This window comes from Oncorhynchus kisutch, linkage group LG3 (genome assembly GCF_002021735.2).
Source record: "Oncorhynchus kisutch isolate 150728-3 linkage group LG3, Okis_V2, whole genome shotgun sequence".
Taxonomy (NCBI): domain Eukaryota; kingdom Metazoa; phylum Chordata; class Actinopteri; order Salmoniformes; family Salmonidae; genus Oncorhynchus; species Oncorhynchus kisutch.
In genome coordinates, this window is record NC_034176.2 from 26,499,203 (window position 1) to 26,563,868 (window position 64,666).

The window sequence follows — 64,666 nt, forward strand, 5'->3', positions numbered from 1 at the left end:
CCCAGGTTAAACACACTGAATTTTAGACATTTATTTCTCAATTGAAATGGACCATTATTTATTAACTGTCTGTCCCTGGTGTGGTAACTTTTTTTTATGTGAATGCAAGGCACTGTTTTGCATTTTATTTAGTCTTAACAGTTGTGCAGTTCTGAACTTGGAAGTCAATAGGTTTTCCATATTAAGATTGGTTAATCACAGTAGTAGTAAAAATAGGTATTTTACATAAACATGGCCAGTGATTGATGCCCAAATTGTTATGAAAGTAATTAATTGAAAGCCATGAGAAATGTAAAGTTTCTCATGGTTTTGCAATGTACGTTATTCACATTTTTCGGATGTTTGACAAATAGAGGAACATTATTTTCTCTTTTTAACAACTGGCAAAAACGGTAGTATGCCATTGTAGATGTAGACTCATCCTTTGTCCACAATGCATTGGTCATTTCATAAATTCAATCATTTCACTCAAATGTATCCAACTGAATGACAACTTTTATTTGTACTTTGTGATTACTTAACTTGAGTTATGTGTGTTGTCTGTGCATGAGTTCTTCCCCCTGATCCTCAGGATTGTGAGAATCTTATTGAAATCTTTTGGGATGGAATACTTCACACAAGTAATCTAAACTTGTGTTAGGATTCAGCCTTTTTTTTCATGTGAATAATAATCTAGTTGTACAAGTGATTTGTTGCTCTATTGTTTATTTTGATATTGTTTCTTTTATTTTAGCCTTTCTGCTTTACTTTCATAAGTGTGTAGAAATGTTAAGTAAAATATTGTGGACAATTTATATATAAAGCTGGTCGTATTCAAAATAAAAAAATAAATGTCCAATTTTGTTTTAACTAATTGCATTCAATCTTAGAACAAAAAATGAAGAGATTCATTCCAAAATGCTATATATGCAGTTTCAGAAATGTTGGCCAATTAGCATTTTTTTGGTTTAAAGAGCTTATGAAAGAGATTGGTGTATATTTTTTCCCATATAATCATGGCATGGAATTGTTAAACAAATACATTTCACTAAATGGTTTCATTTCAGAGGGACAATCATATTTTTTTGCAAATGTATATATGTCCACCTCCCTCTCAGAGAAAAAAGTGCTGCAAGATTTTACACAGTCAAATGTTTTAATAAAGAACTATGCAATTGAATAATACAATATGATACAGTAATATGAGATCTGTATGTAAAATATACAAGATATGAACATTCCATTCCAGCTAAACAATAGATCTAAGCTATAGTGTTTTGCGACAAAAACAATTTTTAATACACACTTCTGGAATCAGTGTTGTGGAAACTACTCTGAAGAAGTAGTTTACCAAGCTACCAATTACTTAATACAGGAAGAAGTTAAGCTACACTAAAGCTACTCTTAAGAAAAATCGTTTACTTAACTAAAGTTACTTAGAAAAAAATCTAATAAAATGTATTTATATAGCCCTTCGTACATCAGCTGATATCTCAAAGTGCTGTACAGAAACCCAGCCTAAAACCCCAAACAGCAAGCAATGCAGGTGTAGAAGCACAGTGGCTAGGAAAAACTCCCTAAAAAGGCCAAAACTTAGAGAGGAACCAGGCTATGATGGGTGGCCAGTCCTCTTCTGGCTGTGCCGGGTGGAGATTATAACAGAACATGGCCAAGATGTTCAAATGTTCATAAATGACCAGCATGGTCAAATAATAATAATCACAGTAGTTGTCGAGGGTGCAGCAAGTCAGCACCTCAGGAGTAAATGTCAGTTGGCTTTTCATAGCCGATCATGAAGAGTATCTCTGCCACTCCTGCTGTCTCTAGAGAGTTGAAAACAGCATGTCTGGGACAGGAAGCACGTCCGTTGAACAGGTCAGGATTCCATAGCCGCAGGCAGAACAGTTGAAACTGGAGCAGCAGCACGGCCAGGTGGACTGGGGACAGCAAGGAGTCCTCATGCCAGGTAGTCCTGAGGCATGGTCCTAGGGCTCAGGTCCTCCGAGAGAGAGAAAGAAGGAGAGAATTAGAGAGAGCATACTTAAATTCACACAGGACACTGGATAAGACAGGAGAAGTAGTCCAGATATAACAAACTGACCCTAGCCCCCCGACACATAAACTACTGCAGCATAAATACTAGAGGCTGAGACAGGAGGGGTCAGGAGACACTGGCCCCATCCGATGATAGCCCCGGACAGGGCCAAACAGGAAGGATATAACCCCACCCACTTTGCCAAAGCACAGCCCCCACACCACGAGAGGGATATCTTCAACCACACACTCCTGGGCCAGACTACACTCAATCATATGACCCACTGAAGAGATGAGTCTTCAGTAAAGACTTAAAGGTTGCGACCGAGTCTGTGTCTCTCACATGGGTAGGCAGACCATTCCATAAAAATGGAGCTCTATAGGAGAAAGCCCTGTCTCCAGCTGTTTGCTTAGATATTCTAGGGACAATTAGGAGGCCTGCGTCTTGTGACCGTAGCGTACGTGTAGGTATGTACGGCAGGACCAAATCAGAGAGATAGGTAGGAGCAAGCTCATGTAATGCTTTGTAGGTTAGCGGTAAAACCTTGAAATCAGCCCTTGCCTTAACAAGAAGCCAGTGTAGGGAGGCTAGCACTGGAGTAATATAATCACATTTTTGGGTTCTAGTCAAGATTCAAGCAGCCGTATTTAGCACTAACTGAAGTTTATTTAGTGCTTTATCCGGGTAGCCTGAAAGTAGAGCATTGCAGTAGTCTAACCTAGAAGTAACAAAAGCATGGACTAATTTTTCTGCATCATTTTTGGACAGAAAGTTTTGGATTTTTGCAATGTTACGTAGATGGAAAGAAAACTGTCCTTGAAACAGTCTTGATATGTTCGTCAAAAGAGAGATCAGGGTCCAGAGTAACGGCGAGGTCCTTCACAGTTTTATTTGAGATGACTGTACAACCATTAAGATTAATTGTCAGATTCAACAGAAGATCTCTTTGTTTCTTGGGACCTAGAACAAGCATCTCTGTTTTGTCCGAGTTTAAAAGTAGAACGTTTGCAGCCATCCACTTCCTTATGTCTGAAACACAGACTTCTAGCGAGGGCAATTTTCTAGCCAGGGCAATTCTAGCGAGGACAGATGCAGAGCCTCGGTCTGATGCCATTAAAAGGTCATTTACCACCTTCACAAGTGCAGTCTCAGTGCTATGATGGGGTCTAAAACCAGACTGAAGCATTTCGTATACATTGTTTGTCTTGAGCGCAACCTGGAAGCTCCTGCAGAGGAGTAGGGTTGATCCGAGCGTTCTGACCTCACAACTGCAGTCAAGCACCCAAGCTAACTAGCTTGTAAGCTACTTCTAGGCATAAATGAAAGAACACCTCACTCTAACCATTTTACTTGCCATAGCAGAGCTGGTTAGGCTGTTTTCATGGTATCTAGAGCGTTGGTGACTGTAACTGTGCTGCTGGCAACAATTTAATAAAGTTTTTTTTTTGCCGATGTTTACTGACACCGGTGAAATTCAACGGGTGTTGAGCTTTCGTAAATTAATCAGTTATTCTGCGCTCTGGAACACTCAGAAGAGAGTCAGAACGAATTTACGAACGCACCCATTGTATCATATAATAGCACACACAGTTTTCCAAGAAAACAAAAATGCAGACATTTAGGGTATGTTTACATATATTTTATAGGAGATTTATACAGAAAATGTGTATAAAACCCATTTCAACTGTATTTATAATTAGATGACCATTTTTTAGGTTGACAATAATTATATTACACAATTTCTAATATCCTGCCTTACTTTTATGTTCCTGCATAAATAAAATCAAGGTTATGCCTCTACTGCCATTTATTCCAATTTGACTGGTTTGGAGGTCTCATTGACCAATATGGCTGTCATTTTAACTCCATTCTGGAATTTTGAGGGATTATGACATTACCCCTCTAGTAATTTAACAGGACCTATGCTGACTGTCGGTCGCTATGGTAACGACTGTTTTGTTGAAGGGAGGCAAAATTGAGACATCAGCAAGTAAGTCGAGCATTGCGGAGTCCAGTCTTTTGAAGCAGAAATGTTTAAGATAAGAGAAATGTCAGCATGAACAGCCTAATCAGGACCTATTGGCCTATCTGAAAAGTTACGTATTTTTTCATGATCGTGGTCCTCTGCCATGTGTGGCTCTTGGTGCTATTAATTTAGGCTACCATGCTGCTAAGAGATATGTAGCCTAATTTTACCCAGTGGTGGGCTTGGACTGAAATATGTGCTGGTACTTGTTTAATTTGGGCCGGTACTTTTTATATTTAGGTGAACGAACTCTGCAATACTTTTAAGCTAATATTCTATAAGAAGTGCACTAACTCATGCAGTAGACAATTTTAGGTACCGGTAGTTCAATACATTCTGGTGAGCTCCTGCCCAAGTCAAGCACTGATTTTACCATTTTAAAATGGCAAACATTGTTAGTCAGATTCATATATAGTGTCAAGTGGTACGTTAGCTAATAGTCAGGCGTGTTGTATTTTCTACTATCATGTCAAAAAATAGCAGTCCGGAACCTGCCCCACTGGTCCCATGTCGGATGTCACCGAAAATTACCCCGTGACTGCCCACCCAATCCTCCACAAATGATGGACTCAGAAAGTTTAACTTTTCAATGCACCATGGATTCTGACATTAGACGAGTGGCATCATTGAAGAAGGACGTTTTATTCCTACAAAAACAGCACAGAGAAACACTGAGGAAACTGCATGAGGAAATCGAAGAATTAAAACGTGAAAATAAAGGTATACAGTTAAATGCATCATGAGTATCCTAGTAGGCTACTGTATTATTAAATAGTGTTGTAACAGCCCTAATAATTGATTTATTCAATTTGCAGAACTGCACTATCAATCGATAATGGAGCCACAACAATCTGAAGGTATGAGTAGGCCTATGCCTGATATTTTCTTCTGTAGTTTTTTTCCTCCCACACCATCATGCTATTGGGGAACAAATTGTAAGTGTCCCTCCCTATTGAAATGTATTCTTATACCCCCCCACCCTTTTCCCCTTATGGTTTAGTATCTCCAAGATGCAGATCTCAAACACAACAGCCCAGCTACACAGAGCAGACGAGCCATCCTCTGCATGGTCTGCCATCTCCATCAGCAAATCTAAGGTAATCATCACACTTAACACCCATATAATATCTTTCTTACATATCATTAATAATAAAATACTTTGGTGGCAGTGTTGATTGAACATTCTCTTTATTTTCACTCACATGCAGAGTGGATACAGCAAGCACATCTCATCTTTTAAGATCAGATTTAAATGCAAAATCAAAAAGGGGGTTGATCACATCCTTGCTTCCCCTGCGGATTGATGGTGGTCCATTTCACTCCCCCTATGCCCCCACCCTGCAGGAGTGTGAGGTCATCATCAGACAGCTCTGTAAAAACAACAACTTGCAGTCCCAGGAGGTAGGCTACAGAGAGGACCCTACTGTATCATGTTCTGCTCTCATTCCATGTCAGCATGTAAGAACACCATGTCACATTTAATCTTAGAATGTTAAAACTCTCTTCTCTCAACTTGTTTTTCAGCTGCTACGTGTGAAGGCCATCCTCAAAGACATAATAGTCAACAACAAGAAAATGTCCCAAGAGGCTTACACACTGACCAAGGCCTACCCCTCTGATGCAGACAGGTGAAATAGCCTACACAATTTATCAAAATGTTTGGAAAAACTCATCCCTAAAATAGTCTTCATATTTAATTATTTATTTCAGAGACAAAGACATTGGAATGTTTCCAAAACTACCTCTCAAGTCGCTGCCAAAAAAACTGTAAGTCAGTCATGCTATTTATAGTGTTATTAATGTGCTCCATGATATTACTTAAAATAAGCATATTATTTTTGCCTTTTGAAGGCCCCCAGCCTCGATTGGCATGAGAGAAAGAGTAATCTTGCCAGCCATCAAACAGAGCCTAAACTCCAGAATAGCAGAGAGGCAGAAGAAGGCACAAGCTGGGCTGAGATCCCGTCTGAGAAGAGTGGTGCAGTAGGACACAGCATTATCATCACAAAATATGCATCCCTCAGTTTTGAACTGAGTGTGTTGTCTGTGAATAAAGTAAAGGTGTAAAGTCTGTGAATGATACACTCTTGAGTTCTATCTCACAAACTGTAAAAAAAAAAAACATTATTTCACCTTTATTTAACCAGGTAGGCTAGTTGAGAACAAGTTCTCATTTGCAACTGCGCCCTGGCCAAGATAAAGCATAGCAGTGTGAACAAACAACAACACAGAGTTACACATGGAGTAAACAATTAACAAGTCAATAACACAGTAGAAAAAAAATAGTCTATATACATTGTGTGCAAAAGGCATGAGGAGGTAGGTGAATAATTACAATTTTGCAGATTAACACTGGAGTGATAAATGATCAGATGGTCATGTACAGGTAGAGATACTGGTGTGCAAAAGAGCAGAAAAGTAAATAAATATAAACAGTATGGGGATGAGGTAGGTAAATTGGGTGGGCTATTTACCGATAGACTATGTACTGCTGCAGCGATCGGTTAGCTGCTCAGATAGCAGATGTTTGAAGTTGGTGAGGGAGATAAAAGTCTCCAACTTCAGCGATTTTTGCAATTCGTTCCAGTCACAGGCAGCAGAAAACTGAAATGAAAGGTGGCCAAATGAGGTGTTGGCTTTAGGGATGATCAGTGAGATACACCTGCTGGAGCGCGTGCTACGGGTGGGTGTTGCCATCGTGACCAGTGAACTGAGATAAGGCGGAGCTTTACCTAGCATGGACTTGTAGATGACCTGGAGCCAGTGGGTCTGGCGACGAATATGCAGCAAGGGCCAGCCGACTAGAGCATACAGGTTGCAGTGGTGGGTGGTATAAGGTGCTTTAGTAACAAAACGGATGGCATTGTGATAAACTGCATCCAGTTTGCTGAGTAGAGTATTGGAGGCTATTTTGTAGTCGAGGATCGGTAGGATAGTCAGTTTTACTAGGGTAAGTTTGGCGGCGTGAGTGAAGGAGGCTTTGTCGCGGAATAGAAAGCCGACTCTAGATTTGATTTTAGATTGGAGATGTTTGATATGAGTCTGGAAGGAGAGTTTACAGTCTAGCCAGACACCTATGTACTTATAGATGTCCACATATTCTCGGTCGGAACCATCCAAGGAGGTGATGCTAGTCAGGCGTGTGGCAGTGACCAATAAAATGAACATGAGTGTTAACTGGATAGTTCAGGACCCTGTTCAATACTTCGATGTCAAATAATGTCACATTCTGGTGCATTCAGAATAAAACCATTTATTCAATACAAACATAAAAAATGACATTAAGAACAACCAAATGTGCAGATATATTTTTTTAAACCCAGTTGGAACAAAACATTAAAAAATTTATTTTAAAAAATGCAGATGTGCTCCAAATGTACAGATTTACAGCCGCTCCTTATGTATAGTACAGGCCTCAATTCTTTTTTTATTTTCCTTTTTTGGTTACTGTAAAACAGTTCCAGTATAAAGTACAGTTTTGTCATTACATAACAAAAGTCAGGACACATTCTTATGCATAAAATATACAACAATAAATGGAGACTTCTTATTCCAACATATAATTAATCTTAACTGAGTATATTCACAGTGTGGTTTTCACATCAATGATGTGAATTTGCATGTAAACATTGTTGCATATCAAAACCCATGTTAATAAATATACAATAATGCTAATTATGCTTGTAGTACAAAAGATAAAAACAATGATTAAAATATATATAGTCCTTAATCTCAAACCATATTGTTATTCTTGATCTCTAATAATTTAATATATGCTTAATTTGGGAATATGTTTAACCATATTTGTGAACAGTGAACTACCTTATTTTTGACAAAGGTAAAGCAAAGATGATACACAACCTTTCCCTTTGATGAACAACATAAGATATTTTTAAATTCAAGTCAAGAAATGTCAGCATGAATTCTTTTTCATATGATCGAGTATTAGGATGTTGAGTTTTTGAATGGTACCAAAAATATAAGGTTTAATTGTCTAGGGCTACAGTACACATTTACACTGTTAACTCTTACATGCAATCACTCAACACTTTCCTGTTAGTCTGAAATACTCTGCAGAGAAAACTGAGGATGATTACAAACACATAAATGAGGGAGATTCACCTGTGACAAGATTGTAATTGGGAAAGTAATAAAAAAAAAGTTTTTCTACCTACTGTAACAATGCAATACAAAGATGAAGCCTCGCTCACTCAAAGCACAATTCATTTCCCTTGGGGATTGGTGACTCTAAATGCAAAATAGTGTTTGTGTTGATTACACAAAACACAAGAAATATAAATATCCAGCATCTCATAATAGGCTTCAAACAGATCAAAGTATTATTCTGTGTCAATAATGATGGCACACAACACAAGTATCAATATCTGTGGCAATTGGTGTGTACAATGTGCGCCATATGATCAAGCAGCATATCCGGTCTGTCAGTTGGCATTGTTCTGTCCACAGAAGATCCAGTTGAACTGTTGAGGATATGGATTTTGTACATATAAAAAATGAGGTATCATGAAGCTTCAATAAAGATATCCAGCATTTATCGAGGACCACAGTGCTGTAGTATGTGCATCTGAGAAACTATTTGCTTCCTTTCTTTGAAATATCTGAAACACAAAATGATAGAATACAGCACACTGTTAAATACATTCCCAGGACAAACAATACATCAAAATACTACAAGATAGTCATTCCATTAGCTAGTACTGCCTGCTGTTGTCCCTGACAATTTTCATCCATCTGTTGTGAAATTGTGCATTGCTTAGAAAGACAGCGTTGTAAAATTAAAGGAAAAAGTGAATGTACAATTTCACAACAGAGAGGGATGAAAACTGTTAGGGACAAAGGCATGCAGTGAGAGGTCAAAGAGAAGGTGAGAGGGTAGCAGTAGCAGGCAGAGAGGAACGGACCAAGGTGGGCAGGCAGTTAGAGGAGCGCTGAGTTGGAGTCTGTGTCGGGGGGGAGGCAGGGATCACTGGTGCAGGAGGATCCCTGAGCGCGCCTGTACTCCTGGTACTCCAGGCGGAGTGCGTTGAAGCGCGCCTCACTTAGGGAGCGACTGTATTGGCAGCGAGGTGGGTTGGAAACTGGTGAACTGACTGAGGGGCGGGAGGGAGAGGAACAGCATGGAATGGGAGAGTCATGGGTACAACTCACATCACCACAACCACAACAAAAGGCACAAATGAATTCACACATGATATGATACATTCAGTGTGGTGAATAATAACATACTATTCTCTTACCATTCCTGTGGCGGTCCTGGAGGCCAGCCGCAGAACGGGGGCGATCATGCTTGCCCTCCCCCCTGCCCCGTCTTACCACTGCCTGTGGCTTCATGGCCTCCAGGACTTCCGAGTCCACACAGACATCAGTAGAATCCCACTCATAACTCTCATCAACTGATGTGTTCCTTCTATTGACAGACACACAAAACAAGTGGTCAGTCAGACATACACAGGACAATAGCAATAGTTTAACAGTATATCAATAACATATTTGCAATATCCTACATTCTTTGGGCTGTGAAGAAATCTGTGTGATGTTGGACTGGTGCGGTAGTTTCACCTTTTCTTTCTCCGCTCAAGTAGATCCATCTCGGCTCTGTGTCTCTGTGTTTCACTTTCCTCGGTTGTCTCTGGGGAGCTGAGAAGCGTGGGAGTGATAGAGAGGGACTGGCGAAGGAGGCCAACGCTACCTCTCCCACTGCTCTGACTGGCATAACTGGCCCTCCCTCCTTCCCTGTTATCTCTCATCTCCACCTCTGCCCCCGCCCCCTTACCCATCCCTCTCTCTGCTTGTCTATGACTATATACATCTCTGGGTGGGAAAGGGCCACCATGGTAGGGTGAGGGCCAGCTATACATCCGGGGCAGGTTGGGCCTCGGTGGGCCCCTCTTGGACTCTATCGGTCTGGGGTAGTCCCCCCTCATGCCTGGTCTGGGTGGGTACTGGGGTATTGAGAAATCCATAGGGACGTATATGTGCTGTACAGACCTCAGGGCATCCTGATATGTGGTAGGTGACCTGGATGCATCAGGATAAGCACTGGCCTGTCTACGCAGATCAGATAGGTCTCGTCTAGCAGAGCCAGGGGGTTGACTTGGTGGGTACATGGAGGAGCTTAGGTAGGTATAGGAAGAACTGGATAGGGATATGTCATACCGAGGCCTCTCCAGGGATATTTCAGCATTCCTAGCCCTTTCCAAGCTGCTTACACTCGGCCGTCTAAAAGGGACACCTTCTTGCCACAAGGGGCCTGGCCTGGAGAAGGAGGATGCAGGGGTGCGTCCTAAACTATAGGACTTGACCTGGACGTCTGAGTTTGGGAACTTATCCCAGTAACATTTCTCTGAGACATAAGTCCTTGGGCTTTCAAAATGCTCCCATTTCTGTGACCCTAAGCTGATGGACTTCTTCAGAAATGGACGAGGCTGTCCCATGCCTGAGAGTGTTCTGCAGGGGCCGATGCTCAGAGATTTCTTCATGAATGGTGCACGGGGTTGATGGATCTTAGAGGCTATTTTATTAGTCCTGTTGCCCTGAGAATGAAGTCTATGGGCTTGTTCTGAATATGACTCTGGTTTAGTGTCAGGGTGTTTTGACACAACGTCTGCCATGCTTTTATCTGCACTAACCAACGTCTTGACTGGACTTAAACCCCTTCTCGATAGTTGTCTCTCTGAGGCTGTGGTCTTTTGACTAATCAGTGGTTGCGACTGCTCATGGTTGTGATGATAACTCCCTGTGAGTTCTGAACCAGGTGATTGTTTTTTTGACCAGTCTGGAATCCCAGCTTTGTGGCTTGAATCTCTTGCTTCCACTTGCAGAGAGTATCTGTAGGCTGGCTTCTCAACTGCTTCTGAAGTTCCTGCTTGACCAACAGAGTGTCTGTTTTCTAAAAAAGAAACTTTTTTTTGGCATGAACTTGTCTCAAGGTTCTCCTGCACATGAACTGCCCAGTCTTTTGGAACCACGTCTGGCTTACCTTCCAGAGAAGTCTCTGTCTGTGGCTCTACACTTTGGCAAGTAGTGACTGTGAGTTCAGATTCATCCCCAGAGTCATCCACACTCATCTCAATGAAACCCGGGAGGCTCAAATACTCCAGAATTGCACTTGTCTGCAGTGGCGACATTTTGGGAGCCTGGTTTGTCTGCTTGTTCTTGAAAGACTCTGAGACTCTGGCAACAGAGAACTGGGACTGGTCACTATCACACTCTTCCAGAAGAGTTAAGTGGGAAATGTGACTGGGGCTGTCACTAAAAAGCGCCCTATCACTCCTTCTGGAGTGTGTCCTGACACACTCTCTCTCCTGCTCAGGGTATAACAGTGAACTCCGAGGGTCATTCCCAATCTTATCATCTATCACTTTCCCTTTGCCCCCTGCTTTGTGGAGCTCATAGGGCAAAGTAGAATAACTAGAAGGACTCTGATTTACTCTCTCCCTAAGGCCATCTATTGTCTCTGTTTTCTCAGACAGACTATATGATACAGTGCCTGGGTAAGGCTGAACAGGACTTGTGGCCCTTACTCGATCTGCTGAAACAGATCTAACACTTTCAGCTGCTGGCTCCAGATGCTGTGTACCATAAGCAAAGGACGATCTTAGTTTTAAGGCACCTCCCCCTGGTTGCTTCTTTTCCCTCCAGCCTTCCTCAACCATAGAGCTTCTATGGTACGTGTCCTGCTCTCTTTCTACAGTTCTGTCAGGATTCCTCGACCTGGCTCTGCTTCTGGCTGTTCCTTGACCAATAGGTGGGCTTTCTGATGTAGGGGAGAGCAGAGATAGAGTGGTGCATTGAGTGGCTGGGGAGCATGAGCAGTCTTCAGGTAGCAAGTCCTTCATGGCCGACCCAATGTGACTTTGGTGAGGATGTTGGACCCTTGGTGTCGTGCTTTCTAAGGGGCTCTGCACTGGGATAAGGCTGTTGATAGAGGTGACTGGGCTGATGTCCCATTGGATGTAGGAGGAAGGGAGCCGGTCCATTGGGCTGCTCGTGTTCCCAAAGTAGCAGGCCCTCCTATTGTCCAACAGCTGATGGGTCTGCCCGGAAGCTCGGTGGGCTTTGGGACGTAAGGTAATGTCTTGTGGCTTCCATATAGGATCCTCAGCCCCTGAACTATCCAGTTCCCTGTTAGGGCTTTCTGCCTTTTCAGGCTGCCTTTCCTCTTTCTCCCGCTCCCTTGCCCTCTGGCTGGCAGTATAGTTCTCCAGCTCCCTCTCCATCTTCTCCCTCTCTTTGGCCAACTGCAGACACTTGCTGAGGTTATCCCGCTCTTGTTCACTTGTATCAATCTGTGAGACCAGTGTGCTGGCGTTGGTCAGCTGGCTCTCTCTCCCCATGGTATGGTAGCCTGCTTGGTGATGCCTGTCCCTCTCCAGCTGTCTGGCTCTCCTGCCCAGGCTGGGGAAGATGTCCTCTGGGTGCCCAGCATGGTATCTTTTCAGGGAGTCACAGGCTCTCTTCTCACTGCTGTCGGAGTAGAAGCTGTCTCTCTCCAGCAGAGCCTCTGAGATGCCCTGCTCGTCATCAGAGTAGAAGCAGCCATGACGGGAGAAGTTCCTGGCCATGGCCCTCACTCTACCCGGGGAAGCAGGGGGCTTGCTAAGGTCTGTAACTTCCACTGTAAGGTAGGAGTCCTTTCTCTCTCCCCTCTCAGAGCTCAGACTGCTGGACTTTGGAGAGTCTTTGAAAGATGTCTGATTGCTCCCTGTGCCGCTATCTCCCCCATTGGTTTTGGTTTGTAGGAAGACTGTTTTCACGTTTTTCTTCATGTTGGAAAGAGTAGACCCCTCTAGCAGGGGCTGGACAATGAAACGTCCATCTGGGCCTCTTGAGATGGACTCCAGCGCAGAGGGTGAGGGGGCATTACCCCCCAGGTGGCTCTCAAAGATGGTGTAGTGGGGTGGGGGAGAGGAGCTGGACAGGAGCTGACTACGCTGGTCCTGGTACTCTCCACGGCTGCCTTTATCAAAGGAGGAACGGTCAGACTGGGAAGATGAGGAGTTGGGGAAGAAAGACAGGGGAGGACACAGCTTTATCTTCAGAACGCTGTCAGGGCTGTCAGAAGGCGAGCGAGCTCTGAGGAAGAGAGAAGAGTCATAGGATAAGTTATGAGTTCAGTTGAACAGAATAAGACAGGATATTGCAATATTACATTATTGTCTCAAGCTTAAAAGAACAATATGTAAGGATGCATTCAGTGGCTACAAATTGCTATGCTTATTGTTATGAGGAGCAGATAAACACACATTAATATGCAATGATTCTTAAAAAAGGGCACATAAGAATGGAAAATGGGTTGGTTAGAATACTGCCAATGCAATGAGGGAAATATGCTGTTATGGATGGGCACTTACTCTGGAGAAGGACTCTTCTGGAAAGCAGAGGGGAGATCTGGAGGAGGGAGAAAAGGTCAAACAATGGCACATATAAAATAAACAAAAATGCTGTCAACTGAAATAGATTAACATGCAATTACATGAAAAGGAACCAGGCTTTGGACCAGCTCTCAAGGCTTTGGAAATCCAGCTGAATAGGCTTTGAAAATACTTTAGTTGCTAGATCTGTTTTTAGACATAAATTAATGATATATACACATTGATTCTTGAAGAATATAACTTATACACAGTACCAGTCAAAGGTTTGGACACACCTACTCATAAAAGGGTTATTAAAAAAAAAAAACGATTTTCCACATTGAAGAATAATAGTGAAGACATCAAAAACTATGAAATAACACATATCATGTAGTAATCAAAAAAGTATTACAAAAATCAAAATATATGTTATATTTTAGATTCTTCAAAGTAGCCACCCTTTGCCTTGATGACAGCTTTGCACACTCTTGGCATTATTTCAACCAGCTTCATGAGGTAGTCAACTGGAATACAATTCAATTAACAGGTGTGCCTTATTTAAAGTTAATTTGTGGAATTTCTTTCCTTAGTGTGTTTGAGCCAATTAGTTGTATTGTGACAAGGTAGGGATGGTATACAGAATATAGCCCTATTTGGTAAAAGGCCAAGTCCATATTATGGCAAGAACAGCTCAAATAAGAAAATAGAAACATGAAGGTCAGCCAATACGTAAAACTTCAAAAACTTTGAAAGGTTCTTCAAGTGCAGTCGCAAAAAACCATCAAGCGCGAAGATGGAACTGGCACTCATGAGGACCGCCACAGGAAAGGAAGACCCAGAGTTCCCTGTGCTGCAGAGGATAAGTTCATTAGAGTTAGCAGCCTCAGAAATTGAAGCTCAAATAAATGCTTCACAGAGTTGAAGTAACAGACACATCTCAACATCAACTGTTCAGCGGAGAGTGGGTGAATCAGGCCTTCATGGTTGAATTGCTGAAAAGAAACCACTACTAAAGGACACCAATAAGAAGAAATTACTTGTTTGGTCCAAGAAACACCAGCAATGGACATTAGACCAGTGGAAATCTGTCCTTTGGTCTGATGAGTCGAAATTTGATATTTTTGGTTCCAATCGCCGTGTCTTTGTGAGACGCAGAGTAGGTGAACGGATGATCTCTGAATGTGTGGTTCCCACCATGAAGCATGGAGGAGGTGTGATGGTGTGGTGGTGCTTTGCTGGTGACACTGTCTGTGATTTATTTAGAATTCAAGGCACACTTAACCAGCATGGCAACCACAGCATTCTGCAGCGATACACCATCCCTTCTGGTTTGCGCTTAGTGGGACTATCATTTGTTTTTCAACAGGACAATGACCCAACAAACCTCCAGGCTGTATAAGGGCTATTTGACCAAGAAGGAGAGTGATGAAATGCCTCATCAGATCACCTGGCCTCCACAATCACCTGACCTCAACCCAATTGAGATGGTTTTGGATGAGTTGAACTGCAGAGTGAAGGAAAAGCAGGCAACAAGTGCTCAGCATATGTGGGAACTCCTTCAAGACTGTTGGGAAAGCATTCCAGGTGAAGCTGGTTGAGAGAATGCCAAGCGTGTGTAAAGTTATCATCAAGACATGTACTTTGAAGAATCTAAATCTACACTTTTTTTGGTTTCTACATGATTCCATATGTGTTATTTCATAGGTTTGATGTCTTCACTATTATTTTATAATGTAGAAACAAGTAAATAAAATATAGAAAAACCCTTGAATGAGTCGGTATGTCCAAACTTTTGACTGGTACTGTACATGTATGCCTCATGAGCTCAGCTCAACTCAATCAGAATTCAAAATAAAAGCTTGTTTTACTCCAATGTTTGTTAACATGGGAAACCCTGACAATATGCTTAAAACTATCATTTTGATATCTTGGATGGTCAGTACATTGCATCAATAGCTATTTCTATGAGTGGTAACATTTCTCCAGGCCCATCTTTCAGCTTTCCATTCCTTTGTTATTGTTTCAACTGCAGATTGCCCATTTAAAGATAACCTCTCATAAAACACTTCAATGGATAGAACGCTTGAAATTCTTTCTCTTTTAGTATCAGGGAAATGTTAGGATAAAGCACTCTTTACCATCTCTCCTCTTCCTGCGCTGATGGGCTCTTCTGTGACTCATAACACAGACTGTCACCAAGGAGAGGATGATTGCCAGGAACAGGAAGCACACTCCACCCAACACACCAGCCAATAAAGGCTCAGGGACAAACTCCAGGAAGCCTGGCCAGACAGGGTACATCTCCATGCCTGCAACCACACCAGGCACAGTGTGTTAGTAATGCACTAACAACACCGTAGAGACAGCCATGCTTTTGGCTAACAATCAGCGTAATACATGTATCAACATAATGACAACTGTCAAGAGTCATGACTATCACCAAGCACAATTGATATAACTGTTACATAATGTTTAGGGCTGTTTAGTCTTTGTCACGCCCTGATCTGTTTCACCTGTTTCTGTGATTGTCTCCACCCCCTCCAGGTGTCGCTTATTTTCCCCAGTGTATTTATCCCTGTGTTTCCTGTCTCTCTGTGCCAGTTTGTCTTGTATGTTAGTCAAGTCAACCAGCATGTTTTTCCCCGTTCTCCTTGTGCGATTCTCTTTTTGATAGTCTTCCCGGTTTTGACCCCTGCCTGATCATCTTGCCTGATCATCTTGCCTGCCCTGACCTTGATTCTGCCTGCCCTTTGGTACCTTTTGGACTCTGAACTGGTTTTGACCCTTTTGCCTATCCATGACCATTCTCTTGCCTTAGCCTATTGGATTACTAAATATTGTAAGACTCCAACCATCTGCTTCCTGTGTCTGCATCTAGGTCTTGCCTTGTGTCATGATAGTCTTAGCTTTATAACATAACCAGTGTTTCTATAATACAGTTCATCAGAGCTGGCTGTACAGTAATGATACTAACCTGTGGTGTTCACATTGACAGACTCACTGGGCTCACTCAGTAGCTTGTTACTCCGAGACACCAATCTCAGATCATAAATGCAGTCCTGAGAGGGGAGAAGGACACGTGTTCAATAAACACAATTCTGGGCAACATACAGTGGCTTGCGAAAGTATTCACCCCCTTTGGTATTTTTCCTATTTTGTTGCCTTACAACCTGGAATTAAAAGTTGGATGGGTTCCGCTGGTGTACAGCAATCTTTAAGTCATACCACAGATTGGATTGAGATCTGGGCTTCCCAGTATTCCTTTAATTCTGACCCGTTTCCCAGTCCCTGACGATTAAAAACATCCCCACAGATGCTGCCACCACCATGCTTCACTGTGGGGATGGTGTTCTCAGGGTGATGAGAGGTGTTGGGTTTGCGCCCGACATAGTATTTTCCTTGATGGCCAAAGAGCTCAATTTTGGTCTCATCTGACCAGAGTACCTTCTTCCATATGTTTGGGGAGTCTCCCACACCAAATGTGTTTGCTTATTTTTTTCTTTAAGCAATCACTTTTTTCTGGCCCCTCTTCCATAAAGCCCAGCTCTGTGGAGTGTACAGCTTAAATTGGTTCTACGGACAGATGCTTAAAGTGGTTCTACGGACAGATACTCCAATCTCAGCTGTGGAGCTTTGCAGCTCCTTCAGGGTTATCTTTGATCTCTTTGTTGCCTCTCTGATTAATGCCCTCCTTGCCTGGTCTGTGAGTTTTGGTGCGTGGCCCTCTCTTGGCAGGTTTATTGTGGTGCCATATTCTTTCCATTTTTTAATAATGGATTTAATGGTGCTCTGTGGGATGTTCAAAGTTATGTTCAAAGGATATTTTTTATAACCTAACCCTGATCTGTACTGTGTATGTCCATTACATGAAATCCAAATAAAATCAATTTACATTACAGGTTGTAATGAAACAAAATAGGAAAAACGCCACGGGGGGTGAATACTTTTGCAAGGCACTGTATCTGAAAAAACATTAAAGCTTGCAAGTCATCGTCTTCAGATTACAGTTAATGTACTTTAAAGTACTTTTCATTGCACCTAATTTATCTAATAGTTATAATTGCCTCTCACCCTCAGTAATCCTTGTACGAGTAGTTCACTCTGGTTGGCCTTCACAGCGCTGTTGAGAATGACCCATTGGCCTCTGTTCCTCCGAGCCTGGAGGACATACCCAGTGAGGGATGTGGCCTGAGACTCAGGAGCATACCACTGTAGAACAATCCCAAGCACCGTCTGATTGGCTGACAGGAACGAGGGAGGGTCGATAGTTGGTAGAGTGGTGACCACTGTCGGTGGATCTGTTGGTAGGGCTGTGGAGGAGAGACAGGATAAGATCAGACTTGTACATACAAACAAATGTAGATCAGTGTCCAATACAGATAAATGAAAGAGTGCTTTGTCAGTTAAAACTTGTACTGACCCTGCGTCCTGACAGAGGTGATTTCACTGAAGGGCCCAGAGCCCAGTTTGTTCTGAGACAGGACACTGAACTGGTAGCTGGTGCCAGCCAGCAGCCCTGTCACCAAAAGGTGGGACTTGGATGTGGGCACTGGGAGAGATGCCCACTCATGTTTCCCTCTGGAAGCCTGCTTAACCCTGGGGCCAAGAGGGAGGGACTCAGAGATTTAAGAACCATAACAAAGAAGAGAATGGCCAGTGTCATTCGAATAAACATTGAGATTAGTTACTAACCAGATAGTAAACTTCTGGGTGTATCCTCCATCAAATCCAGGTTCCCAGGACACATTGGCTTGGTTCATCCCGGTGCTTACTGACACGAATGAGGCAGCATGAGGGCTGGTGCCTGGGGGGGAAGATGAGGAGGGCAATTTGGCATACACCAGTGGAACGGTATACCCTGTTTACCAATGTACTACAGAATGGCATGTCTAGCCATGTTACTCCATGCAGAGGTCAACTCACCCAGAACCAAGACCACAGTGCCAGTGTTGACAGTGGCCACGCGGTTGGTGGCAAGGCAATCCCAGCCCCCCTGGTGGTCTTTCCTGAGAGGCTTCAGGAGGAGGGAGCCATTGGACAGCACAGTGTATGTGGAGCGAAGAGTGGGACCAACCTATGAGTTGAGAGAGCAACAACAGAGATGAGCGTAAACAGACAGAGAGAGAGGGCTATGCTCTCTGGGATTCCATCAGCTGTGTCTATTAGGGACACCTCACCTTGCTCCAGGTGATATTGGGAGAGGGGTCTCCATCTGCCTCACATGGGATGACTAGCTCCCGGCCCACCTCCTGCAGGTACTCAGCACGAGGGGACACAGAGAATGAGGGCGGATCCTGCGGAGGGAAAGACAGTTTTAAGTCCATCCCAGACCCACAGGCAGCAGGGTTTTCTATGACCAGAGAACAGAGGCCTGGAGACCAGCCTTACCTGCAGGATAACCTTAGTGGGTTCAGACTGGCCCATGGTTCCATAGCTGTTATAGGCAGTACAGGTGTACATTCCCACTGCATCGTCATTGGCTGTGGTTATAAACACTGAGCCCTCAGAGTTCACCTTCCAGCCAGGGACCTGAGCAGACATAGACAGAAGGAGAAAACAAACATGAAATACAACATAGATCAATGACATATATTCTATGTATTAGGATTCATGTTTCCCAGTGTGAATACCTACATTGTCAAGGTTTAAATTGTTCCCATCTTTGGTCCAGTTGACAAAGAGCATGGGGGGCTCAGCCTGGACTGGGCAGAAGATGACTCCCCTCATGCCCGTAGGTAGATACGTTTCCCTGGGCATCCGGCCCACCCGAGCAGGGTCTAAGAGAGACAAAGGAAATATATATACAGTAAGTCACTCTCCCAGAGATGGAATATAACACACAGGCCAGGAAATCAAGATATGCATATAGTAGCCATAGTCAACCACAATTCTTACGTTTGACTTTGAGGTGTGCTGAGGCAGAGGGTGGGGTCATCAGCCCATTGGTTGGTGTACAGGTGTAAATCCCAGTGTCCTCTGGGACAAGACTAGGGATGAGGAGTGTGCCATCCACTAAGATCTTCACACGGGTCTTGAGATAGCTGAGAACAAAACACACACACATCACAACCTGGCCTTGAGTGTCTTCTTAGTTGCAATATGCTCCATTGTCTAAGAATTACCCGTGGTCACAATGCTACTACTGGTATATAATTGACTCACTAACAATCTAATTAACTTGTATTGTAGAGGCAAACGCTTTGTGAGATTACATAGAATCAATGCAATGGGCTTGGAAACATAGATACACATCATAAGACAGTATGCTTCTCACATATCCCAGTCAGTGGAGGCTCCTCAGAGAAGGAAGAGGAGGACCATCCGTTTTAGATAAAGCTATACTAAATATATTCAAATGTCATTAAATACTTTATTAAAATACACTGTTTTGCAATGAAGGTTTACAGCAGCCTCTACAGCACTCTGTAGGGTAGCTGTAATAATGAGACGGTGAGTCGGAAGCAAGTGCAGGTGAAACGTTTTAATAAAACAACAAAACCAAGAACACGACACGAACATCATACAGAATGACACCTCACCAAAGAGAAGCATCAGGGAGTTTTTTTGTTTTTGTGTTGGAGGTGATGTCGGGTCCGGGTGTCAGGACCGAGGCAACCGGGGAGGTCTCAGCTGGCTCATCAGGATCACACTCCTCAGCTGGTTCGTCAGATTTCTGCGCCTCAGCGGAGGCGACTGGTTCACTCCTGATCCCTGGGATCGTCGCGGTGGTTGCGGCTGGAGCCGAACACGCCGGGGAGGGGGCTACTGTCACGTATGCTCTCTCTCCGACGCTCTAGGTGGCCATGCTCCTGCACCTCAGCTGGATCAACAGGTTCCCGCGCCTTAGCAGAGGTGACCAGTCCGCTCCTGATCCCGGGATCGTCATCTTGGTCAGCGTCCTGCGGCCTCTAGGTCACCAGGCTGCTTGTTGAGGCGCACACCTGTCCCCATCGCCAAGCGCATTAGCGCAATATGACACTCACCTGGACTCCATCATCTCCTTGATTACCTGCCATATATATATCACTCCCCTTCGTTCCTTCCCCAGGCATAATTGTTTCTGTTTCAGTTTTATGGCTGTGCATTGTTCATGTTTTGTAATATGTTGTGTTTATTTATTTATTATTATAACACTCACTCCCTGAACTTGCTTCCCGACTCTCAGCGCACATCGTTACAGTAGCAACCACCATGGTGTAGTCGGAGGACAGCTAGCTTCTGTCCTCCTCTGGGTACATTGACTTCAATACAAAACCTAGGAGGCTCATGGTTCTCACCCCATTCCATAGACATACACAGTAATTATATCTTACGGAGGACATCCTCCATCCTATCAGAGCTCTTTCAGCATGAACTGGCATATTGTCCACCCAATCAAAGGATCAGAAAATGCATCTAGTACAAAAAGCATTAGCCGCAGCTAGCTAGCACTGCAGTGCATAAAATGTGGTGATTAGTTGAATCAAAGAGAGAGAAAGACAATAGTTGAACAGTTTTGAACAAATTAATAAAATAAAATAAAAAAATAAAGAAGCAAGAAAGAGATAGAGAGACAGATTTCATATTTTTTTTAACTTTCAGTTTCACTTACTTAGCTAGCAAATGCAGCTACAGTTGAAGTCGGAAGTGTACATACACTTAGGTCATTAAAACTTGTCTTTCAACCACTCCACAAATTTCTTGATAACAAACTATAGTTTTGGCAAGTCGGTTACGACATCTACTTTGTGCATGACACAAGTCATTTTTCCAACAATTATTTACAGACAGATTATTTCACTTAGAATTCACTGTATCACAATTCCAGTGGGTCAGAAGTTTAATCAAAAGAAATCAGCCAGGACCTCAGAAAGAAAAATTGTATACCTCAATAAGTCTAGTTCAGTCTTGGGAGCAATTTCCAAAAGGTACCATGTTCATCTGTACAAACAATAGTATGCAAGTACAGTATAAACACCATGGGACCACACAGCCGTCATACCGCTCAGGAAGGAGACATGTTCTGTCTCCTAGAGATGAACAAACTTTGGTGCGAAAAGTGCAAATCAATCCCAGAACAACAGCAAAGGACCTTGTGAAGATGCTGGAGGAACCAGTCCTATATCGACATAACCTGAAATGCCGCTCAGCAAGAAAGAAGCCACTGCTCCAAAACCGCCATAAAAAAGCCAGACTACGGTTTGCAACTGCACATGGGGACAAAGATGTCTTTTTTCAAGAAATGTCCTCTGGTCTGATGAAACTAAAATAGAACTGTTTGGCCATAATGACCATCGTTATGTTTGGAGGAAAAAGGGGGATGCTTGCAAGCCGAAGAACACCATCCCAACTGTGAAGCATGGGGGTGGCAGCATCATGTTGTGGGGGTGCTTTGCTGCAGGAGGGACTGGTGCACTTCAGAAAATAGATGGCGCAGGAAAATTATGTGGATATATTGAAGCAACATCTCAAGATCAGTCAGGAAGTTAAAGCTTGGTCGCAAATGGGTCTTCCAAATGGACAATGACCCCAAGCATACTTCCAAAGTTGTGGCAAAATGGCTTAAGAACAACAACGTCAATGTATTGGAGTGGCCATCACAAAGCCCTGACCTCAATCCTAGTTAACATTTGTGGGCAGAACTGAAAAAGGAGGCCTACAAACCTGACTCAGTTACACCAGCTCTGTCAGGAGGAATGGGCCAAAATTCACCCAACTTATTGTGGGAAGCTTGTGGAAGGCTACCAGAAACATTTGACCCAAGTTAGACAATTTAAAGGGCAATGCTACCAAATACTAATTGAGTGTATGTAAACTTCTGACCCACTGGGAATGTGATGAAAGAAATAAAATCTGAAATAAATAATTCTCTCTACTTTTATTCTGACATTTCACATTCTTAAAATAAAGTGGTGATCCTAACTGACCTAAGACAGGGAATTTTTACTAGGATCAAATGTCAGGAATTGTGAAAAACTGAGTTTAAATGTTTCTGGCTAAGGTCTATGTAAACTTCCGACTACAACTGTAGCTAGTTTAGCCTACTCAAACACACTGCTCAAACAGAAGGATGCTATTTTAGCTAGCTGGCTATAACTATCCAACACAACACTGGAACTCTTCCAAGTCAAGGTAAGCTTTTGGTTTTACTAATTTATTGCCATCGGGGCCTGCCGGTGTAAGTGCTAAATTGCTTACTGACTATACACTGTAACGTTACTGCATGATTGTAGAGGGTTTACTAACACATTAGTTCTATTAGCTATGTTGATGATGATGTTGCTTTAGCTTATATGGTGACAACAATGTAGGCTGTGCGTAGCGGTTATGATATGGTTAGGCTTGGATTATTATTTTTTGCCTGGTCACATACAGCTGATGTGTTGTGCATTGAAGTCCACAAGGGAATGGAAAAGGTGAGATGAGGAGAAAGCATAGATGTGAGAAGGAATTCAAAATGAACTGTGTTTACACGTATCAGGTGTGTATTCATTCCGCCGATTCTCTTGAATAACGTTTCTTAGATGGAAGCAAACGGAATGAAACGGGGATAAACATACCAGAATTTGTCCAATAGAAACTCTTGTTTGCAACTGTTGGACTAATGATTCCACCCTAGATCAGCTAGATGCAGGCAAGAGTGTGCAATGCAGTATTGAATGTGTCGCTGTCTCTCCATGTGTCTGTCACCTAAAAGAAAATGTCTCGACCTGTGTGCACCTACATTGTAAACTTTCATTCATAGGCTAGGTTAAAGCAACCTCATGATGGATATAGGGAAATTTGAGTATAATGTACTGTAGTAGCCTAAACCTATCGCTGTCACATTAAAGTGGGTGAATGGAATATGAATGTTATCCAATATGCTGTAATAAAATAAGGCCATGCTTATGAAAATAAAAAAGCTTGTCCTCCGTCATCTTAAACGGCACTGACCGCCACTGATTCCAGTAGCTTCTGTAGTTTGTGTTTCTACTGTAGTTTGTGTTTCTGTGCGTTTGTGTTGTAGTTTGTGTTTCTACTGTAGTTTGTGTTTCTGTGTGTGTTTGTGTTGTAGTTTGTGTTTCTACTGTAGTTTGTGTTCCTGTGTGTGTTTGTGTTGAAGTTTGTGTTTCTACTGTAGTTTGTGTGTCTAATGTAGTTTGTGTGTTTACAATGTGTCAAAGTCAACTCACTCGATATGGTAGACATTCTGTCCCTGTTTCCACCACTCATAGGTGAGGTTGGAGGGATAGGCCTCAGCTTGGCACTGCAGAACTGCATCCTGGGATATGTTGAGGGTGGTGTCCTCTGGGGCGATGATGATGAGTGGAGGACCTATTTTGAAGTTGGGAGAATTTAAGTTACTGCATACATGTATTTTTCTCTGGTTGTAAAACAAGTGAGTCATACTGATAAACCTTAATGATACAGGTATGCAGACACAAATAACAGCTGAGGATTTGATGTGACAAGAACAGTGCATTTATAGACCATACACCACTAGATGGAAGTGTCACAGTAGCTCTGGGCCTGTATCCACAAAGCATCTCAGAGTAAAAGTGCTGATCTAGGATCGGTTTAGCCTTTTAGATTATAATGAATAAGATTATATTGACAGATCCTAGATCATCACTCCTACTCTGAGATGCTTTGGGGATACGGGCCCTGATAGTAAAATGGCACCGGAGGGGCCTACTCTGAGATGCTTTGGGGATACGGGCCCTGATAGTAAAATGGCACCGGAGGGGAAGGCTTATCGGCTCTTAACTAACCATGCTATTTTGTTTGTTTATTCGCGTTGTTCGTAACTTGTTTTGTACATAATGTTGCTGCTACCATCTCTTATGACCGAAAAGAGCTTCTGGACATCAGAACAGCGATTCAAACTGGACGAAGAGTTGTTCTTCAATGAGTCGAACGGGAGGGATTTAATACAGACACCTTGACCAGGCCCAGATCCCCGTTATTTGCTGGAGAAGAAAACGCAGATTTCGCGGAAAGAGATCAGGGTGCTTGTGAGGATCAGGCGACGAGTGGCTAATCTTCCCATGCCTTCTGTCCTGCTAGCTAACGTTCAATCGCTGGAAAATAAATGCGACGAACTGAAAGCACGTTTATTCTACCAACGGGACATTAAAAACTATAATATCTTATGTTTCACCGAGTCGTGACTGAACGATGACATTAAGAACATACAGCTGGCGGGTTATACACTCTATCGGCAGGACAGAAACGCAGCCTCTGGTAAGACATGGGATGGGAGCCTATGCATTTATGTAAACAACAGCTGGTGTACGATATCTAAGAAAGTCTTGAGGTTTTGCTCGCCTGAGGTAGAGTATCTCATGATAAGCTTTAGACCACACTATCTACCAAGAGAGCTTTCATCTGTATTTTTCATAGCTGTCTACATACCACCTCAATGAGCTGTATACTGCCATAAGCAAACAGGAAATCAGGTATCGAAGCACCAAGTCTAGGTCCAAGAGGCTCATAAATAGCTTCTACGCTCAAGCCATAAGTTTCCTGAACAGCTAATCAAATGGCTACCCAGACTATTTTCACAGAAAACATTTGTGCTTTAAGTTGGCTTTCTGTTAAACTAAAGGCAGAGGCTGCGGATCCGTAGGTAACCACCCTATCCCAGCCCCCAAGAACCCTTTTCCCCAGGGACGCATTCAGCAGGACGCAATGTTTTGGAACATTCAGAGAGAAATATGTGTTGTAGAGCAAACATGCCTCTCTGACATGTTGAACAAGGAATCACGTAGGCCCTATTCATGGCATTCCTATCTGCAATGTTCAACAACATTTGGCCACTGAACGTGGCCCAGTGCTGAAGATTGGAATCACGTTCTGTGCACGTGTTTCTTTACCTCTAATTTACGCACATATTTTTGCGGTCAACTTTTAGAGGTGAAATATTGTAAGTTGACATATGGAATTGTTTTAAGAAGGTCCTACCATGGATAATTTAGCTATTTGATTTTGAATTTTAGGACAACTTTAGGTATCAAACTAAATATGTATAAATGATTTGATCAAATATTGAATTTGGCCTTTACCACTATAGCCCATAGAAACACATTGAACAAGACATTCCTAAATGGCAATATATATATATATATATATAATAATTATACGAATTGAGGCTGAAGCAGAAGCTTTAGGACCTTTAGCTGACGGGAAGAGGGGTCCAGAAAAGACCTGTCCGCAGCCACTCCGTAAACTAAATGGTTAGTAAACAAAATAGTTTGTCTTCTAGACCAGACCTAAGGTTTTAAGGACTAATGTAGGAACCTTTAGGGGTTAATACATCGGAGACCCTTAAGGTGAGCGAACTGAGCTGATTGGGCTTATGAGAAGCCTGCCTCTCCCAGATGGTTAGAAGATAGTCAGACTGACCTTTGACCTGCAGCTGGGTAGTATGGGTCAGATTCCCCTCCGAGTTGGACACATGGCATTTATACATTCCTGATGTCTCTCTGGTGACGGGGGCCAAAGATAAGGTGCCATTGAGCACCTGTGAGAGAGGGAGGGAGAGAGAAAGAGATTGCAGATGCTTTGAATCATGACCAACAACTTCATCCAACAACAGCAAACAGAAGCTTTTCTACATACCACCATGTTTTCACCATTCTCAATTGGGGCCTCATCTTTATGCCAGATAACAGTTGGTCGAGGGTTACCATGGGCACCACAGCTGAGGGTCAGGGAGTCCCCTAGCAGGACTTCCACAAAGGTAGGCGGAGTCTTGATAAATACAGGTGGGGCTGTAGGGGGAAAGTTAGATGATCTTTAAACAAATGTAACACAATTATCTAGCTAGTTAATTAACTATTGTGTAACAATTAGTTAACTAATGGGAAACTATGAATTATGTTACTGCTATATCTGTAAGCTAGTAGTGGCCTCTGATCACCCAAACATGTTGAGTAGCCAGGTACGTTACATGCATGTAACACAATACTTGCCCTGATGATATCCTATTTGATGCATAAGGGAGGAAGAAAATAAGACAAGATGGACAAATGGAAAGAAAGAGAGGATGAGAGGTAGATAGTAAATTGGAGTGGCATGTGTTTTGAGTGGCATGTATTCTGGGAAAACAGAATAGGAAAAGGAGAGAAGGAGATAGTGACAGTAGAAGGAGAGAAGGTTGCAGGACAAGAGAAATACTTGAACACAAAACATTGTTTTCCCTTTAGCCTCCACTATCCTGGTGAGGTCATGTGCACTGTGTCTACGTCCCCTGTGGCGATGAGACGAGACGTGTCGTGAGCACTGTGTAAAACACTGAGCATTTTGCAACCACAACTTATACACTGAAAAAAAACTCCATATGAAGATAAACAGGAGAGGGACATGCTGAAGATGTTGAGAATATTCTAAAGGGAAAACACTGATGGTTGTGAACAGTTAGAGGATGACTTGTCCTGTAGTTCCAGTTCCTCTGACTGCCACAGAGACCCACTGAGCTGCACCTGTGATGGAGAGGAAGGTCCAGGTGCCGTTGTGGAACTCGTCTGTGGTGCAGTCCAGGAGCAGGATGCGACACTCAAACCAGCCCTCGTCCTCCAGGCTCAGCCCCTCCACCAGCAGCGAGGCCCCCCGGGTCAGAGACACACGGCCTGGGCACAGAGAGAGACAGAGAGCCCCCAGGCTCAGAACATACAACCAGACTAGCAGAGTCAGCACACGCAGGCAGTGGGCTTACCAAGCAGAGGACACAGGCTTCCAGTGTCACAAAAGGCCACAGGCAAAGTCAAACCTCATGGGTTTTCAGGACATCAACTATACTGTCCCATAAAGCTTTTGGTGAGTAAGTATTAAATAATCAATTATACATTACTTAAATTCCCCAAAGGGTTTAGGACTTTTCGGTCTGCTTAATGGAATATATGGAATGACATAACTGGCAAACAGAGAACGTAATTTAAAGAGAAAATAGAGACCTTGGGATAGGGAAGTACAAACACATGATTCAATTTTGACAAGCAGAGCAAGATTCTAGTTGAGAAAGATTTACCATATTTAGATTTCCTGTTGTTTACAATACGGAGAGTGATGAAGAGAATAGATAAAAAAGGGTAAAGGCAGTTTGGTACCAATACCAACACAAGAGAGAAGCTCTTATCAATGTCAAAATGTCACCAGATTCCACCGGAATCTGAAGATTTGGTTTGAAATGTATCACCTGTTTTTGTTTATCATGGAGGAGCATATGGCAGAGAGGGAAACTGTGGAAAGTGGAAGACACTTCATGAAGTGCCCCCCCCCCACCTCCTTCCAAACACACGTCTCTCTATCTCACACTCCGCCCCTCTCTTTTTCTTTCTACTTCTTACAACTCCTTGTCGGGCTTTGAAATGTGAGCTTTTGGTTGCCTGGTGACTGAAGCCTGGTTTCAGGGTACTAAGTTACCCGTCTTTCCCCACCCCCTCCTTTTATTCAGTCTCTCAATGAACTCTTTTTTTCCCCAAATGCAGGGTTTTAAATGATAGGAGGATGTGTATTGTAAAGCAGTGGAAAACTCATGCAGTTTTAAAATAAACAGAGCAGTCACAGAGAAACCTCATGCATCCCCTCAGAACAAAACAAACGTACCCAATGAGTTACTCAGAAATGTAAGTTAATAATGTTTGGAGCTATAAATGAGCAGAGGAGGAAGCCCTTCTCTTTTAAACACAGGAAACATACATATTTTTCAAGGTGGAAAAAGTTAAACCAATGAACGCTCTGACAAGGAATAGGGAAAGGGGGATACCTAGTCAGTTGTACAACTGAATGCCTTCATATGATGAGGTCTGATAAATGCTTAGGTTTTATAAGCCTCTGTAGTAAGCAATTGTAGTAGATAACCAATGCAATTCTACAGCCTGCAGAATCTAGAATGAAGACTGTAGGCACCTTGTACACTAAATCCTATGATTGACAACACAATGTGTAAAAAGCCCCTATTCCATTTAAAAAAAGCCCCTAGTCTGTTCATTGAATAAGCATGAGAATAGAGATGGAGTTGCACCCTCATCATTGAATCTTTTCACGACACAATCTTGTACTTCAGCTCCTGAGGTCATTTCACCAGGGTGTTGAATGACAGAAAAGATTTATTGAATTTACTTCAACTTTGAAATGTTGACAAAAAACATCAGAGGAAAACAGCGACTATTCAGCTGTCCAGGATGTTTTCCCTTCAGACAGCAGTGGCCGGAGGTAGTCTTGTGATTAATTAAGCAAAATGCACCCACAGCCTTGAGGCTTCAGGGTGAAACACCACACTGTGTTTAACAAGGGATTAGACTGAGTCACAATTAACCCCACATTCCAGAGAGGGGCTGTTGTTTTGGTTAATGGTAAGGTATGCCTGCAGAGATAATGATTGTCTGACCTGCTTCAACACAGACCCAATCATTACTGGGCGGCTCTCAGTTTGTGCTTACATAAAAAGGTACCTCTGATCCCAGGTCAGTGTTATTAGGAGAGCTGATAGGACACTCAAAGAAAGGAAATGTGTGCTGAAATGATTACCGGTATATCAAAGACTTCAGGCATGGGCTGTTATCTCAAAGTGAGGGATCCTCCCTGAGCTGTCTATTTCCTATACAGACTTTTTCCCAAACAGCAATGGAATTAACTCCACACCCAGTGCACTGGAGAAAAACTCTTTCATGTGTATCACTTCATACACAATCTCACACCTAATCCCTTTGTGGCTAGAAATTCATTAAGATTTACCAGCACCTTTAAGAACGATTAAGAATCAAACACAAACCAAGGAATTCCCAATGGCCAAATAAATCTAAATACTGACATGCAAGCATGAGGGTGCACAGCATATGAGTTGATTTTCAAAACCTTGAGTGTGCAGTTCCAACTGGCTCACCACTGGGGAATTTTTTGTTTGACTATGAAACACTTAACTTTCTTGCTCCCCTCCTCCCTGTCCATCACTACAAAGGGAAGGCAACTCCCCCACACCACCCCTCGTAATTCTCTCAGATTACCATAGTGATGAAACCAAGAATACCCAGGGCTGTGAGTTTGGATTTGAATTCAGTTGCTGTGGAAACGGGGAGCGAAGGGGGTAAAACACTGGGAAGGGAGGGCCAATCACAGGGGGTGGGTTTGTGCCTGTGATTCAAAAAATTACACATAGAAGAAAACATGTTTGGATTTAAATAATGGGTAAATGGCTTGTGACCAATCCAGCAGTAGGAAATGGAGACAGTGGGTGCATTCGTAAATTCACTCTGGCTACCTACTCACTCTCGTCTGAGTGTGCCAGAGAATAACTGACAAATTCACGAACGCTCAACACCCATTGAATATGGCTGGTGTCAGTAAACATCGGCAAAAAAAACGTAATTCAATTGTTGTCAGCAGCAGTTCTTGATAATGCTCTGGATAACATACAAACAGCCTAACCAGCTCTGCAAGGGCAAGTAAAATGGTCAGAGTGAGGTGTTCTCTCATTTGTGTCTGGAAGTAGCTAGCAAGCTAGCCAACATTAGCCAGTTAGCTTGGGTACTTGACTGCAGTTGTGAGGCCAGAACGCTCGGATCAACCCTGCTCCTCGGCCAGAGCGTCCAGTGTGCGCTCCAGTGTGAATTTACGGTTAGCGGGCACTCTGAGTGCATTCTGGCACTCCAGATTGAAATTATGAACGCACCCAGTGTGAGAGACAGAGAGAGAAAAGCATGTTTTAATTCGAATCTGAGGTCAGACAATAGTGACAAATGCAGTTTTATTTTAATTATTTGTCTAGCCATGGATGGTCACAAATGGCAAAATTGCTTCCATTCATTAAAAAAACTAATTAGAATAAGATAAAAACTAAATATGTGCCCTGTAAATGATTGCTTTTGTTAAGATGGACAGATGAGTCACTACCACATGATTTAAAATAATGTTCCAAATTAAAGGTGTGGACAATTTCCAATCCATCCCAACTCAAAAGAAAAATATGGGGATCTGAATACTCATCAAAGATGACCAAGTATTGATGAAAATTGTTAAACGGCTCATTGCTGCATTCTACAAGGAATACAATGACAGATTATGGCGAGGTTATAGAAGGTATTTGGATCAATAATCCACTGACTACTACCAATGAGTGAGACCTCACTGACCTCAGTGAGCCTGCAACACTCCAGCAGACACATTCATTACTCCCACTTGGCCTGCATTAGCACAATATCCTGAGGCCCTCCGATACACTAGTCTCTATGGAGCACAGAGACAGAGAAACACTAGCTACTCCTTTTTCCTGTCTATTCTCCTCACTGTTTTTCCACCCCCAGATATCACATGACGACTTCAGTCTACCTTACAACGAGCTGCTATTCTGACAGGTCTGGCTGGGGTGCAGTGAAGGGTGCATAATGGAAACTCTAATGCACCCGTTCAGTTCAGCGTTCCCCTCTAAGACGCACCACCCTCTTCACATTAGCCAGAGTCAAGTTCTCCCCCAGTGGGTGGCAGGTTAAAAATCACTCAGCTCTTTCTGAGCTGCATCGCTCACTGCACTGCCAGAGAACTGGCTTGCCTGTACTCGTGACAACAGTTTTTATGTAACCATGGCCTGGGGTTTTAATATACAATATACTGTAATGTACTACATGGTGTTTAAAATCACTCTGTGCTCCCATACTTACTTTAGTCAAACTGGTGTTCAAATTGTATTAATTTTACCCACATAATTCCATTCAAGCTGGTTGTCACACATATGGAAGTCAACACTTCCGATGCAGTGATTGTGTGGCAAATGCTGTTCATTGTGGTCCATGCAGCCTCTCAGCGTTAAATCTCTGGGATAATGTTCCATTGTTCGGAGGAAATGGAATGGACATGTGATTGTTGCAGTGGTGGTTCCCACTGCTGCGTAATTACATGTTGTAATGCATAGGGATATACAGAATTTCATATGCTACAATTAATAGCGGCACCTATGGAGGAAGACAGATCATTCTGTTTACAGAGGCCTCAGTTTTGTTTTTCTTTGTCCGTTCCGTATGTGTTTAAGGGAGACAGGCAGAGGTGCATTGTGGGATGTGTTTTGATTTGAATACAATCATAAGTCTGGGGCCAGCCCCTGACAGCCCACCCCTCCCTTACCCCCAAATTTCCCTCTTCAACCCTCCTCTCCCCTAATCAGTTTAACCCTCTTATGAATAGCTCTTTGTCAAGCAATAGATTACAGTTAACTCAGTCCCTCTCTCTCTGTCCGGCTGTTTTAACCCTTGCACCAGCAAGCACGTTCTGCTCACATGGTCAAGCCACTGCAGCAGTGAGTGACACATCCGAACCTCAGCCCCAGCCAACTTGGCCAACTACAGAATGGCCCTCCATGCCTGAATCAGAAAACAAACAATTTAGAAGCAACAAGTCAACCATGGTCTACTGCATTCAAATCTGTGACAAAGCATGGAAGTGTCAATGTACCAATACCTGTTTTTAATGACACTGTATTTGAAACATACTAACATACTGTATGACTTAGAAATTATCATGTGCAGGTGTTCATGCATGTGTGAGTTTTTTTATGAGCCTTTTTTTATTTCCGTACATGATGTACAGTACTGGTAAATAATTGACAGATGCTGCATTTGTTCTGCTCATTCGTTTTAAATGAAATCAAGCTTTATTTATACAGCACATTTCAGACATGTAATTTGTATAAAGGCAATTCTAACATTTTAAATACATCACAATACATTCATTACAGAATTCACAAGATACTAAGTGTGTGCTCTCAGGCCCATACTCCACTACCACATATCTACACACAAAATCAAGGTGTATGTGTGTGTATTGTGCGTATGTTATCATGTGTGTGTATGCATGCCTCTGTGCCTATGTTTGTGTTGCTTCACAGTCCATAAGGTGTATTTTTATCTGATTCTACTGCTTGCATCAGTTACCTGATGTGGAATAGAGTTCCATGTAGTCATGGCTCTATGTAGTACTGTGCGCCTCCCATAGTCTGTTCTGGACTTGGGGACTGTGAACAGACTTCTGGTGGTATATCTTGTGGGGTATGCATGGGTGTCTGAGCTGTATGCTAGTCATTCAAACAGACAACTTGGTGCTTTCAACATGTCAATACCTCTCACAAATACAAGTAGTGATGAAGTCAATCTCACCTCTAGAGATTGACATGCATATTATTAATGTTTGCTCTCTGTGCACATCCAAGGGCCAGCTGTGCTTCCCTGTTCTGAGCCAATTGCAATTTTCATAAGTCCCTCTTTGTGGCACCTGACCACAAGTCTCAACAGTAGTCCAGGTGCGACAAAACTAGAGCCTGTAAGACTTGCCTTGTTGATAGTGCTGTTAAGAAGGTAGAGTAGTGCTTTAATATGGACAGATTTCTCCCTATCTTAGCTACTGTTGTATCAATATGTTTTGACCATGGCAGTTTACAATCCAGGGTTACTCCAAGCAGTTTAGTCACCTCAACTTGCTCAATTTCCACATTATTTATTACAATATTTAGTTGAGTGAATGATCTGTCCCAAATACAATGCTTTTAGTTTTTGAAATATTTAGGACTAACTTATTGAAACCAACTGCAGCTCTTTGTTAAGAGTTTCAGTCATTTCAGTTGCTGTAGTGGCTTAAGTGTATGGTCTTGAGTCATCCGCATACAAAGACACACTGGCTTTACTCAAAGTCAGTGCTCAGTCCAATGCTCTAACCACTAGGCTACCCTGCCGCCCCTATATTGTGATCACTACATCCAATGGATCTGGATAATGCTTTCAAGCACATTTCTGCAGCATTAGTAAAGATGTGATCAATTCATGTTGATTATTTAATTCCTGTGCTGTTTGTAACTTCCCTGGTAGTGTCACGCCCTGGTCTAAGTATTTTGTGTTTTTTCTTCATGTATTGGGTCAGGCCAGGGTGTGGCATGGAGTTTTTGTATTGTGGTGTGTTTTGTCTTGGGGTTTTGGTGTGTATATATTTGGGATTGTAGCTAGTGGGGTTTTCTAGCAAAGTCTATGGCTGTCTGGAGTGATTCTCAATCAGAGGCAGGTGCTTATCGTTGTCTCTGATTGGGAACCATATTTAGGCAGCCATATTCTTTGTGTTTGTCGTGGGTGATTGTCCTATCTGTTCTATGTGTACTCTATATTAGTTTTACACAAGTATAGGCTGTTTCGGTTTTCGTTTCGTTCTTTGTTTTGTAGTGTTTGTTTATTTAGTGTTACGTTTTGTTCATTAAATATGGATCGCAATCGACACGCTGCAGTTTGGTCCGACTCTCATTCATCACCACTAGAAAGCCGTAACGGGTAGGTTGGCTGATAACCTGAGTGGGCAGCTTGATGAAAGCCAGTCAATATTTAAATCACCCAGAAAATATACCTTTCTGTCAATATCACATACATTATCAAGCATTTGACACATGTTATGCAGATACTGACTGTTAGCACTTGGTGGTCTATAGCAGCTTCCCACAAGAATGGGCTTTTAGGTGAGGCAGGTAAACCTGTAGCCATATTACTTCAACAGTATTTAACATGAGATCTTCTCTAATCTTTACAGGAATGTGGCTCTGAATATAAACAGCAACACCTCCACCACTGGCATTTCTGTATTTTCTGCAAATGTTCTAAACTTGTATTACTACCACTGTATCATCAAAGGTATTGTCTAAGTTAGAGGTCGACCGATTATGATTTTTCAACGCCTACACCGATATCGATTATTGGAGGACCAAAAAAAGCAGATACCGATTAATCGGTAATAATGACAATTACAACAATACTGAATGAACACTTATTTTAACTTAATATAATGCATCAATAAAATCTATTTAGCCTTAAATAAATAATGAAACTTGTTCAATTTGGTTTAAATAATGCAAAAACAAAGTGTTGGAGAAGAAAGTAAAAGTGCCATGTAAAAAAGCTAACATTTAAGTTCCTTGCTCAGAACATGAGAACATACAGTATGAAAGCTGGTGGCTCCATTAAACATGAGTCTTCAATATTCCCAGGTAAGAAGTTTTAGGTTGTAGTTATTATAGGAATTATAGGACTATTTCTCTCTATACCATTTGTATTTCATATACATTTGACTATTGAATGTTCTTATAGGCACTTTAGTATTGCCAGTGTAACAGTATAGCTTCCGTCCCTCTCCTCGCCCCCTACCTGGGCTCGAACCAGGAACACATTGACACAAGCCACCCTCGAAGCATCGTTACCCATCACTCCACAAAAGCCGCGGCCCTTGCAGAGCAAGGGGAACAACTACTTCAAGGTCTCAGAGCGAGTGAAGTCACCGATTAAAATGCTATTAGCGCATGCTAACTAGCTAGCCATTTCACATCGGTTACACCAGCCTAATATTGGGAGTTGATAGGCTTGAAGTCATAAACAGCTCAATGCTTGAAGCACAGCGAAGAGCTGCTGGCAAACGCATGAAAATTTTGTTTGAATGAATGCTTACGAGCCTGCTGCTGCCTACCATCACTCAGTCAGACTCCTCTATCAAATATCAAATCATAGACTTAGTTATAACATAACACACGGAAATACGAGCCTATCGTCATTAATATGGTCGAATCCGGAAACTATCATTTTCGACAAAACGTTTGTTTCAGTGAAATACAGAACCGTTTCGTATTTTATCTAACAGATTGCATCCCTAAGTCTAAATATTGCTGTTACATTGTACAACCTTCAATGATATGTCATAATTATGTACAATTCTGGCTAATTAATTATGGTCTTTGTTAGGAATGAATTTCCTGCCGTACAAACCTACACATACGCCGCTATGGTCACAAGACGCAGGCCTCCTAATTGTCCCTAGAAATTCTAAGCAAACAGCTGGAGACAGGGCTTTCTCCTATAGAGCTCCATTTTTATGGAATGGTCTGCCTACCCATGTGAGAGACGCAGACTCGGTCTCAACTTTGAAGTCTTTACTGAAGACTCATCTCTTCAGTGGGTAATATGATTGATTGTAGTCTGGCCCAGGAGTGTGAAGGTGAACGGAAAGGCTCTGGAGCAATGAACCGCCCTTGCTGTCTCTGCCTGGCCGGTTCCCCTCTCTCCACTGGGATTGTCTGCCTCTAACCCTATTACAGGGGCTGAGTCACTGGCTTACTGATGCTCTTTCATGCCATCCCTAGGAGGGGTGCGTCACTTGAGTGGGTTGAGTCACTGATGTGATCTTCCTGTCTGGGTAGGCGCCCCCCCTTGGGTTGTGCCGTCGCGGAGATCTTTGTGGGGTATACTCGGCCTTGTCTCAGGATGGTAAGTTGGTGGTTGAAGATATCGCTCTAGTGGTGTGGGGGCTGTGCTTTGGCAAAGTGGGTGGGGTTATATCCTTCCTGTTTGGCCCTGTCCGGGTGTATCATCGGACGAGGCCACAGTGTCTCCTGACCCCTCCTGTCTCAGCCTCCAGTATTTATGCTGCAGTAGTTTATGTGTCGGGGGGCTAGGGTCAGTTTGTTATATCTGGAGTACTTCTCCTGTCTTATCCGGTGTCCTGTGTGAATTTATTTATGCTCTCTCTAACCCACTCTTTCTCTATTTTTCTCTCTCGGAGGAGGACCTGAGCCCTAGGACCATGCCTCAGGGCTACCTGGCATGAGGACTCCTTGTTGTCCCCAGTCCACCTGGCCGTGCTGCTGCTCCAGTTTCAACTGTTCTGCCTGCAGCTATGGAATCCTGACCTGTTCACCGGCTGGGCTACCTGTCCCAGACCTGCTGTTTTCAGCTCTCTTGAGACAGCAGGAGCGGTAGAATACTCTTAATGTTCGGCTATGAAAAGCCAACTGACATTTACTCCTGAGGTGCTGACTTGCTGCACCCTCGACAACTACTAGCCTGGTTCCTCTCTAGTTTTCTTCCTAGGTTTTGGCCTTTCTAGGGAGTTTTTCCTAGCCACCCTGCTTCTACACCTGCATTGCTTGCTGTTTGGGGTTTTAGGCTGGGTTTCTGTACAGCACTTTGAGATATGAGCTGATGTAAGAAGGGCTATATAAATATATTTGATTTGACTTCACACAGTTCACAATGAGCCAGGCGGCCCAAACTGCTGCATATACCCTGACTGCTTGCACGGAACACAAGAGAAGTGACACAATTTCCCTAGTTATAGGAAAATCATGTTAGCAGGCAATATTAACTAAATATGCAGGTTTAAAAATATATACCCGTGTATTGATTTTAAAGAAAGGCATTGATGTTTATGGTTAGGTACACACTCATCTGCAAAATCTTTAAAAAGGGGTAAGCCACGCTTCAGGGACAAGAGGTAAATACCTTCACCCAAACCTTCAGGAACTCCGCTGCGGGGGAGAAAAACACCATCAAAAGCGCATCACCACCAATGGTTCACTCTCTCCCTCCGAAACCAAAGCCGGGGCTTCAGGCTGCCCCGGAATGATGTAATCCGATTCACACTCTGAAAACCCGCCAATCAGGGATAGTATATCGTCCTTGGGAATCCAAACTCTGAACACAGGTAAAGAAACCGGAATGAGCCAAACTCAGCTGAGATGACACCCCTATCAACTCCAGCCATCAATCTTCCTCACAAAGTCAGCCCGGCCGGAGACAATGGTCACACAAAATATTCCAAACCAATGCCTCCTGAGTTTGTTTCCACCTCTGGCAAACAGGACAGCACTCATGAGTATCATTCATTTTCATTGTGAAACCACATGCCATAAGCCACGGTCAGTGGTTCAAACTCAGCTGGTTAGCCTTTTTGAACTTACTCTTGCCACTGACCATCTTACTCAAGCATGGAAGCATTAGCTACACAAGCAGAGCAAAGTAGTTTGCTTTTAGCAAATCCAAAAAATCAATGCCAAGACCCAAAACTCACAACATCTACAGTGATGAGTACTCTCTCTCCACTAACAGACACGTATTGTAACTCGGAGCCAAATCTCGTAGACTTCGTGTGCTTAAAACATTTGTAAATTACGTGACATGTTCTTCCTTCGGGAGAGCTGAAGTGCGAAGAATTAAGGAAATGGATGCGAGCCCAGTTATTATAGCCAGGAAGGTGGGGCTTCTGAGGGAGGGCTCGGCATCCATTGGCCGATGGGGCTTGATTTCAGTCTCTCCCACTGCTCCCTCATCTTTGAGCTCCAGCCGTCTTCATTCCCCTTGTACCGCTCGAGGATAGCGTAGATCATAACACTGATGTCCGGGAGGGCACTCGCCTGGGCTACGGCGGTGTGGGTATGAGTACTCTGTTGAGCCAGACGAGGAACCCATTACTCGGGTGCGAGTAATGGGTTCCTCGTCTGGCTCAACAGAGTACTCATACCTACTGATGAGCCTGGACTTTTTAATGGACAGATGGAAATATAATGTCCTGTTGTCCCGCAATACAGATAGCTCCTGGTGTTCAGTCTGCGTTTACGTTCATCTGGAGATAATCGAAGCCCTTCCCAGTAGCTTGGGCTCTGGAGGAGGCGTCCGCCCTCTGCAATTCCCGTGAGCACTCTTGTGACATCTGATTCTCTCGGAAATGCCACCCTTTTATGGGGTGACCAGGCCAAATTACTCTGGGTGCTCATTGACTCTGGAGCAAATGAGAGCTTTATCAATACTCCCTTGGTGTCGGAGCTTGGTATCTCCACTCAGCCCATCTCCATTCCCATGGACGTCAGAGTGCTGGATGGGCAAACTATTGGCAGAGTCACCCGCAATACCTGCCATTGACCTTCTCCCAGACACTACACCCCCTCGGGGGTTGGCTTTACACCCTGTCGGGTCTGGAGACCAAGGCTATAGAGGAGTACAATGAGAACTCACTCATTGCAGGGAGTATTTGCCCATCGGCCTCCCCCGCTGGCGTAGGGTTCTTCTTTGTGGAGAAGGACAAAACCCTGCACCCATGTATCAACTACAGGGGTTAATGGGTAAAGAATACCCTCTACCACTCACCTCCTTGGCTTTCGAACCTCTTAAGGTAGCGACCATCTTCTCTAAGTTGGACCTTCAGAACGCCTACCATATGGTTCGGATACGGGAAGGAGATAAGTGGAAAACAGCCTTTAACACAGCTAGCGGGCACTATGAGTACTTAGTTATGCCATTCGGGCTGACCAACGCTCCCGCTGTGTTCCAGGCCCTGGTCAACAATGTGCTCCGGGACATGCTGAACCGGTTCGTGTTTGTCTACCACGACGATATCATGGTCTTTTCCCGGTCAGCTCAAGAACACGTCCTCCACGACAGACAAGTCCTTCCGTGTCTCCTGGAGAACCAGCTTTTAGTTAAAACAGAGAAGTGTGAGTTCCATCGCTCCACCATCTCCTTCATTGGATACGTCATCGCTGCAGGACATATACAGATGGATCCAGACAAGGTGAGAGTGGTGGTGGATTGGCCTCAACCCACATCCAGAGTGCAGCTGCAACGTTTCCTGGGCTTTGCTAACTTCTACCGCCGCTTCATCCAGGATTACAGCAGCATCGTGGCTTCCCATCTCTCAGCAGTCACAACCCCCAAGGTTCCCTTCACGTAGTCTCCAACAGCTGACCAGGCGTTCTTCACTACAGCCCCCATCTTAGTCCATCCGGACCCATCCCGTCAGTTTGTGGTGGAGGTCGACACCTCGGATGTCAGAGTTGGGGCCGTCCAGTCCCAGCGTTCTGCCCAGGATTAAAAGCTGCACACCTGCGCTTTCCTCTCCCATCGTCTTACCCCTGCTGAGAGAATCTATGATGTCGGAAATCGAAAACTCCTTGCTGTCAAGATGGCGTTGGAGGAGTGGAGGCAGTGGTTGGAAGGGGCAGAACACCCATTCTTAGTGTGGGTGGACCATAAGAACCTGGAATATCTCCGCACCACCAAGCACCTCAACTCTAGGCAGGCTCGTTGGGCCCTGTTATTCACCCGGAGGGGTTCCGGCTAACCAGATGTTTGTCCCGGATGTTTGTCCCCGATCCTGGAATGGGCGCATTCCTCTCGACTGACCTGCCATCCAGGCTCCAGTCAGACCCTGGCTTTTGTTCGACGACGCTTTTGGTGGCCTTCCATGGTGCCGCATCCGCATTCGCCACCGCCCGCACGGTGTGTGCACAAAATAACCCTGCAGCAAGATATGGCTGGCCTATTTCAACCACTCCCTGTTCCTCACCGCCCCTGATCCCATATATTGGGCTCCCCCCATCAGACGGCAACACTACTATCATGACGGTGGTGGATAGGTTTTCTAAAGCCGTCTATATTATTCCCCTTCCCAAGTTACCCTCAGCCAAGGACACTGCTCAGCTCATGGTGCAGCACATCTTCTGGATCCATGGACTTCCGGGCGACATGGTCTCCGATCAGGGTCCCCAATTCTCGTCCTGGTTCTGGAAGGCGTTTGCACCCTCATTGGGTCGTCGGCCAGCCTGTCCTCTGGTTTCAACCCCCAATCTAACAAGCCAATTAGGACCTGGAGACGGCCCTTCGTTGCCTCGTCTCCACCAACCCAACCACCTGGAGCCAGCAACTCGTGTGGGTTGAATACGCCCGCAACACCCTTCCCTGCTTGGCCACTGGTCTCTCGCCCTTTGAGTGTTCCTTGGGATATCAGCCCCCGCTCTTCCCCGAGCAAGAGGAATTCAGCATACCCTCTGCCCAGATGTTCATCCGCCGCTGTCGCCGTACCGGGCTGCTCTTTTGAAGACTACATCCAGGTATCGCAACAAGCGGATCGCCACCGGACCCCTGCTCCCCGCTAGTGGCTTGGGCAGAGAGTATGGCTCTCCACTCGGGACCTGCCCCTCCGAGTGGAGTCCCGTAAACTTTCCCCCCGTTTTATCAGCCCATTCCTCAACTCTAAAATCCTTAGCCCCTCTGCTGTTCGCCTTCTGTTGCCCCACACCCTCCGTATCCATCCTACGTTTCCTGTGTCCAAGAAAAAACCTGTGTCTCACTGTCCTTTATCTTGTGTTTCCAGGTCCACTCCTCTCCCCCATCTCATCGATGACCATCCGGCTTACACGGTGAGGCGCCTACTGAGTGTTCGACCTCGAGGCAGGGGATACCAGTACCTGGTCGACTGGGAGGGTTATGGCCCAGAGGAGAGGTGCTAAGTCCCTGCTAAGAACATCCTGGACTCAGCCCTCATTGCTGAATTCCACCGTCGGCACCCTGGTCAACCAGATATGTGCCCAGGCAGGGCGCCAGGTGGCGCTCCTAGAGGAGGAGGGGTCCTGTCACACACTGATGGGTTTCACCTGTCTTTGTGCTTGTCTCCACCCCATTCCAGGTGTGGCCCATCTACCCGATTATCCCATGTGCATTTATACCTGTGTTCTCTGTTTGTCTGTTGACAGCTTGTCTTGTCAGGTTTTACCAGCGTGCTTTCCCGTCTTCCTGTTTTCTCAAGTTTCTGTTTCCTAATATTCCCAGTTCTGACATTCTGCCTGCCCTGACCCCGAGCCTGCCTGCCGGTCTGTACCTACCTGACTCTGCCCTGGATTACGGACCTCTGCCTGCCCTTGACCTGTCTATGGCCTGCCCCTTGTTTGGTCAATAAACATCTGTGATTCTAGCTGTCTGCATCTGGGTCTTATCCTGAGTTCTGATACTTTCAATTTATAACCCTCTCCTTGTTGTAAACTACTCTTCCAACAGTACAGGTGTTGTATCTTAATTTGATCATCCTATTGTTGCAGGAAATGCAAATTTGTAGTGTATTCAAGGTTTAAACTTTCCACTTTAACATTTCAGACTTGATTTTCCCTATCCAAAACTGCATCAACCCCTAATTTTTTAAAATTATAATCCAAACAAAAATGCACATTTCCTGTTGCTGCATGATTATTTTCCTTCTGTGAGAAACTTAGATGAACTCAGATTAAGATCCTATATCTGTAGGTAACAGAGGCCTGGCTCAACCAAAGCTCCTCTCTTCTCATGTGTGAAACTCAAGCCAAGTCTGGGACAGGTCTGGGATAAGGTAGAACCTCCCAGGCAGTGCTTGGGGCTTAAAGAAGGACTTCACACAAAAGCTCCCAAGCTGCACAATACTGGGCCTGATCTCATTCCCATGGGACACACCTACAGCGCTGTGAGATGAAGTAACAGAACCTTTGTCCTGATGGAGTAACTTAGAGCTGGAGAACATGAGATCCACGGATCTAGCCTGCATTCTTCTCATATTGTGTCACTGTTTGGCAAACGTCTCCCTGGTCCAGTTTTAGTAGAAATACAGATTGCTGCTGGATCATGTGGGTCAGCCTCAGCTGCCACCTCTCTGTTTGGCTCTCTCCTGGCTGAGTTGGTCGAATAGGGTCATGTTTAGTAAGGCATTGTTGACCAACTGTAAAATGTCAATTCCAATTAAAAGATGGTGGAGGAACAAGGCTCATTAATTGAGGTTCTTTAATGTGTGTATTTGTATGAGGGCCAAACAAGGCCATGACTCCCCCGGTGTTCACGGCTCACACTGAGACAGAATGATGGGGGCCTGCTGGGCTGAGTCTGGGGTTTTGCCGCTGTCGTTCTACCCCCAGGAGGGTGTGCCCTCCACACCGTCTCCACTCATTTACTTCAGCGGAGAGGACACATTTGATCTGCCCTTTTTAGAGCAAGTGCCCCTGACAGCGCGGCCAGTGAATGGAGACTCACATTTACTCAAAAAGCACAACTCCAACAGACTTCACTAGCCGAGTTCACTCTACTTCAGTATTTCAGTGACTATTTATTTGTCTCTTCCTCTTTGTTCTCAGGTGATTGATGTTCAGCCCTCCAGGGCATGTTTAGAAAAGAGACATGGAGGAAGAAGGATGTGGCACTGGGCAGACTCCTTCAAAATGGTTTCTCTCCAGAAATAAAAGATTTGCAGAGCAGCCTGCACAAGTAATCTGTCTGTTTCAGAGCGAATGGCTTCTAATGGGGTCAACAGAAGGACATTACTCTGTGGCACAGACACAGACACAGACACAGCAAGCACTCCTCAAGCACTCACTGTAATCTGAAATACACTTGATATCCTATCTGAACAATTAGAGATTAAACGTATTACTTTATTATACCCCCATCCAAGATAATGCTTCCTCTCATTCTTTCATGAGACACTATTAGACTGGCGGATGGCGTCAGTGCAAGATTGTACATGAGAGATAGAGCAGTCTCATAAACTCTTAATAAGGATGAAAAAAAGCTAGGCATTTCTTCCTATTACTAAAACGTTTTGTTGTGCTTGTTAGTCCCTGAGCATAGACAGCTTGAGACAAAGATCAGGAAGTGGTTGTGTTTCATACTGTCTAGTGAGGTGGGGCTGTGGTTCAATCTGAAATCCCCCATACATTTTTATTTGATGGTAGAATACATTAGATCCGCAGTGCTGATACGCTTCACATGTTGCCACCTGCCTCCAAAAGGAGGGGAGCTGAGAGGATATGAGGCAGACAGGGGTTAAGCAGACCCCAGACACACAGAGAGGGAGAATATCCCTCATCAAAACCAAGTCCTTTTTGATTTCTAACAAACCGTTAGATTGTTGTTGTTACTTTTCTGTTGTTTTTACCCCCATAGCCTCAGTGATGAATTATGGTTTATGTTGCATCACATGATTGCCTTAAAACAATAACACTGGGGTTTATGGGTGGGTCAGAAAGACGGCCAGACATCTGTTGGTTAGTGCTCTTCCGGCCATTCCTGAATTGTCAGAGCCTGGTCGGTGTCCAGTGCACACCAGGGTACATTTGATCTTTAGTGTGATAGCTGAAATCATCTACTGATTGTTTTTAAGTGAAAACCAACTGTAGGTGGACTTGAAAGGCTTCCTGCCAGGTTCAGTGACCTCGATGAGAGAATATGGGATTTTGGAGGCACAAGTACTGTCGTGGGCTCCGTCAGAGGAAGGGGTGGATGTGATATAGACCTTTGTCTTTTGTTCTCTGAGAGACAATGACTGGATTATGGTACTCTAGGTAAGAAAACTCTATTATTCCATATACTTCATTCATTCTCCATACAGCAAAGCAACCTCTTCACTGGGTCACCCCACTGAATACCAATAAAAAACTGTCATCAGACCACCAGCCCCCACCCCAACCAAGCCTGTCTCAATTCAACCATACTTTTTTTTATCACCCCCCCCCTTGCACTCACACACATATGCATGCACACACAAAAACATACACACATGCATGTGCACACACCCACACACAGCCCCGTCTGTCATCCCACCTCCCTGACTGATCCATTAACATATTTACGTCCTCACCCAAGCCCTGCCCCAGTCCCCTGCCCCAGTCCCCGCCCCGGTACTATGGAGGCCCTACCACACACCCAGACACACAGTGTAATTACAGGGCTCTTGTTTGGGTGGATTACCTATTTGGGGTATTCTCACCACTAAACCCCCCAGCATTCATAAATACCATTGTAGCCCCCTTCCACTTCCCCACCCCCACTCAAAACAAAACAGCTGTACTTAAATCACATTCCCAGCGAGCTACTAGTGAGGGGAAAGAAAGGCTCAAAGGAAGGTAATTGAAAGTTGTTTTAAGACAATGTGACCTTGTTGCACAGAATCTCTTCAGATATAATCAGAGAAATGCGTATTTTTCAGGTCCTTGTCTTGAGGTTAAACTCTCCTTTGTCCTTCTCCCATACGATACACTGAGGAATGTAGAGACTGCACTGGGGTGTTGTATGCAGGCAAATGGCTCCCAATAAACCAGCAGGACAAAAGATTAAATTGCACCAGGACTTAAAGTGAGACCCAAAAGGTTCAAATGTTCAGCCATGTTGTATAACTGCAATTGCCACAGTGTATTTGCTATGCATTGTGTAATTTGAAAGAAGCAGTGATAAGACATAGATCTGGGACAAGAGGACTCACCCTTGTAGTTGGGATGCACACGTGGTGCGTACACTCCGAATTTGATGAGGATGGGAACATTGTAACCCAGACGAACCCACTCCACCACATGCAGTGGGAACAAGTTTGGGGTGGTTACTCCTGTAGAAAGGGGGTTAAGACTGCAACCTAGCTCTGCAGTCCCCCCAACCCTGGCTCGTACCACCGCCTCCACACCCTGGGACGTACCTGAGGAGAAAGCACACAAATCAAATCAAATCAAATTTATTTATATAGCCCTTCGTACATCAGCTGATATCTCAAAGTGCTGTACAGAAACCCAGCCTAAAACCCCAAACAGCAAGCAATGCAGGTGGAGAAGCACAGTGGCTAGGAAAAACTCCCTAGAAAGGCCAATACCTAGGAAGAAACCTAGAGAGGAACCAGGCTATGTGGGGTGGCCAGTCCTCTTCTGGCTGTGCACAGGTTGCAATAATACAATGGTGGTAGGCTGAGCATGACTGGTGAATCGTCAGTAAAACATGTTGATGCCTGAAGAGTCAACAGTCAAGATCCACATGTGGATCTGTTCCACATAGGGTTGAGTCTCATGCAGAGCCAGATACATGCTGAGTTTTCTCCCAAATGTATTCTGTGGAATTTCTGGTTCTGAAGATATTGAGTAAATATTCACTTGATTTTTTGCAGGGCAGAGAACCGATGATAAAATTGTTTAGCAGCCAGCAACAGCTTGGCTCCTTTATTGGAGGGAAGGGGAGGACAAGAAACAAGACTAAACCCAAAAGGCAAGGATGGAAAAAAAATGGAAGGACATTGAGAAACTAACATGCAGTAAAGGATAAGAGATTAGAGTAAATAGCAGAAACACATTTAAATGTCAATAAATATTGGATGTCAGCCTGCATATTTCCAATGACTGTGTTAATCTCTAGAGTATGCTTAGTTTAAAACAGACATACAGGGGCCATGTAAAACAATGACACTCCATTTGGTGACAAGACCGCTGGACTGCAACTCTTTAAACATGTTTCAATTCCATTAACGACACATGGGCCAGAGCCTGAGAGCCTGGCAGTGTTGTGTTGTCTCTGTACCTCGTCTGGCCTAGTGATTAAGCACTAATCTCAAAGGGGGACACTCCCTGATAGAGGGCAGGGCAGCAGGCCCCTCACCGCTCCCTCCCACTCTGCCACCCCCTGGGGTCCACACATGGCTTGCGCTCCACAAAACTCCCCTCCCCCTAGAAGCGTGCCTTTGGGATGGGGCCAGTATAAATCCCAGATTGATCTTAATCCGCACCCGTAGATATTTTTTAGAGTAGGATTTCACCCCATTCCCTTGTACACACTTGTGTCTAGACCCCCAGACCCCCTCCTCATCACTTTCCCCAATCCAGGCCATGTGTACATAGTGGCAGATGTCAGAGATTTATCCATATGATGCTGTGAATCATATGTTCTAGGGAGAACATTCAGAAAATTCCACTGGCCAGTACATGAGAGTCAAGGGCTATGTGAACAATGAATCTAAAGAGAGTGAAATAAACTACAGAGGAAAATACATTGGTAGTTAAGGGTAGAAAAGGATGCAGAGAGACAGAAACGGAAGGTAATGAATTGGATGAGAGGGTTTCTCTGATAATGAATTGGATGAGAGAGTTTCTCTGATAATGAATTGGATGAGAGGGTTTCTCTGATAATGAATTGGATGAGAGGGTTTCTCTGATAGTGAATTGGATGAGAGGTTTTCTCTGATAATGAATTGGATGAGAGGGTTTCTCTGATAATGAATTGGATTTAGAGGGTTTCTCTGATAATGAATTGGATGAGAGGGTTTCTCTGATAATGAATTGGATGAGAGGGTTTCTCTGATAGTGAATTGGATGAGAGGTTTTCTCTGATAATGAATTGGATGAGAGGGTTTCTCTGATAATAAATTGGATGAGAGGGTTTCTCTGATAATGAATTGGATGAGAGGGTTTCTCTGATAATGAATTGGATGAGAGGGTTTCTCTGATAGTGAATTGGATGAAAGATTTTCTCTAGAGGTACATTTTACATGATACGTTTTTACAGTGTATAATTTAACTACAGTGTTGTACCATTCTAATAGAAATGTATGAAGTGAATTACTTGGGTAGCTAGGAGAGCAAGGCAGGTGTAAGGAGAGAAACCAATAAAAATGTGATGAGCATCTTCCCAGATGTACAGTATGATACTTACGCAGCAGACAGAGGGCAACAACAGTGGTGACACCCAGAAGCCACAGTCTCTCCAATCCCATGGCCGTCCCTCACACTCCTTCACACATCTCCCAACCTGAAAACACAGAAACACACACATTCAATTCAAACCTCTGACACACAGTAACACACAGCCTTCAATACTGTACAAGGACCTTCCCACTGCATCTGGCATCAGACAAGACCAAGGTAATCGTCCAAGTTAACATCAACCCTAAAGTATTTCATAATCCCTACTTTAAACTGGATTCCAGTCTGTTGATCACTTGATAACTGACTGCATTCTGTAAATAATCTTTGCACACTGCAAATGTGATGTCTGATCTGTGGTTGGGATTTGGGAAACATGCTTATTCAAACTAGCATTGGGAGGGGAAATATTTCCTCTGAGTGGACATCATGCCCTGTTTGTGTGTGTGTGTGTGTGTGTCTGTGTGTGTGTGTGTGTGTGTGTGTGTGTGTGTGTGTGTGTGTGTGTGTGTGTGTGTGTGTGTGTGTGTGTGTGTGTGTGTGTGTGTGTGTGTGTGTGTGTGTGTGTGTGTGTGTGTGTGTGTGTGTGTGTGTGTGTGTGTGTGTGTGTGTCCCTGTCACTGATACGGTCAAAGAGATTTACCTTCTGCCTCTGATTGGTTCAGCTCATACCGTAGGTCTCCTATCATGCTAACTGGGCTAAAAGCTATAGACACGTGACACGTGCAAGAGGAAAACACCAGCGACATCTCTGTTTACTGACTGGCTATCTCAACCTGGAATATACAAGATCTGAGGTCATCTGCCTTTGGCCTAAAGAGCAGGAACCCAGACTTTATCAAAGAAATTGGAAATACAGACATTGTCATCCTACAAGAAACATGGTATAGAGGAGATCTCATCATCTCAACCTCAGTCTAGTCATCACCCCAGTCGTCATCATCCCAACCACAGTCTAGTCTTCATCCCAAACCCAGTCTAGTCTTCATCCCAACCCCAGTCTTCAATGCACTTTAAATGTATTTCTCCTCTTGAGTTTCAATGTAAAAAAAAAATTGTATCGTCCAGAGTTTTTGAGAAGTGAACCCTGTAAATGCAAGGGAATTTAATTTATATCTCTGACATTGTGCAGTATTGCTCCGACCCACTGAATATGAACAGGATATTACTGTAACCAGACTGCTCAATAATCAATTTCCTAGAAAGTAAAATGTTTAGAGCCTGACAATAAAATGGGTCAATAAAGCTGGGAAAACTGAATCTGTGCTACACTGTCTGGTCAGTGATGTGTTAAGGTTGCAACCTACATCTTAAAATCTACAATTTAAATGATCCCCTTCCCTTTCTTAGAAAATAATGGAATGACCCCCCGCATCCCCACATACACACTGTATTCTCCCACACACTTTATTCAGAGCCACTAATACCAGCTTATCACTAGTGTAAGTTAATTACACTAATATAAGGAGGCTATTTTTGGAAAGCTAACAACAGCATATTACGCCAACTCAACTCACGTGACACATTTGGTGCTCTAGTGTCGCATGTTAGTTTGCCATTTCATCGTGTAAAAACTGGCGCACTTGTATTATCCAGCCCTAACTCCAGGTTCGGCAATTTACCTGTGCTGAGACGGGAGGAGTGTCAATATTTGAGGTGTGGCCTTGACCTATCTAGCCATGACCCACAGTTTGCATGGAAGGAGAGATGTGCCTTTTGCGCCGGTGAATCTTGTTTTTAGAAACATAAAAAATATATAGGTTTCCCCCCATTTTGTTTAATTTGATTAAAAACTAAGCATAGCCTACCCTCCCTTTAGGAGGCTGGTTTAGCAGCATCGCATAGGTGTGTCTTTTTATCCTGACCATTAGCCAAAAGTACCCTATGAATAAAGGGGTTTTAATATGGTCTACTGAGAGTGCTTTGAGGTTTTTTCCCTCACAATTCACATATCTGAATTTCACTTGTTCAAGTAGGCCAGGGGATGGCAATAGGTGGCCCGCGGGCCAAAACTGTCCCGAAAGTGATTTTTTGAGGCTGACTAAAGTCTTTAGAATTTTCATTTTTGGTAAAAGAAATACTGTAAAATCACCAGGAATTCAGCTAAAAGGTATTACCACGATTTAAAAAAAAAAGAGACAAAGGTGATTGTGTCTCAATGTAATTAACTTATGAAATTATTGTAATTTTCAAATACAATCTCTTTTTGGGATTAATTGTGGTCAATTGGCAGTGTACAAATTATTTAAATCACTCGGACAAAAATTGGCCAGCGGCTGAATCTAGCTGCCTAATCCTGAAGTAGGCTATCCAGTAGGCCAATTGTGCGCCGCTTCATGGGTCTATTGGTCGCGGCCAGTTGTGACACAGGCCGGGATCGAACCAGAGTCTCTAGGGATGCCTCTAGCACTGAGAGGACCTCTCGTCCGTTTACCAAAGACACACTACTATTCAGTCTTCTGATGTTTTTGAGAATCTTCCTCGCACATAGGAATTGATACAATTGACTAGGATGATACCAGTATCAGGATAGTCATTAGTATCGTGGCAAGGAAACCAAACACAAAGCGGATTTAACTTCTTCTTTTTATAAATAATATATTTTATATATTTATATATTTTTCAATATCCAATTGGAAGTTACAGTCTTGTGCCATCGCTGTAACTCCCGTACAGACTCGGGAAACACAACACTGCCAAGCTTCTTAACACACTGCTCGCTTAACCCAAAGCCAGCCACACCAATGTGTTGGAGTAAACACTGTCCAACTGGCAAACTTGTCAGTGTGCATGAGCCTGGCACGCCACAGGAGTTGCTAGAGCGCAATGGAACAAGGACATCCCAGCCAGCCAAACCCTCCCCTAAACCGGATGATGCTGGGCCAATTGTGCGCCGCTTCATGGGTCTATTGGTCGCGGCCAGCTGTGACACAGGCCGGGATCGAACCAGAGTCTCTAGTGACGCCTCTAGCACTGAGATGCAGTGCCTTAGACCGGTGCGCCACTTGGGAGGTGGATTTAACTTCTTTAGAAAAACAGCATGTTTCATGGAAACAAACATCATTATGTTGTCATCGTTGGTTGATTAGCAACAAAACCGACGTGTGTACAACAATGGTGCAACACAGACAGGCTTGCCTTAGATTGTTGACAACATGTAAACTATATTTAGTCCACGATGTTTATTGATAACATTAATCAATTTGCACAATGAGCACTTGTTGTCTCTAAAAAACATTGTTACACTGTTACAGCGAATTTGAGCCATATTACCAAAGACATGACGTTAGTCAAAACACCTCAACACAAGACATGGTATCAAGAACAAGATCAAACTTGCTGGAACGAGCCACTTACGATTTCCCACATGGTAGTCATTGTTGCTAGATATCTGGCCGTCCAGAATCACAACAACACACGGCCTTCTGCCTCTTGAAGCACGCACATCGTTTTCGTGACGTTGTCAGCGAACCCATCTATAGCACACAATATTTTAAATACAGCAAGTTTTTAAAGGACCAAAGAGTGTGGTCTACTTCATGTTTACATTTTTGCCATGGAAAGAATATTACGGTATTGGTATCGTCACAGCCCTACAATTAACAGGAGCCTAGTGTTTTGTATAGATGTGCAAATGTTATGCAAAAATACATTTAGGCCTACAGTACGTGTGCAGTCTGCACAGAGTGCCATAGAATGAGAGAAGCAATTTATGATATCATGTTTCTGACCCGATCATATTTAGCAATATTGTTTGATTGATTATTTTTCGTTTAACTTGATAAAAAAACAAACTTATTATAAAAATTCACTGTCTATGGGTTTATGGTGAGGATGTACAGTACATGGCTCAAATGCAATGCAATTTTGTCTATTTCCGGAGCTCCTGAGAAAAGTTTGGATGTGTGTAAAACCCTCCATAGTCTCCATTGTCTGTATTATACGCCCACAGGGAGCAATTATTGTGCCTGTAACTGTATTTATTAAAATTTTATTTTACCCCCTTTTCGTGGTATCCAATTGTTAGTAGTTACTATCTTGTCTCATCGCGACAACTCGGGCTCCCGTACGGTCGAAAGCCATGCATCCTCCGAAACACAACCCAACCAAGTCGCACTGCTTCTTAACACAGCGCGCATCCAACCCGGAAGCCAGCCGCACCAATGTGTCGGAGGATACAACGTGCACCTGGCGACCTGGTTAGCGTGCACTGCGCCCGGCCCGCCACAGGAGTCGCTAGTGCGCGATGAGACAAGGATATCCCTACCGGCCAAACCCTCCCTAACCCGGACGACGCTAGGCAAATTGTGCATCGCCCCACGAACCTCCCGGTCGCTGCCGGCTGCGACAGAGCCTGGGCGCGAACCCAGAGCCTGGGCGCGAACCCAGAGCCTGGGCGCGAACCCAGAGCCTGGACGCGTGCCCTAGAACGCTGCGCCACTTGAGAGGCCCTCTGTAACTGTATTTAGGCATAGCCTATTTAAAACAAGTTGTTGTTTCATAATACCGACTTTTTAGGCCTACTGAATTTAATGTTGCTTATTGACAACATTTGACATGTCTTGTGAGAGACCCGTTGACAGGGGAGTGTCCAGTCTACAGACCCTGCAGAGAGGGCCTGTAGGGGTCAAAGTCTACAAGTGTAGACATGAGAGACATAGGACAGCCCCCACCACTATTCTGTGGCTTCAGGTACAACCTGTTTCCCATGGCAACAGAACAAGGCACAAAGTCCTTTAAGTGCAAACAAATGAGGCCTACAAGTTTAGCTCAAGACGCTACATACATTGTATGTAGTAATGAGGGGTTACATACTGTAGGTCACTGATAGTATGTATATAAAATGATAGTGCTAGTCATCTGCTGATGCACAGTACACCATCTTCCATAATGTCAAAGTGTCTTTCCTCTCACAATTGAAAAGAAAATTGGGTGCATTTACAATGATTATCTCTCTATTTTTAACTAAACAGAGGACTCAGAGTTCTTTCTGAAAGCATATATTCAGACATCATTGCAATTATGGGACCTGCTCAACAAGAGTTTTTCTTTTAGTTTTTTGAGTAGCTGGATTCATACTAATACACCTTGTAAATGATTATAAATTATCAGCTTAGACGTCTACTTTTGAATTATGTTCATATTGCCCAACAGTAACTTAAGTTCCTTTCACTAAAAACTAGCTTTAGTTGAGAGGGTTGGGAATGAGTGGTAGCTAAGACCATTTTACACAGTCCTGAACAGCAGACAAATGCAGCTCTGCCAACACAGGGAGCAGATGAACCAGGGGTCTGGGGAACTGAGGAGAGGGGAACCTGGGGGTATCTTTAGGGGAAGACAGAAATGACATAATAATGTCTAAGAAGCCATTGAGGGTGATCTGGACCGTTCTGCCAAACTGAGTAAGCTGATACATAACTGATACACAACCACAGACACTCATATAGTCTGGGCTTTTGCTCCCATAAGTTTGGCAATCAATGCAGTAGACTAATACACACTTACATTTTACTTTGCAATGACAGTGTAAGGATTTTTAACCTTGTTAAGACTAGTTGCATCTCTTACTGGTCTTCAATGAGACAAATTACCTTGGACTGCACACTTGTGAACACCTAGTCTAATCCAGTACTGCCGCTCCCAACCTTAATAGTGTAATCAAATTAGAATTCAAAGTTAGAGGGCATCTGTCAGCAGCACACTGTCCTGGATATGCTTGTACAAACACTTGGTGCATTTATTATTTGGCACTGCTACCCCTAGCAGACTGACAGTCTTTGATCCAGCTGACAGATGCACTAAACCAAAACTCTCCCCTTCCATCCATCACCTGTGAGAGAGCCATCATACATAAAATCCATAATCTATCAATACTGTTGTGTCTACTCCTAAGTAAAGTGCTGTAATCATGTCAGCAAATACTGTACCCTAACCCTCTAGAACATTCTGTTTACAGGAATGCTTGCCATTTTGATCGCATTATAAATAACATGGACGGTTTATCCCATCCAAATGTGTCACACACTTGCAGTAGAGCTAAGGGAGCAGACAACGAAGAGGGCCAAGCCGGATCACATACCAGCAGGTAGGCAGCAGCACAGTTTGAAGAGCCCTACATTAAGATGTGAAAAGGTCGAAATGTGGAGGGAAATAATCCACCCCAGGCCAGGCCAGTAGTGAGCCCACTGAAAGCAGACCTGAAAAGTTCAGATCAAAAGGATTTCCATTGAGATCACAGCTTTGCAGCTAGAATCACACCCAGACGATATTGTGAATTTATACATCAAACTCATGAAAAATCTACCTGACACTATCCATCTGTTTTACTCTCTACTTCCACTCATCTGGCAATACATAACCCTAACCCTAAGGAAATCCTATTGGCATAGTGGCCAAGGCCCATCAGTGATGGTGGTGACAGAGATGGAACTGATAAGCAGCTATATTACTTTCTTAGTAATCCTGGTTAATCCTGCTTGGGCCATGGCCTCAGAACAGGCCAGTTGGGTTTGAGGGGGGAACTTGACAAACTGAGGACCATATCACAGGTGCAAAGAAAGAACACACCTACTAGTAAATCATAAACAAAGGAAACAATTCATCCACTCCACATCCCACGAGACTAATTCTTAAAAGCAAAAGGTTTAGGCCAACAACCTAAACTTTACTGACCCAATGAGGGAGTACTGAGACCAAACTCTTATTTCAAGATGTAATGGAAAAAGAGACATCGGAGGAAGCATTTCCTACTTCTTAAAAGGTCTGAAGGTTCCACCATTTCCACTCTGATATCAAGTTCAAGGAAAAGCTCCTAGTAGATGAAGCTGTAGCACAAACTCATTGTGTGGAGTGTGTAGACTTTTATTTTTCGCTTCTTAGTGTTGTTTTGTCTAAAGATACCCAAAGTGCTGTAAAAAGGAATAGTAGAAAAGTACTCTCCAAATCCATACAGGGCATTTAAGTTATACGTTGCTCAAAATACCCCAAAATTATGTGTATCCCTCAGTTCCCCACTGCAATGATGGAGTGTGTAGACAGAGTATAGTCATCTATTCATCTACTACGTTCCTCACGGTTTCGTCCTTTTGTCATATCTTTCTTCTCCTCCCTACCACATGCACTCAGTTTGAGCGCTCCAGACAAAAGCGCCTTTTCGTGGGAACGTCCAACGTATAGAGGACGTGTCGGGGTCCCTGACAAAAGACAAACGTTATGCAACAAAACACGTCCGTAGACAAAGGCAATGTAATGTTGCATATCCACCAGTTATACAACATTACATCCACCAGTTATGCTGTTCAAGTTGAAATGTTATTGTCACATGCACAAGTACAGTGAAATGCTTCATTTTGAATGTGCTATTTTGCCTCTCCAGAAGTGTGTTTCTTATCAAGTCTATAAAACCCTCAGTGGAGAAGTGGATCAGCCTGGCATCAGTTGAGACCCATTAGGTCTAAATGTTGTGTACCGACATCCTCCTTTAATTTGACCAGCCCTTTAGAGTGGTTTGTCCCACCCTATGACCTCTGGTGGCCAGGCAAATCCTAATTCAGGCCAAACCATGGGGACATAAAGCTGCTTACAGACACTGAACTGAGGTGAACAGAAAGTGTCTCAAGGCATAGATAGCTGACTGCTGCACCTGAGCTAGAATAGTTCACACGAATGACCACGTCGGTTTTGTTAGAAGGTGAGAGACAAAATCAAGATGCTACCCCAATGTCTTGGTTGAGCCAAAGAAAGCTAAAATAACACGAATGAACCCATTTGATTCTGGAGGTTCATTTGTACCTAACCAGGTCAACTCTTACCGTCTAAGAATGAGGAACATATTCAGAGTTGCCAACAACACTGCAGATTGAAATAGCTATGTCTATACTATGGTGCTATTGACACTGCATTCAGCAGAATATTTATTTCTTTGCTCCTTCTCTTAAATCTCCTTTAGGTTTCCCCCAAAAAACTATAAGCGGTTTTGTTTCAAATCCATGCAAGAAACAAAAAAGTCAATTATATATGCTTTAGTACACCTCAATGCTAAATAAGTCATTACCCAACATTTTAAAACAGTGTAAAAAGTTAGACCTTCTCTAAACAAGTATGCAGAACATTGAACCACAGAGTCTGGTAAATAACTAAGGCCCATGGATGAACTGAGCGTTACAGTTGGACTTCGGTCACAAAGGTCAAAACCCTGAATATTTAAATCTACAAAATTAGCAATAACAATCCCCCATCACTCTGTTATAATGGAAACTTTTACTAAACCATGAAATAAGTGCCATGTTAGAGAACTAAACTTTTTGTCATGATGAAGCACCACAGTGCCAACAGTCAGGATCTCCAGTATCAAACTCATACCCATGTCAAGCAGAAGAAATGAAAGACACAACGCATAGTCTTTCAGAATGAAACCAGTCTCAATAACCACGTGTGGACTGAACTGGCGACTCATTCAGAGTATGAAGTAAGAAATTATACATCATATTTTAGTAGTAGATGCTGTTCTGATTTATCAGTTTTCAAACATAAAGAAAGAAGATCATGTGTAGCAGTCAGGCTTATATTTGCATGCTATAAATAAGTCAAGAATAATAATTAAATCAAATATCAAAAACATTTCTGAAATGGTTACTTTAGAGCTCAATTAAGTAACTAGATGGTTTGTTTACATGGGTGCCCATGTCATAGTCTCCATATCAGGCAAAAACAGTTGCCTCTATTGTCTGATGTGCAGTCACGTGGACTGATAGGAAAGGGACCCAACCTCTATAAGAAATTACTATTCTGCTGTGATTGATTGACCATTTTTCTCTGTATGCATTAACGTAATGCATTAATTAATCTTAATTTATTGAAGGCTATGAATAATCTGTCTGGTTCTAAACGTTCACTTACAGTAAATGCTAACTCACGCTTAAGCAATTATCAACCTGTAATTACAGTGGATAAAGAAACATGTCACGAGCTAAATAATCAACAAGAACAGACGTCAACACAATGCACTACAGGAGATATTCTGCTTGTCAGACTGTTTCCATGGTCGGTTGAATATTCGAGACAAAGGTATAGCCTACAACAGCATACGTTTTGTCTAGACTAAAACTAGAATGAGGAATTGTGATTGTGAAATAAAAACATTTAATATAATAGTATATTGTAAGTGAATGGCCCCTATTTACATTTGCATTAAAAGTGGACCCCGTGTGAAACTCACAGAGGCTGTTATTCACATGTAGGTTGTGCCCGATTTAAAAGTCCCTTTACCTTGCTTGAGACACTTCTCTGACTTGACCAGAATAAAATCAGTCCATCGGGTCCTTTGCTTTTTTTCAGCATGCAGGTTGACGTATTTGGGCATTCATTAGTTACTCTAAAGTTTGATAAGGTTGCCTTAAAAATGCAGGTGTTCGACAAAGGCAGGTGGTCGCATAGTTTATAAAAGCGTGGCAGACTGTCTCACGCGCGCCACATGATAGTTGTTAAACATAACCAGGGAAGTTGTAGGAAAAGCTCCTAGTAGATTTAGCAGTTGCACTATCTCATTCAATTCTCAGGTTTTAAATCCCATATAAAGATAGAGAAGTACCTAGATTGGTTTAGAATCGTTTAAAAGTTTCCGAGCATTATTTTATATTGCTCTTCTTCGTGTTGCTTTGTCCAAAGTTACCCAAAGTGTTGTAAAAAGGAGCAGTAGAAAAAATACTATCCGAATCCATAGAGCGCATTTAAATGATACGTTGCTCAAAATACCCCAAAATGATGTATGCCCGCCAGTTCCCCACTGCAATGACGGAGTGTGTAGACAGAATACTGTCGTCTATTCATCTACTACGTTTCTCGCGGTTTCGTCCCTTCGTCGTATCTTTCTTCTCCTCCCTACCACATGCACTCAGTTTGAGCGCTCCAGACAAAAGCGCCTTTTCGTGGGAAAGTCCAACGTATAGAGGACGTGTCAGGGTCCCTGACAAAAGACAAATGTTATGCAACGGAACACGTCCTTAGACAATGGCAATGTAATGTTGCATATCCAACAGTTCTACATTTTTTTAAATGATCAAAATGTTATCCAAAAGTCCTTGTGTTAAGCTTTTGTTCCCCTCCGTGTGCCTTTCCGTGTATATTCAGTTATTAATAAAGCCGTTATTACTGGGAGAAACTAGGCTACTTTGTCACAAAAGTTACAATAAAGTTCCTTCACCACACGTTTGCCAATCAATATGGGAGTGGGATAGTTTTACTTTGAACAAATGCAACAGTGTTGTCCCTCAAAGAACTACATGTAATGTCTGTGAGCTTTGCTTTGTTTGGGGTCTGGAGTTGTGGTAAACTGATCCTAGACCTGCCCAAGTAGCAACCCCCTACTCAGTTGATTTAGGAAAAACTACTGTGGACTTGCTACACTGCCAGTAGCACCATTGACCCAGAAAATATCCAATAATAACAGCTCTCACACTCACAGATATTACACTTTCGGTTCAGACAACATCAATGGTTGTCTGTAGAATATATATATATATAATTATTTCTTTTTTTATCCACAAAGTAAACTTTGGCACACCACAGGGGGGTGTGAGTTGACACAAAAGTGGAGAGTAGTTCATGATACAGTCTTTATTGGAGATGATGCTCAACCACAAATACCTTTAAATTGAATATATGGATACACTACAGACTTCATTGCAAGTGACAATGCCTTTCAAAATCAGCCAGTGGAAAACTACACCAGACACTATATTGTGGCGTGACAACTATTCCTTCTTGACTCTCGCAGGCCTAGCAGCACACCATATGGAGATCAAAGGATTGGCATTAATCACATAAAATACTCCTACCAGGAACCCTCCAGGAAAGCATAAGCGACATTTCAACAGAAAAACAAAGTCAACTTTCAAGTTTAGCCATAATATCTCAAACTGGTTCTGTTGGGGTACCAACCAGAGTGAGAGTAAATTGATTTACGGTTACACTGATCAGGTCTTTCAGTTGGACAATACAATTAAACTCATGCCTCCCTTACAGCACAGCTATGTATTTTATCAGAAATTACGTCCTTCACTTTTATAGATAAGTGTGGGTATACCTACACGAGGCCAAAACTATGGGAATAAATAAACAAAATTGGCTCTAAACCTCAAACTGCAAATCATGTGGGGAAAAAAATGCATCCTAGAATCACATTTCCAATTGGTCAGTCAACTAAAAATCAAGGGTGGTCTACAGTGATAGGTGGGATGAGAGTGGCTGAGAGGTGGGATTAAATAGCTCTGTTCGGTTATGTATTATTGTTATGTGATTGCTGTATATGAAAGTGCCATGTATGTCAAATGTATATGTAAAATGTATGCATATGTCATGAAATAAATACAAATGTGCATGTTATTTGTTAGAAACAATAACACAAACCTATCTAAATATAGTAGTCATTCATAATGAAGTATGGTGGTAATCCAGTCAAAGAACAAGAAGTGAACAGACATGACATGATGAACAAACATCAAAAGGACATCTGCTTTGGGACTACCCTGGATCCCAGTCTGTTTACTGTATTCAACAATGTTATGTGAAAATAACAAAGGAGTTGCCTCAGTTAGGAGTGGCTCAGTCATCAAAGTCTGGGATATCATCATAGGAGTAACCACGGTAGCCCTTCGATGCATAGTAAGCTATCCGCAGGTGATAGAATCCAGGAAGGAAAACCAAGATTCCAATTATGAGAACGGGCACAGTCCGGTCAGCATGCTGAAATGAATGAAGAAGAAAAAAGATATCTAAGAAACACAATGGAATGTGTCAAAGTTCATTATGTGAAATCTATTTGTTGTGCTGTTGTAAAACATGACAGGAATGTACAGATGGACTCAAAGTTCATACTCACTGTGACTTCAAAGTATCCTGCCAAAAGGAGAGCTCCAATGGTGATCAACAGAGAGCCAATCAAGAAGAGGACAGTTGCCAGTGCAATGGCTTTGTATGGGACCTTTGGTGGGCTTTTTTTGAACTGGGGGGGACAAACATGACTTCATAACAACATACCACAGAAGTTCAATATATTGAATGGTACATTTTTGTAATTTGTGTATCACCAAACCATCCCAAAAGCTTTTTTTCAATACTGATATGAAAACATTATTCTATCTACAGGGTTGTTTGATGCAATAACAACATTGGACTATGTCTATAGGCTACACAATCCCATAATTACCATGGGCAGTTCATTTCAAATAAAACTAAGCCGATATATATTCTATTCCAACCCTACCAGGCCCATTCTAGCACACTAAAGCCCTTACCTGCAGGTCAATGTAGCCGTCATCATCATTGGCTAATTTGGAGTACCTGACCTTAGTGTTAAGTATTCCTTGTCTTAAACTGCTGCGAGCGTTCATCTTTACTTTAAATTACTTGCTAAAACTGTTGCATTGTTATGTTACATTGGCAGCCGGTACATTGTATCATTTCATATTGAGAAATGCTACAATGATGACACTTGCCTATTCAGATACACTGTTGTCAACTTGCAACGAACGTGTTAATCAGTGTGTCAGCTCCTCTCGACTCACTACAATTAGCCTATGTTGCAACCAAATGAAAATAGAAAGAGGGATACCGCCTTTTCAGATCAGGAGTTAACATAAACATAACATTTTGTTGCAATAAAAACGTCCGCACTCATGCCCTCTTCCTTGTTTAGTCTGTACAACGCCTGCGCAATGCTCTGAACCGTCCCTGAACTGGAATGGAAGTAGGCTAGGCTACCACTAAGAGGCGGTGCCGTATCACATCTGAACAACAAGTTGGTGCAGCTCAAGTGGACCACAACACATGTAGGCTAGGAGACACTCATGTCAGTATCTGTCTTTTCATAAAATCAATAGATCTATCACGTGTGAGTCCACATATTGTAATAGTGACACTGATGTTAGATAGTTAGCGTTTTTATCTTCTGTATTTTGTGATTTTGTAGTGGTTTTAGTGTAGCTTTCTCCGGTATTCCGGTATTAATGTCACTTGTTAAAGCCACTCCAATCAGGAAGGGGAGGAAACATGTTAAATAAGGAATTTTAAGCCTTGAGACAATGGATTGTGTATGTGTGCCATTCACAGGGTGAATGGGCAAGACAAAAGATTTAAGTGTCTTTGGAGAAAGTATGGTAGCAAGTTTCAGGCGCACTGGTTTGTGTCCAGAACTGCAACACTGCTTGGTTTTTCCGTTCAATCAATTATGTATTTATTGAGCCCTTTTTCCAACAGCAGTTGTCACAAAGTGCTTATACAGAAACTGAGTCTAAAACTCCAGAGAGCAAGCAATGCAGATGTGATCAACAGTTTCCTGTGTATCAAGAATGGTCCACCACAGCAAAAGGGGGTGCAACTCAATGCTAGGAAGGTGTTCCCAATGCTTGGTACACTCAGTGCATTTTTCATATCAGTGAGAAATATTAATAAAAAGAAAAGGTTAAATTACTACACACACCTTTTATAGGGTTAGGATTAGTGTTCCCACATGGCCATATCTCCATGTTACAGTGCTTGTTTACGGAAAACAGACGGAAGACAGAAGTGTGCCCCAAACATCTGTGTGTAAGCGTAACTGGGGAGTAAGTGTAGTTCGTCAACTGGAGGCACACACCGTGTATGGATCTGTGAAAATCACCTACAGTAAGTGTATCTTGTTTATTTGAAAATGTATTTCACTCTGATATGAAAGATAAAGGCCATATGTTTTGCGAAAACCATTTCGCAAGTGATGATTATTGACATTTCTAAACGTTAAAACACAGTGTCTGAGTTGTAGTTCACACAGAGCCAGCCAAGGGCGAAGCTAACCTCTGAAAACCTTACAGAGAGAAGGGTTTTCTAGAGCTACGCTACTTATACCCTGGCTACACCTTGAGGTAGTTGTCAGATCGTACATGATTATACTGTGCATGTTCACAGCATAGTGCATAGTATTGACTCGTGTCTTTTGTGAGCATATGAAAAGAAACCAAACCAACAGATGGTAACTGGGAGGGCTTTTGTAACAGTTCACCTAACATGACTCTTGATAGGCTTCCAGACCTCCAGCTACTGCATCTGTCACTTCCTGTTGTTTGTGCGAATAAGATTAAGAAGGTCTGTTGAAATAACAATCAAAACTATTCAGGGATCACCTCCCACCCCTACACAGTTGCACAAAAGTATTTGTAACTAAACATGAAATGGTATAAAATCCATGTTAGACATTCCTTTTCATACGACGACAGCACGTCACATTGAATTGGCAATCATTGTTATCTGAAATGATTATCTAATATGGTTATCTCATACATCATCATTTGCCTTGAGACTGGTACTCAAATATAGATTTCTGTGTAAATATAGCCTTCAGGACCATTCCATCAGGACTACCTAGTCTGACGACTCCTGGCATTCTCCGTCCCCTGTCCACTTGGTCCTGATCCAGTTTCTGCTGTTCTGCCTGCGGCTATGGAACCCTGACCTGTTCACCAGACCTGCTACCTTGTCCCAGACCTGCTGTTTCGACTCTCTCTCTCTCTCTCTCTCTCTCTCTCTCTCTCTCTCTCTCTCTCTCTCCTGCTGTCTCGACCTCTGAATTCTTGGCTATGAAGGGCAAAACTGACATTTACTCCTGAGGTGCTGACCTGTTGCACCCTCTATAACCACTGTGATTATTTTTTGTCCCTGTTGGTCATCTATGAACATTTTAACATCTTGAAGAACAATCTAGCCTTGATTGCCATGTATTCTTATCTCCACCGGCACAGCCAGAAGAGGACTGGTCACCCCTCAGAGCCTGGTTCCTCACTAGGTTTCTTCTTAGGTTCCTGCCTTTCTAGGGAGTTTGTCCTAGCCGCCATGCTTCTACATCTACATTGCTTGCTGTTTGGGGTTTTAGGCTGGGTTTCTGTATAAGCACTTTGTGACATCTGCTGATGTAAAAAGGACTTTATTGTTTAATATACTTCAGTGTTTCACTGCTTTGTTTCCATCTCTGTGTCCTAATAGGCATACATGGAGTGTACCAAACATTAGGAATAGCTTCCTAATATTGAGTTGCACCCCCCTTTGCCCTCAGAACAGCCTCAATTCGTCGGGGCATGGACTCTACAATGTGTCGAAAGTGTTCCACAGGGATGCTGGTCCATGTTGACTCCAATTCTTTCCACAGTTGTGTCAAGTTGAATTGATGGCCTTTGGGTGGTGGAACATTCTTGATACACACAGGAAACTGTTGAGCCTGAATAACCCAGCAGCATTGCAGTTCTTGACACACCCAAACCATTGCGCCTGGAAACCTACTACCATACCCCGTTCACCCTCTGAATGGCACACATACAATTCATGTCTCAAGGCTTAAAAATCCTTCTTTAACCTGTCTCTTCCCTTTCACCTACACTGATTGATTTAACAGGTAACATCAATAAGGGATCATAGCTTTCACCTGGTCAGTCTATGTCATGGAAAGAGCCTGTGTTCCTAGTGTTTTGTCCACTCAGTGTACGTACTTACTGAGGTGCATTACATTTGCACCATCCACTCCCATGCTGTATGTCTGTTTTCATCAAATTGCCTCAGAATAAACAAAACTCTGCAGTGTCAATCTTGTCCAGAACACTGTGGTCTATAAAATGACATATCGCCTTAGATCAATAGCCCTTTAGTACATTCATGCATTGTGATACAAGAAGTTTACTTTTTCAATGAATGGTGATATTGTGTCAAAAAAACAATTAAAGGCCATCCACTTCTTAGAAGATGTTGCTCGTGTTTACCATGGCTCTGTCTCGGAGAGTGTTTAACAGACTACAAACCATTTGATTATCCATCCAGTGTCCGTGCAATAAGAGCTGTGCCTGATGACTCTGCACAGGTCAATAAAGTGGATACACGGTCTGAGAAGAGAAAGCAGAGAAGGGCAGAGGCAGACAGTCTATTCAGGTTATCTGATGATTCTTATCAGGTAGCAGAGTGACATCAATGTTATTTTTACCCTCTACAGTGTGGTGTATTCAGGGAGATTAGAAACAGAAGCACACCAGGTAACTTGTACAAAAGCTTTGATGACATTATGTATGAATGTTCATCTGGTTGTGACTACGGTTGTCTGACTGATTCTCCCTACAATGGATTGTCATCTCTCTGGTCACGCACAGCAATGGCCTGGATGGCACATAAAGCAGTACTGCACACCTTTTACCCTCTGATAAATAATTAATGTAGTTGCCATTGATAGAGGGTAATTGTCTTCCTTCCCTGAAAATTGCTTTATTCCCAGCTAGTAAATAATGTTCTGAGAATCATATGTTTTTGAATGCTTGGTGAGAGTGTGGTTGTCCTATGGTTATTTTGCTCACAACCTTCCCACAACGTTCTGGGAATGGTGCAGGATACCCAGCTAGCACATAACATTCTGAGGTGGGAATTTCAGTATACGGGTTTTCTCATGGTTCTATTTCAAATAATGTTCTCAAATTGTTCTCAGAACGTTAAGAAACAATGTTCTGAGGGAATTTCAGTATTTCAGCATAACATTTTCTGCAGGTTTTCTCATGTTCTTAGAACATTAAGAAAACCTTCCATTAAAAACCACAAGAAATCATTAGTAACGTTTAAATAATTTTGTACGAATTTTATTTAAAAACATATACTTTACATTCTGTTCTGTGTCACCAAAACTCTGTCTATCATCTATCTTGTTAAGTGTGTTCAGGTGTGTTGGCTGCACCCACTAATTAGCCACACCTGATATTAATGAGTGCTTGTTTCCTTTGAAATAGGGTCTGTTTGACTGGACTAAAATTAACAGCTTTGTATGAGTACAAAAAAAATCATGCTAGCTCCATCCTGGTGGCGCAGTGGACTAATTCCATGCATGGACAACAGAAGATCAGATTAAATCTCACTTACGACGTACCACAATAAAAATGAATGTTTGCATAATTAAACCCTACAATGTGTCCTCTTTGTGCTTGGAGTTTGAAACAGTTAACCTAAGCTAGCAGTGTTATTAAGTCTTATTGAAACATGTTCCCAGAACATTATTTAATTACCTTAAAATAACCTGTAATTTACCATCTCAGAATGTTAATAAAACCTCACAGGAAAACTTTCAGGAAACCATAGTCAAATGTTCTCAGAACCTCCCTGCAACCTAAAAATATGCGTTCCCAGAACAGGCTAAATGTTCACTTCCGTACTCTGAACGATTAAAAAACTTTACATTTTACTGGTCAGGATACTTATAGCTTCATTCCCAGAACCAATGGGAAAGCAAAAACAGACATTCCCACAACTTCCAAGGAACCAAATGTGCTAGCTGGGTTATTCACATTTCCCCTCTGGTCCTGGGAAAATTGGACAATCTCATAGACAAAATAGAGAGCCCCCTGTAGGCAGGAGTGTCTGATAACAACCTCACCATAAAGCCCTCCAGCAAGGTAGCTGGGAAACAGTGATATGAGCACTTTGTCAGGGTCACGCACAGCATTCATGGAGTAAATGCTCAGTAGATTATGAATACTCTTATGGATAAATGTGCTTTAGCAAATTAAACAGGGAATATATGATTTCATTATCTGAAAAAAAATCTGTGTTGCTTTATATAAAATACATTAATATCTTGTCTGAAAAGGTATTTGAATCTTGAAGATGCTTTAGCTAATTACTCTGTGATAAGATAATACAACATATGGTTAGAGTTCAGAGTAACCTTGGGAATACTTAATTGACAAGGATGTGATGAAAATGTTACTTTGAACATACAGATGTAAAGGGAATTTTATTTGGAAAATATTGCTCCGGGTGTTTAGTGAGACACTAAACACTAGACATGATAAAACTTGATAAAGATGTGTGAAACCAAGCTCTAAATTGCTCAAGAGTTAGTTTGTCAACATCTAAAATAGTTTGTCCGAAGGAGACATGGAGTGTTGTCATTTTAGATGATAACCACTAGAGCATAATTCCCCAACTGTCAGTTATAGCATAATACCAGATGAACATAGCCCTGGGTGTGTGTGTGTGTGTGTGTGTGGTATCATCCCTCCTTTAACCCAGGGCGTGACATAGCACAGCAGTCAGGGAGCTGCAGCAGGGCCATCATTAGAGTCCTGTTTGGGGGCAGAGTTCCATCAGCAAAATTTTTTTTAAGCCGACTTCATTACAGAAATTCAGAGAGGGGCTTGACCGCTGGCTTGACCATTACACCACTTCAGCGTCACACTATTGCCCTGTGCCGGTCTGCTGTCACTTTAAACTCA

The 64,666-nt window shown here is 43.0% G+C and overlaps 4 protein-coding genes across 7 annotated transcripts in view; 2 read left to right on the top strand and 2 right to left on the bottom strand.

The window, feature by feature from the left end:
* The window catches only part of LOC109879091 (transmembrane protein 127), a 4,355-nt gene extending 3,517 nt beyond the window's left edge, over positions 1 to 838 (top strand). For all 3 annotated transcript variants that reach the window (XR_004208722.1, XM_020471293.2, XM_031819735.1), the window contains one exon: positions 1 to 838. This exon is cut by the window's left edge and continues 894 nt beyond it. The gene's annotated coding sequence lies outside the window, so the exon portion shown is untranslated.
* A 3,045-nt stretch (positions 839 to 3,883) lies between these two features.
* On the top strand, positions 3,884 to 6,193 carry LOC109871891 (coiled-coil domain-containing protein 74A). 2 transcript variants are annotated; one of them, XM_020462917.2, is made up of 8 exons: positions 3,884 to 4,004; positions 4,521 to 4,760; positions 4,856 to 4,897; positions 5,041 to 5,137; positions 5,249 to 5,441; positions 5,565 to 5,668; positions 5,751 to 5,807; positions 5,892 to 6,193. In XM_020462917.2, exons 1-8 carry the CDS (start codon positions 3,956 to 3,958, stop codon positions 6,025 to 6,027), a joined length of 918 nt encoding a protein of 305 aa, XP_020318506.2. In that variant the 5' UTR covers positions 3,884 to 3,955; the 3' UTR covers positions 6,028 to 6,193. The 2 variants fall into 2 exon arrangements, with proteins under 2 accessions (XP_020318506.2, XP_031675597.1); XM_031819737.1 differs by lacking the exon at positions 3,884 to 4,004 and having other exon boundaries at positions 4,015 to 4,760.
* Positions 6,194 to 7,277: 1,084 nt separating this feature from the next.
* igsf9b (immunoglobulin superfamily, member 9b) lies at positions 7,278 to 56,362 on the bottom strand. Its single transcript, XM_031819738.1, has 22 exons — positions 55,668 to 56,362; positions 46,411 to 46,506; positions 44,210 to 44,416; positions 26,860 to 27,006; positions 25,997 to 26,148; positions 25,781 to 25,898; positions 23,569 to 23,710; positions 19,310 to 19,455; positions 19,049 to 19,191; positions 18,803 to 18,943; positions 18,592 to 18,708; positions 18,338 to 18,488; positions 18,107 to 18,218; positions 17,835 to 18,010; positions 17,486 to 17,724; positions 16,389 to 16,473; positions 15,553 to 15,723; positions 13,415 to 13,451; positions 9,621 to 13,136; positions 9,299 to 9,468; positions 8,963 to 9,151; positions 7,278 to 8,659 (listed from the first exon to the last, which is right to left on the bottom strand). The coding sequence occupies exons 2-21, from the start codon at positions 46,469 to 46,471 to the stop codon at positions 8,979 to 8,981; spliced, it is 6,204 nt and encodes a 2,067-aa protein (XP_031675598.1). The 5' UTR covers positions 46,472 to 46,506; positions 55,668 to 56,362; the 3' UTR covers positions 7,278 to 8,659; positions 8,963 to 8,978.
* Positions 56,363 to 56,999: 637 nt separating this feature from the next.
* LOC109879112 (transmembrane protein 230-like) lies at positions 57,000 to 59,160 on the bottom strand. Its single transcript, XM_020471303.2, has 3 exons — positions 58,694 to 59,160; positions 58,279 to 58,401; positions 57,000 to 58,142 (listed from the first exon to the last, which is right to left on the bottom strand). The coding sequence occupies exons 1-3, from the start codon at positions 58,787 to 58,789 to the stop codon at positions 58,002 to 58,004; spliced, it is 360 nt and encodes a 119-aa protein (XP_020326892.1). The 5' UTR covers positions 58,790 to 59,160; the 3' UTR covers positions 57,000 to 58,001.
* Between the last annotated feature and the right edge of the window lie 5,506 nt (positions 59,161 to 64,666).

Excerpts from the sequence above, each read along its gene's own strand:
- LOC109871891 (XM_020462917.2), top strand. The coding sequence starts at position 3,956 with ATGGTAACGACTGTTTTGTTGAAGGGAGGCAAAATTGAGACATCAGCA. Across the intron at positions 5,138-5,248 it reads TCTCCATCAGCAAATCTAAG|AGTGGATACAGCAAGCACAT; the intron begins GTAATCATCACA and ends ACTCACATGCAG. Across the intron at positions 5,442-5,564 it reads ACAACTTGCAGTCCCAGGAG|CTGCTACGTGTGAAGGCCAT; the intron begins GTAGGCTACAGA and ends CTTGTTTTTCAG.
- LOC109879112 (XM_020471303.2), bottom strand. The coding sequence starts at position 58,789 with ATGAACGCTCGCAGCAGTTTAAGACAAGGAATACTTAACACTAAGGTC. Across the intron at positions 58,402-58,693 it reads ACGGCTACATTGACCTGCAG|TTCAAAAAAAGCCCACCAAA; the intron begins GTAAGGGCTTTA and ends TGTCCCCCCCAG. Across the intron at positions 58,143-58,278 it reads CAGGATACTTTGAAGTCACA|CATGCTGACCGGACTGTGCC; the intron begins GTGAGTATGAAC and ends CATTCATTTCAG.
- igsf9b (XM_031819738.1), bottom strand. The coding sequence starts at position 46,471 with ATGGGATTGGAGAGACTGTGGCTTCTGGGTGTCACCACTGTTGTTGCC. Across the intron at positions 23,711-25,780 it reads TACCCAGCTGCAGGTCAAAG|GTCCTCCACTCATCATCATC; the intron begins GTCAGTCTGACT and ends ACTTCAAAATAG. Across the intron at positions 13,452-15,552 it reads GCGCAGGAAGAGGAGAGATG|ATCTCCCCTCTGCTTTCCAG; the intron begins GTAAAGAGTGCT and ends TCCCTCCTCCAG.